At 36.3% G+C, this 70,429-nt stretch overlaps 7 protein-coding genes and 1 non-coding gene across 12 annotated transcripts in view; 3 read left to right on the forward strand and 5 right to left on the reverse strand.

The window, feature by feature from the left end:
• Window positions 1–1,414: 1,414 nt before the first annotated feature.
• On the reverse strand, window positions 1,415–1,486 carry TRNAT-UGU. The gene has a single exon. It is a non-coding gene; the product is annotated as a tRNA-Thr (tRNA).
• A 4,086-nt stretch (window positions 1,487–5,572) lies between these two features.
• On the forward strand, window positions 5,573–12,383 carry LOC116031715 (flap endonuclease 1). Of its 4 annotated transcripts, none has more exons than XM_031273992.1 (18): window positions 5,573–5,796; window positions 5,880–5,996; window positions 6,085–6,143; window positions 6,426–6,485; window positions 6,601–6,654; window positions 6,741–6,789; window positions 6,962–7,009; window positions 7,912–7,977; window positions 8,134–8,184; window positions 8,468–8,587; window positions 8,672–8,756; window positions 9,200–9,281; window positions 10,221–10,335; window positions 10,427–10,483; window positions 10,590–10,636; window positions 10,713–10,767; window positions 11,212–11,392; window positions 11,897–12,155. In XM_031273992.1, exons 1-17 carry the CDS (start codon window positions 5,785–5,787, stop codon window positions 11,386–11,388), a joined length of 1,254 nt encoding a protein of 417 aa, XP_031129852.1. In that variant the 5' UTR covers window positions 5,573–5,784; the 3' UTR covers window positions 11,389–11,392; window positions 11,897–12,155. The 4 variants fall into 4 exon arrangements, with proteins under 4 accessions (XP_031129852.1, XP_031129854.1, XP_031129855.1 ...); XM_031273994.1 differs by lacking the exon at window positions 11,212–11,392 and adding an exon at window positions 12,181–12,383 and having other exon boundaries at window positions 5,577–5,796; window positions 11,897–11,997; XM_031273995.1 differs by lacking the exon at window positions 11,212–11,392 and adding an exon at window positions 12,243–12,383 and having other exon boundaries at window positions 5,577–5,796; window positions 11,897–11,997.
• Window positions 12,384–14,667: 2,284 nt separating this feature from the next.
• On the reverse strand, window positions 14,668–16,410 carry LOC116033280 (protein MOTHER of FT and TFL1). The gene is made up of 4 exons (XM_031276032.1): window positions 16,210–16,410; window positions 15,990–16,051; window positions 15,843–15,886; window positions 14,668–14,897 (listed from the first exon to the last, which is right to left on the reverse strand). The coding sequence occupies exons 1-4, from the start codon at window positions 16,408–16,410 to the stop codon at window positions 14,668–14,670; spliced, it is 537 nt and encodes a 178-aa protein (XP_031131892.1).
• Window positions 16,411–27,822: 11,412 nt separating this feature from the next.
• Window positions 27,823–32,868, forward strand: LOC116031953 (pentatricopeptide repeat-containing protein At4g02750). Its single transcript, XM_031274328.1, has 3 exons — window positions 27,823–29,422; window positions 30,235–31,635; window positions 32,554–32,868. The coding sequence occupies exons 1-2, from the start codon at window positions 27,917–27,919 to the stop codon at window positions 31,039–31,041; spliced, it is 2,313 nt and encodes a 770-aa protein (XP_031130188.1). The 5' UTR covers window positions 27,823–27,916; the 3' UTR covers window positions 31,042–31,635; window positions 32,554–32,868.
• On the reverse strand, window positions 31,865–33,759 carry LOC116031954 (double-stranded RNA-binding protein 4-like). Of its 2 annotated transcripts, none has more exons than XM_031274330.1 (6): window positions 33,690–33,759; window positions 33,230–33,483; window positions 32,901–33,111; window positions 32,714–32,821; window positions 32,527–32,630; window positions 31,865–32,358 (listed from the first exon to the last, which is right to left on the reverse strand). In XM_031274330.1, exons 1-6 carry the CDS (start codon window positions 33,712–33,714, stop codon window positions 32,023–32,025), a joined length of 1,038 nt encoding a protein of 345 aa, XP_031130190.1. In that variant the 5' UTR covers window positions 33,715–33,759; the 3' UTR covers window positions 31,865–32,022. The 2 variants fall into 2 exon arrangements, with proteins under 2 accessions (XP_031130190.1, XP_031130189.1); XM_031274329.1 differs by having other exon boundaries at window positions 32,527–32,636.
• Window positions 33,760–47,902: 14,143 nt separating this feature from the next.
• LOC116032480 (histone H1, orphon-like) lies at window positions 47,903–52,372 on the forward strand. The gene is made up of 4 exons (XM_031275069.1): window positions 47,903–48,159; window positions 48,270–49,220; window positions 51,764–51,847; window positions 51,932–52,372. Exons 1-4 carry the CDS (start codon window positions 48,019–48,021, stop codon window positions 52,058–52,060), a joined length of 1,305 nt encoding a protein of 434 aa, XP_031130929.1. The 5' UTR covers window positions 47,903–48,018; the 3' UTR covers window positions 52,061–52,372.
• A 7,554-nt stretch (window positions 52,373–59,926) lies between these two features.
• LOC116032550 (golgin candidate 2) lies at window positions 59,927–65,231 on the reverse strand. The gene is made up of 10 exons (XM_031275166.1): window positions 64,990–65,231; window positions 63,689–64,816; window positions 62,975–63,085; window positions 62,773–62,832; window positions 62,178–62,235; window positions 61,766–61,809; window positions 61,578–61,670; window positions 61,194–61,319; window positions 60,637–60,684; window positions 59,927–60,552 (listed from the first exon to the last, which is right to left on the reverse strand). Exons 1-10 carry the CDS (start codon window positions 65,041–65,043, stop codon window positions 60,181–60,183), a joined length of 2,094 nt encoding a protein of 697 aa, XP_031131026.1. The 5' UTR covers window positions 65,044–65,231; the 3' UTR covers window positions 59,927–60,180.
• A 2,089-nt stretch (window positions 65,232–67,320) lies between these two features.
• LOC116032639 (phosphomethylethanolamine N-methyltransferase-like) overlaps window positions 67,321–70,429 on the reverse strand; it is a 4,211-nt gene continuing 1,102 nt past the window's right edge. Inside the window, exons 3-12 of the mRNA XM_031275306.1 lie at window positions 70,038–70,175; window positions 69,775–69,912; window positions 69,237–69,380; window positions 69,000–69,110; window positions 68,759–68,900; window positions 68,370–68,650; window positions 68,115–68,276; window positions 67,976–68,029; window positions 67,796–67,870; window positions 67,321–67,695 (exon numbers count right to left, since the gene is read on the reverse strand). Coding sequence (XP_031131166.1) covers window positions 67,600–67,695; window positions 67,796–67,870; window positions 67,976–68,029; window positions 68,115–68,276; window positions 68,370–68,650; window positions 68,759–68,900; window positions 69,000–69,110; window positions 69,237–69,380; window positions 69,775–69,912; window positions 70,038–70,175 — 1,341 coding nt within the window. The 3' untranslated portion in view covers window positions 67,321–67,599. The remainder of the gene's footprint in view (window positions 67,696–67,795; window positions 67,871–67,975; window positions 68,030–68,114; window positions 68,277–68,369; window positions 68,651–68,758; window positions 68,901–68,999; window positions 69,111–69,236; window positions 69,381–69,774; window positions 69,913–70,037; window positions 70,176–70,429) is intronic.

The following is a 70,429-nucleotide window of genomic DNA, read 5'->3' on the forward strand; positions in this document are numbered from 1 at the left end:
ATGAACCAAACATCACAAAACAATATTTTCCTCCACTTTAAAAAAAACAACTTCCATGAAAAAAATTTTCCACCCAACCAAACATACCCTTAATCTTCTTTAACGACAGAAAGAAAGAATATATCAAGAAGGTATCCCATACCAGATGGATAAGTGAAAGATATATAAGTGGTAATACTACAGGTGCCTATAAGCCTATGAATCTGACTTTATCCCTATATTCTTTCATAAAATTAAATAGAATCAACTACCTTTTTATTAACTTCTTTAGAATGAATTAAATGAAATGATCGTTGGAAAAATAGCACTAAAATAACATTTTAAGCGGTCATTTTGTGGTACAATTTAAAGTGGAGTCTACATTCGATTTGGGTCGGGTCAATGTAAATTCGAGTTCTTCGTAGTTAGACGAAGATCGATATATTGTACACTCAAAATAGATAATAGATGAATGAGAAATTGGTTCCCAAAGTAGACCCATTTGCGATGGAATTTGGGTGAGGAAAAAGCTTATGTAGCTTTTCTCCTACATTGGTTGGGAAAGAAGATTTGCCCCACTATTTATACAAGGGTCATTTTATGACCAATTATTAGGGTAAAAATATACAAATCTGGATTTTTTTTGATATATTAGAAGTTGTTGTTTGCATGTCCCTTTAAATGGCTTTTGATTGTGTTATATGGACTGTGATTTTGTGAAATTTCTAGTTTGCATGTCCCTTTAAGCTTAAATGGCTCCTGATTTTCCAGTTTGATATATTAATCATATAAATGAATATATGATGATTTCTTTGTACACTGTGCATTTTATGGATATATGACCCTTAATGAAGGCATGAACCCCTTAATTTTGGGATCTATATACACGATGATGGAGCCCTTAATTTTGGGATCTATATACACAATGATGGATATATGACCCAATCCTTAATTTTGGGATCTATATATACGATGATGGAGCCCTTAATTTTGAGATCTATATACACGATGGTGGATATATGACCCTTAATGAAGGCACGTAGCCCTTAATTTTGGAATCTATATACATGATGATCGCGATTGCGATTTCAACTATAAATGGTTTCTCGAGTGAAGGAACCGAATGTATGATTTCTCGAGTGACTCCGGTAAACCAACGATTTCAACTATATGAAGGAACTGAATGGTATGATTTCTCAAGGGGGACGGTTTGGGGAGTGAACCCGGTACCCGGTAAACCAACCCCAGGGGAGCAAATCGGTTTGGGGAGTGAACCCGGAACCAACCCCAAGAGCAAATCGGTTTCGGTTTGGGGAGTGAACCCGGAACCCGGTAAACCAACCCCAAGAGCAAATCGGTTTGGGGAAAGCCTATGAAAGGTGTGCTTGGGGTGAATCTCGTAACCCAATAAACCAACCAAATTCGACATAAAAATTGCCCCCATGCAGGATCGAACTACAGACCTTCAATTTACAAGACTGACGCTCTACCACTAAGCTATAAGGGCTTTGTTGATTGTTAATTAGTTATTTTCTTCCCCAAATAATAAATTAAAAAAAAACAACAATAAATTACGATAGCTAAGAAAGTGGTTAAAAAGTTCTTTTACATGATTCTTATCAAATGTCTTAATTTTATTAAATATGAAGTTAAAAAAAATAAAGAAAATAAAAATTATAACATGCTACATCAAAGTAATAGTATACTATTGATTTGTATGTGTTTGATTCAGTTACTTTGTCTCATCACCTCTCTGCCTGAGGCTTTGAGCCCCAATGGCCCAATGTGGTAATGTGTTGTTTCTAATTTGAATGATTTTTATTTACTAATACTTTCCTTTATAGATGGAAAGTATTGGTGGGTCTGGAAGTCAACATCCTCTACCAAGAGAAAGATACATCTCAGCAGTCATTGCCTCCATATGTTTCAAACCAAACAACCTTGTATAGATGCTCTTGTGTGTGAGTGTCTATGTTTAAGTGATGTAATGTCCGATGACAAACTTGGGGAAATGGTATAAGTGCCAGTGATTAATTGGACTGTCAACTAATCCTAAATCCCATTATCATGGCAACTTGGCTAGGTGAGACAATTCCACAAACACTTTGTGTGCTCATTTCCTTCAAACCCCCTTTTCTCAAAGGTGAATTAAAAATATGAAAGGTATAGTTATGGTGTAGCCCTATTCTTATAGGTGAAACACCATTTCCAAATACATCTTGCATAATTTGGCCTTAACTATAGAAGAGCCAATTCAAGTTCACTAAACAAATAACTAAGTTCAACATGAAGACATTACAATACTTAATATTGGAAATTCAAATCACATAGGCTCTCATACTAGGAAGTTCATTTCAAATCCTTAAAGAGATTTAACTACTCATAATTGAAATGTAATTCAAAGAAGCAAATGAAATAATGAACATTAAATCCAAAACCACAAGGAAAGTAAAACTCAAAAATTGAAATTGGAGAACTTAACTTGATGATTGAAATTGAAAGAACAAAGTTGGGAATTGATGAATTTCAATTACAAAGGGTAATCTTCCTCTAGATCTTCCAATAGATGATGGATTACAATGTGGAAAAGTTTTAGAAGTGTTTCTGTGGAGAAAATCTAGAGGGAGAACTAAAAAAAAAATAACAAAAAGAAAAGAATATGTCCACAAAATTTGCAGGGATTTCCTTTGGGGCTCAAATGATACAAGGTTTGTGACTTCATAACGGTGGACCGTAGTTGGGATGTGGACGCCTTTAAAGATGTCATCCCGATTGATATCATTAATAAAATTCATGCCATACCCATCCCGGTGGAGGAAGATCAGATACTGTTGACAGGCTTGTCTGGCTGAACTGCACCTCAGGTAAGTTCTCTGTCAACTCAGCCTATAATTTGATTGCAGGTAACTTAGTCAAAGATGAGAGCTGGACGTGGGTTTGGAAACTCAACTGCGTAGAAAAGTTCAAGACCTTCCTTTGGCTCCTCATGAAAGACAAACTCCTAACCAATGTGGAAAGGGAGAAGAGGAATCTAATAGACGACGATTCCTGTACGCGTTGTGGGAACGAGGCAGACTTTTTCGGGAATGTACATTCGCTGTTGATTGTTGGAATATTTCCAAGACTCGTGGTGGTGCAGAGCTGGTGCGATACTCGCCTATGGATTCGTGGGTGAAGGACAACTGTATGAGCAAAAAAACAATGACCGATGGTTCTGCATGGAGCTCCACTTTTGTTTATGTTCTTTGGCTTATCTGGAAAGCTTGTAACGGCTCTATATTCAATGGTAAAAGTGAGACTCCCAATCAAGTGGTGAACCTTGATGGTAGGATGGATGTGGAGGCGATGAACTTTATTACTAGACATGGAGGAGTTGCCACGGATCTCAGAAATGGGTTAGCTGGTCGCCTCCTCAACCGAGATGGGTGAAACTGAATACTGATGGGGCAATGAAAGCTAGTACAGAATTGGCAAGTGCCGGGGGTCTCATTCGTGATGATTGCGACAGATGGCTTAAGGGTTTTGCTGCAAAAATTGTGCTAACTGATAGCTTCTCAACTGAGCTGTGGGGCCTAAGGGAGGGTCTATGACTCTGTCTGAGAGAGGATTTTGATAATGTGTGGGTTGAAATGGACTCGGCGGCAGTAGTGTCCATCTTGAATGGGGGGCTTAGCTGGGAAGAAACGTTTAGATCCCTCATTAAGGATTGCTTGGACCTCGTGAAAAAGTTAATCAGGTTTCGGGCTTCTCGTATTGATAGAGAGGGGAACAAATGCGTAGACTAACTTGCAAATCATGGTTAGATAATAGATTGGGGGACTCTAATTTTGCATAATGCCCATATCGAGTTGAATAGTCTTCTCAATGCCGACGTTCATGGCACGTTGTTTTTAAGAATTAGCTAATGCTCTCCTGTGAGGGCTTCTGATGTACCAAAAACAAAAGATACTCTGTATGATATAATGGTCACTTTGAAGAGAATTGCAATTGATAAGGACTTTTTTCAAGCGTGCACCAAGTATCAAATCACAGTATAGAGTTTAGATATCGTTCCACTGGAGATGATTCTTGTAATGTTAGGAAGTGATGCAATGTGGAGTTAAGCACAAGCTAAAACTATTCTTATAGAAGTTAGGCCTATCGTTAAAGAGTTTGGTTGATATGGTTTAACAAATGACAAATTAGACAAGTAAAACAAAGGACCGATACTTGGTTGATTCAAGCTAAGATGCCAATTATTCTACTAAGGATTAGGGGATTAGAACAAGGCATAGGGTAAGTGAGATGCACAAAAGTGTCCAAATACCACTCTCGTAGCTATTTGGACTTGCAACCTCACCTTGAACTCCACTCTCGTGGCAATACAACCCAAGGTTGCCCAACCAAGAACACAAGGCATAAATTCCCTTAACACCCGAAATACTCGCGTATTGGACATCAAACGTGTGAATGTGTGGCTAGTGTACAAGCTCTACTCTCGTAGCAACAAACACACTCCAAATCATGCATATAATAGGGATCTAACAATTATGCACAAATTCATAACAAATCCAATTCACACAACAACCCTAGAACACCCAAATAATCCCCTTTATGCAATACAACCCATATAGGCATCAATAGCAAGAAATCAAACCAAATCATAATCCCAAATCACCTAGCTACTCATAATATAACAATAGATGAATAGATACACAATATTAAAAGAGAAATTGAAAGCATAAATGAAAATCAAAGGAAAGAGGAGAATAAGAAAACTTCTCTATTTAAGCTTTAGAATCCAAGATTGCAAGGTGTCTTGAGCTTGAAAATGAAATGGAACAACAAATCTACACTAATCTAAGCTATCCTAAACCTAACTAAAAACTGAAGGGGAAATGAAAGATGTGTTTTTGGGTGGAAGAAATCATCTTTTAAAGGGTAAAAACGGGCCTGTAAAATGTTGCAGAGGCTGGCCACGGGTGTGGCCACGCCCGTGGCTAGAAACGGAGGTTTTACTGCCCAGTGGCCACGGTTGTGGCCACCTGCGGGAAGCATTTCTGTGCACATTGTCCGTCTTCTAGGCTAATTTTCACCCCTAAATATTTTGAATTAGCGTTTGTTGTCTTCATCAAAGTTGTAGCCCTTCAGAGTTAGCTTTCCAATGATATAAAAATCACTTGATTTGAACATTACTACGCAGAGATATGGTAAAAAAACCGAGCAGTGAACGAATTGTGCGGGAATTTCAACTTCTTGCTCTTTAGCTCCAATTTTGCCTTTGTTTGTCTAAATGACCATGACCATTGAAAACACCACAATTTGGCTCTCTAAGAGGTGTTGCTCTCATCTACAGCTTTTCATTAGCTCCCATTGACTCTACATGCATCCAAAATACTACAAAAATCATTCAATTCATCTAAATCATCAAGAGTTACACCTAAACACACAAATGAATCAAATGAGGAACATTTTAGGTAAACTATAACAAATGACAAGAAAAATAAATTTAAATGCAAAGTAAAAACATAAACATTTTGACACTTATAAGCAATTTGCAAGAACATAAAGATACGAGAGAGTTGCAAGAATAAAGACAACCCTTAGCTATAAGATATCCTTTTTTGAAAGGAGCCGTAAGATATCCTTAAAACCAAAGACTGCAGGTGAGTTCTCCAGTGGCGCTATAAAAGAGGCGGGAAAGAAAGGGCATATAAACCCTATCAGCAACTGAAGAAAAACGAAATTCTCCGCACTGACTTAACATTTTTACAATCTCTGTTCTCCTGAAATTTCAGCCTTCTCCTTGCAAATTTCTCTCTCACAATGGGAATCAAGGTGCGTGTAATCTGACTTCAATTCAAAATTGATGAAATATAGTAGTAAAAGTAAATACTCGTTTGAAATTGTGAACAATTTAGGGTTTAATGAAGCTGTTGGCGGACAATACTCCGAGAGCCATGAAGGAGCAGAAATTCGAGAGCTATTTTGGCCGCAAAATTGCTATCGACGCCAGCATGAGCATCTATCAGTTTCTTGTATGAATTATCATTCTCGCACAGTACACTATATTGTGTAGATATGCTGGTTTTAACTGTAATGTGTTTTTTGAACTGTATGCTGTAGATTGTAGTGGGACGAAGTGGGACTGAGATGCTCACAAATGAGGCTGGCGAAACTACTAGGTACAGCTTCCCTACAGCTATTTGTTGGATAAATAAATTGACTTTCACATTTTATTTAGTTTTTACAATTCCTAAACAGTAAAATCTTGTAACAGAGAGGTGTATTTGCTGCTATAACCAGCATTGTTGTTAATTTATTCTTGGATAAAGATATAAAACCCTTATGTGCGGCTCTTGATAGTGTATAATAGCCGATACTCACTGATATTCTATGATATGTGTATTTGCCGAATATTCTTAGACTTTAATATTAGAAACCTTTGTTCCTGTAATTGATTTCAGTCACTTGGTTGGGATGTTCTCTCGGACGATTAGGCTTTTGGAAGCCGGAATAAAGCCAGTGTGAGTTGTCACATTCCCTTTGTTGCATGGCGGAATAGATTTTTCTCATTTCCTTAATTATGTGCTATTGCCAAATTCCTGCTTCACTCTAAATTCTCTTGCCTTTGCATGCCAGCTATGTTTTTGATGGGAAACCTCCAGATTTGAAGAAACAGGAGCTTGCAAAGCGGTACTGTTACTTACCCTTTAACAATCGTTATGTTTGGAAAATGGCTCTGGTTATCATCACATTTTGACACCATACTTTCTATGCAGTTATTCAAGAAGGGAAGATGCTACAGCTGGATTAGCTGCGGCTGAAGAGGTTGAATAGTAGTAAACATTATGCTGTGGCAATGAAAATTTTATGCTCATAATTACTTTGTATTCCATTTGTCATGTCCCTTCCAAAACCAAGGGAGCCCTTTGATGGAGGGGGAAGAAATTGGAACCCTTTAGATTTGCATTAACACAGTGCTTTTACTTGCTAATTGCAGAGTGGCAACGCGGAGGATATCGAGAAATTTAGTAAAAGAACTGTTAAGGTTGGTTCATTGTATGTCTGTCAAATTAACACTGGTTATTTTCACATCTTACTTTTTGAACTGGCAGTTTGTATTACAATACTAGTGTATCTTATTCCTCTGTTATCTTTATTGATTCACATACTTGCTCGGTTGGCCTAACTTATGTTCTGTTTAAGCCAAACACTTGAAAGTTTAACAGAAAAGAAAAGAAAAAGGCTTGTTAAGTCTTATATAAGAGGATGAGATGAAAACCCCCCCTTTTCAGGAATCTCCAAAGTTGAGGCTTTTTATTTGTACATATTGTTTTAAGCCTTGTTTTCAAGAAGCTCAAGCTAGGCTAAACAAGCATTTAATGTTTACAAACCTCTTTAACTCTTTTATGGCTAAGTGGTTCCTGAACCTCGTCTTGACTTATGTATTTTGAAATGACTTGTCAAGTTGTAGCAAATAGTATGAGAAGGATGGGGAAGAAATAAATAAACTTCCATTGTTTATGCATGCTGTCTTGAGTCTCGGACATGTTTTTTACTAAGTGAAACTTCATACTCTATTTTCACTTTACATTAGCAACTTTGGATGAAAATCATACAGGACAATGGGACACCCAGGCTGAGAGCTGTGAAGAGGTCCTCTTACTTCAAGGGAGAAGAGAGTGTATTTAGAATCATTTTTAATTGCTGTGTAGACTTTAGAGACCTATGACCTGGCTCTAAGAGAAGTGGGGAATTTGGACTTCCTACTTAAATCAGGAGCTTTTGGTGCATAGTTGTGTAGTTTAGGTGGTAAATAGGACCTTTTTTTAATTTATTTATTTTTTATTTGTAGCTTAAATGTTAAAGAATGCAATAAATTATTGACCAATTACCAAGATATACATAAATTTGTACATACTATTGATACTCTACTCTTGGATTTTGCAGGTCACACAGCAGCACAACAGTGACTGCAAAAAACTTCTTACACTGATGGGAGTGCCTGTTGTTGAGGTGACAACAAAATGACTTTTAGCTGTTTGTCTGTCATTGTTCATGTGTTATTCAAATGACTTTCCTTAACTGAACTGTTCTTTTCTGTGAGTAACTTATATGCTCCAATTACCTCATCTTTTGTTATTAATTATTTTTCTGGTGTTGTTCTCTTAGGCTCCTTCTGAAGCAGAAGCTCAATGTGCTGCACTATGCAAGTCCGATCAGGCATTCATCCTACTTTACATGAGAAATTGCCCTGTTTCATTATTTTTCTAGTCTAGGATAATAAAGTAGACAATATTACTTAAGGAAGTATTCATGGGTTTCACATAGCAAAATTAAGTGTTACTAAGGTTCTTGATCTTCTAGGCAATAAAAAGAACTCAGTAGTTCATTTACTGTTCATATAATGTAATTTAAAAAAAAAAACATTTGAATATTTCATTGGTAGATTACAATCATCCTACTCAATCAGCTAAGGAGAATGAATCGATTCTAATGCATGCAGGTTTATGGTGTGGCCTCAGAAGATATGGATTCCTTAACCTTTGGAGCTCCAAAATTTCTTCGCCATTTAATGGATCCTAGCTCCAAAAAGATCCCTGTAATGGAAATTGAAGTTGGAAAGGTACTAATGACACTTGAAAAAATATACTTGGTGAACTATTATGAATTTCACTTTTATCATTTAATAATGAACTTTTTTTTTCAGGTACTAGAGGACCTGGAACTCACAATGGATCAATTCATTGACCTGTGCATTCTGTGTGGGTGTGATTATTGTGACAGCATTCGAGGTACCTAACCACTTTAGTATAACTATATTCAGAAATCTTAAACATTTTTATGTTTGAAGTTATGGAGATTACCTAGATATGTAGAGCTATGATCAATAATTGTATTCTTAATATTAGGAAATTTCGTGTTACTTATCCATATTGATTGGACTACTCCTTTTTCTTACTCTCTTTTCTGTGCTAATTTCAACAACTGAGTGCTTTATGAAATATTTTCATCTGCAAATAAAGAGGGTGGTTTTGGTTTTAGCTTTCTGCTTTCTAAAGAACCAACATGATCTGTTAGTGTCATAATATCTGTGAAATGCGGAGCTCAACCTGTGCACAGCCTTAAATAAGATACGTTATTGTTGTTGGTTTTGTGTATGTGTCCTTTCTGCTCACTGCATTCAGATGTCATCAAGTTTAATGTTGTACTAATACAAAATATATCCCTATAACAGGTATTGGGCCACAAACTGCTCTGAAGCTTGTTCGCCAACATGGCTCATTAGAAAGCATACTGGAGAATATAAACAAAGAAAGGTGCTTCTCATCTTTTAATTTGGAAATTTTCTACCCAAAAGTAAAATTTGGGATAAACTGGAAAGCTCTTTCAAACTTGCAAGTTATACAAGAGCAAGCAGTATGTTTGTTTCATATTGTTTCTTTATGGTGGGTTCCCCTTGGACTCAGGAACATACGGCAGAGGTTACCAACTATCTTAATGTTAGAAATACAAAATTAATTGTTTCAAAGATGCCTTATATGTAATTTAGGCAATCCATTAGCTTATATAAAACTTAAAACTGCTAGAGAAGTTTCTTTGTTCTCTGCTCCTTGATGTTTTTCCATTTAGGGTGTGTTTGGTAACCCGTAAAATGACTTCCGGAAAATGTTTTCCGAGTTTTCTGTGTTTGGCAACGTCCGGAAAATGTGGTCAACGGAAAATGTTTTCCGTTGACCAAGGAAAATCAGTTCATTTTTCTGGAAAATGACTTAATGGAATTTTTTTCCGTAAGTCATTTTACGGAATCGCCAGAATAGCTTTTTCGCATGTTTTCGACCAAAACCAAGCCATATCACCCATGACCATGGACCAAGGAGGTGGGGAACCCACCGAAAACCTTTGCTACATTTTTTTTTTAATTTTTAATTTTTAATTTTTTTTATAAATTTTATTTTTTATTAAATACCATTATTTTAATAACTATTATAATTTTTTATATTTTAAATAAAACAGTTACAATGTTTAATTATACAACTCTATCCATTTTCCAGAAAATGAACCAAACACACAAAGACAGTTTTCCATAATACATCCAAACACTGGAAATGAAACCGTTTTCTGGAAAATGACTCATTTTCCAGAAAACATTTTCCAGAAGTCATTTTCCTGCTTTCCAAACGGACCCTGTGAAAAGCGTGAATATTACATGCATTTTAACACTAACTTTGATTCAATATTTGGAAATCTTTCTGTAGATATCAGATACCTGATGAGTGGCCATATCAAGAGGCCAGACGTCTCTTTAAGGAACCATTAGTCTTAACTGGTGATGATCAACCTGAAATCAAATGGGGTCCCCCAGATGAAGAGGTAACTTTCTCTCCGTTGGAACTCAAATTATTTTATATTTTTTCTTCTATTAATAATTTTGTATAATTGTTTACACTTTATTTTCTTTTAGGGTTTGATAGAATTCCTGGTGGACCAAAATGGCTTCAACAAGGACAGAGTTACAAAGGTATGAATGATATCTATTGTTCATGCTTTTGTATGTACCTTAAAAAAACAAACTATTCTGGTTGTTTTTGGAAGACCTCAACTCAATCTTGATCTGGTTTATTCAGGCGATAGAAAAGATCAAGGCAGCCAAGAATAAGTCTTCTCAGGGGCGGTATGGTTTGCTTATAAATAGGACCAAGTTCTTAACTTTTGTTTTATCCTTAAAATTTTTTCTTCCTCTTGACCAGGTTAGAATCATTCTTCAAACCAGTTGCTAACACATCAGCACCAGCTAAAAGAAAGGTACCATTTTAGTGTTAAAAAGCTGTCTCTTTATTTACTAATGGAAAATGAATAACTACAATGTTTGAAAAGGAAGTTAGTCAATTATTTTCATCATTGTATTATCTTTTCTCTTCAGTTTGCGACATTTGCATCTTTCTGATTGATGTCTTACAAACTGTTAAGCTTCTCTTTGTTTGTTCCATAGTTACTATAGTGTCTGTAAACATTGAGCTATGTGTTTGGATGGTGGAACTGTCTTAGGGACAAAATCTAGTTTTAGAGGGGTCCTCAAGTCACATGTTTTTGGAGACTCAGAAGAAACTCGAATTTGTAACATATCTAATCCGTGGGGTATCTTTTTCATTCCAAACATGATTGACATAGAGGATCCAGCTTTGGATTGTTCTAGTGTCATAGATTCTATATGTATGTTGCCTTAACTTCTACCATACTGGCTCACAGGGAACCAAATGTGTTCTTGTATCTCCGATTCCAGTAACAAAGTTTAGAATGTTCTCCGTACAAGCTTCCTTTATGCGAACCCAACCAAGGGCCTTTTGCAGCCTAATCCCGCCATCTTTAGATATGAGTTCAAATTACTCCATGCCATTTATCAGAGGTGTCTGCTACAGCATATGAAACTGTAAACCACTGATGAACCCCCATCTTAATTATATCTTTGCCCACTGCTTTTTGGTACATTTTCTTTGGCCACTGTTAATAATGTAGAATCTCTCAAAACTTTGGTGATCCATTAGGTTACACATACTGGTAATTTAGTAATTGCATTTGCAAAAGTTGTTACAGTTTGCTAAATGCAAATATACTGAATTGTTGAAGACTTGTGAACAGTAACTTCTTAAGGTTTGGAGTACTCCAAGTCTCCAACCATATTGGACTCAAGGATTGTACTCATTTAGTCATTTTCATGGAACTACCTTTATGAGACAAATTGCCAAATAGCTAGTAGAGGGATAATAGACTACGCCAAAACCTATCGAGATCTTTTTTTTTTTTTTTTTTGAAGTTCAATCTTCATGATAGTTAATGTTCTTAATAGTTTATTTATCTTGCTTACATATACTGGAAATATGTCCATGGTGGAACATTTGATCTGATTCATATGCTCTGCCCTGTTTAATGGCAGGAAACAACTGGAAATGCTGAAAAAGGAGCGGCAAACAAGAAATCAAAAACTGGGGGTGGGAGAAAGAAGAAGTAAATTAAGTACAGTGTGCTCCTTAGAAGGTAAGATTGTTTTCTTTGCGAAAGCCAACGTCTTGAGTGATAAGAAAAATACTCGAAATGGATTTATGGAGTTTTCTCCTGTTTTCCGTGAATCAAGTTTGTAGTTTGTACAACTAGTAGATTTATAATTTATGTGGTAATTTGGAGTTTCATGTTCTCACTGTTTCTTTTATGATTAACAAGTTTGTTTGTAGGGTTTTCCAATCTCTTCTCCTCAACTAATATAATATTCCGTAATATATGAGGTGGATTCGAACTAGCTGGCCCACTCTTACAAGTGGAGAAAAGGGCGGGAAGGGCTAATAGAAAAGGTTAGGAACCTAATTTTAATCATCAGAAATTAAGGGGTGTTTGGTTGGATGGAAAAAATTTTCCAACAAAAAAGTTTTTCTTAAAGTGGAGGAAAATGTTGTTTTTATTGTTTGGTTCATGAATTTCATTTTTCAATGGAGAATGAATTATTTACATTTGAGGAAAACAAAAGAGGTAGGACACGATATTTTGTTTTCCATTGCAATTGGGAATAAAAATGAGCTGACATGATTATTTTGCCCTTCTGATTTATTTTTTGTTTTTATTATCATTATTATTGTGTAGAGTATATCGGTCTTTATACTCATTGTTCTTTACAGTTTCATATCCAATCAAACAATGTAATTAATATTCCCAATAATTTCTTTTCTACCATAATCAATCTTTTTTTCATGAAATTTCAATTTCATTCTTCAAATATTTTTGGCAAATCAAATGAGCCCTAAATTTCTAAATGTGTAATAAGATTTAGGCCCTGTTTGGTAACATAGTTTATTAGTCAATTTTGACTTATTTGATTACGGTAAGTTATTGTGTGGACCATGGTCCACATAATGCTATGTGGACCATAACAAAAAGTATATTTTTTAATATACTAAATGTGCATTATTTGTGTATTGAATGTATATTATACAATATAATATACATTTAGTACACAAATAATGTACATCCCCTGAATACAATGTACATTATTTTTATATTGAATATACATTATTTGATGGTATGTTCACACAATAATGATTATTTGATCACTATTAATTGTTTGATTAAACATCAATATAAATTAGGGCAATTGAAGTCAACTTAGAGGGGTCCAATTAATTAATTTTTATTTTGAAGTTTTAACAAACAAATAAAAATGATTTTACTTTCATTTATAATTTAAATGAAATACTAAGTTTTATTATTTATTTGTATAATTATTTATTTATTGAATATTATATTAATCAATTTATTTATTAAAAAGAAACTGCATGCTATCATCACAATTGGCAATGGGGTGTGGTCGAGGAATATACTCCATCTCTATGCAACCTCATCCCGTTTCAAACTAGTACTGGTGGGTAAATTATATTGTGAATCACAGTACACCTTGCATAATTGGCCGTTGCAAACATTAATCAAATACAAACTAGATTGAACTATTATATTTTTTATATTTATTTCTTTTGAAAAAATTTATAATTGAAGACTGAAAGTCATTGTATTTAACAATATTTAAACTGCTTTACTGATAAAAGACAAAAAATAATCATGCTACAATAATACTAGGACTAAAAGTGGATGTTCTAATAAAAAATGATTTAGAGTGGATTGTCACTAAGACCAAAAATGGAATTAACTCTTTACAAATAATATAGTACGTATTATATAAAGAAATTAAACCAATTCAAGGACGGGTGAAATTCAATTGTAATCATATTATTACCACTCCATTATTTTACGCTCCTTCAATTCGTCACCTTACTCTCACCATCAAATCCTAGCCTCCCTCCCTCTCATCTCACATACTCTGAATTAAACAAAACTAAGCCTATCCTATGCTAGTACGTAGTAAATTAACCAAAAATATACTAATAAACTTAAGAATGAAGAGATGGAAGGGCACATGCGTAAATGCACGGGGGCGACATCTGATCTGCTGCATTCCAAATTTCCAACACATACAAGCCACCAAAAGCTTAAGATCCATCAGAAATTGGTCCAAAAATCACATGCATTCCCTTCGTCAGGGCGTTTTCCACTCTCCGCCCCCAAAACACCCTCAACCAACACCAAACTCAAATATCATTATAGCAGGCATATATTATATTTAGCAAATTATTCCCGTGATACTTTGTTAAGAGTCCCACATTAAAAAAAAAAAAAGAAAGAAAGAATATATGTGTTTATAAGATTATGAGTTTAGACCAGCTAATTGATTAAATTCAGTTCACTCTAGGTTTACCGAGTGACCTTGGCCCAATTCCATTTTTAGCAACATTATTCCTTTACCATATGAGTTGAAAAAAAGTTACATTATTATTTTCAACACTACTAAAAATGCTTTAAATATTCAAACATTCTTTTAATTTATTTAGTGGACCATTTAATTAAGTAATATGAAAGAGGGATTCTGCTGTAAGGTAAAAACATACCCAGAAAAAACATTCCCCATATTATTCATCCCACTCTTTTATACAACAACGTAACAACAACACAATAATACAGTACAACAGTTTTCCTTAACAACACAAAGTATTACATTCCACCTTATTATACATGCATTACCCTGCCGCACGCGCATCGCACGCATATATAGAGAGAGAAATAGATTCATGCAGTGGTGGATATATATAGGGACCGGGGATGATGATTTCAGTTGCGGCGGCGAGTGGTGGCCGGCTCTTTGTGGGCGTTGAAGTACACGGTGGCCACGGGGCTGTCCAACTCCAGGTGATGCGCAAAGGCGCGAGTACAGAAATTGCTCCGGCTGGTCACCGGCGGCTGCAGCTCCCCCAGCGGCTTCTTCTGCTGGAAGAGCACCAATATGTAACGGTGAATCCCCACCGTTGGCTTTGGCCCCATGTAGGGCACCGCCTCCTTCCCTGCATGTGTCCACCAAAACAACTCTTTCATTTTAATTCACTTAAAGTTTAAGTTAATAAACCAGCTTCGGTGGTCTGAGGGATTGTTCTCTTTATATAGACTGATCCAGTACGAACAAAAATTAATCTGAATATGATACAAAAATACTTCCTACAATTAGAACATGCTTAGGACCACCTCGTGATCTAACCAAAGTTCATAGTTGCAGTAGGCGCTAGCTTAGGTGCTAGTCGGGCGGTAGACTAGCGCCTAGCGCCTAAGCGGTCTAGGCGGCGCCTAGACGATACCTAGGCGGTTCTAGACGGCGACTTATAAAAACAAAAAATTAATTCATGTGTGTAGATGTATGTCATATACTATATTATATATATATTATATTATATATATATCTCTTACTTCTCTTACTTATATAAATAAATAAATTTAAATATATATAAATATAATAATAAAATTAACAAGGCCGACCCGCTCGAGTTAACCCGGCTAACTCTATCGAGTTGGGCGAGTTAACTCGGCCAATTCGGCCCAGTCGGTCACAACTCAGCCTAGTCGACCGAGTTAGGCGCTAGGCGGCCGACCACCTAGACAGACGCCTATGAAGCAATTCGCCTCGGTTTAGGAGCGCCTAGCGCCTAGACGGAGATTTTTGCAACAGTACTAAAATTTACTTTAATCAATTCAACTATTTTTAAAAAAGTTTGACATAAGAATTTAACATGAATATAATTTTATTAAAAAATCTAAGAGTACAGTGTACTCTTTTGCCAATTGTCCGGGTATGCATGGCACTCCATTTTAGGTGATACTTGGCAGATGCTGGGCTAAACCAAGTGTTATCCTATTTGAGTGGGGTGTTGGGTGTGGGGTAGGGGTAGGGGTAGGTATACTCTACATGCACCATATATGGCTGCCCCTGCATGGATGCATGGCTCTAATATATTTACCTCTTGTAATATCATGAGTGTTTCCTGGAATGTCAGTCACAATCCTGATCAATCACAAGATTTAATTTGGATTTAGTTAGATGGAGATCAAATTATTTGCATGCAACGGGCCGGGAATTAATTAAGAAATAATAATAATTCTTAAACCAGTGTATCAGCTCCCTCATGCATGGCTCACTAGGACTCGGGGCATCCGGATCCGTCATCACCTACATAACACATGAATTGCACGCCAGTTTCAAGACTAGTTAATTGAAAATATACAATTAACCAATCAAAATTATTGTCAATATCATATCATGACTGCTAGTTAAACGAAACTATACAATTAATCAATCAGAATTACAGAACTAGAGAATGAACGAACCAAGGTATAGAGTTGGGTGGAATCACCCCCAATATGGACTCTAGGGCGGTCAGCAACCATGGAGGGCTTGACGTCACTGCCATTGGTGATGGCCTTAGGGCCGTAGTAGACCGCCATGTCGACGGTGGGCATAAACATGTCCACCACATCTCCGATCAACCTCCCAACCACCAATGGATCAACACTTCTCCTCACCATCATCTTCGATCTCAACTAGGATATATAGTGTTGTAGTGTATGCTTTGTTAATATATAGAATAACGAGGAACCAAATTAGTAGCTAGCTTTAGCTTATGATGATGTTTGAAGAGTAATATTATAATTGTTGTTCGAGGAAAACGAGGTTTATATAGAGGAAAGGAAAGGGCTCATCAGCTGGAAAATATATAATTAAATTATGAAATGGAGTTCCGTATACAACCTAGTGAACATGCACAGGGCAATGGAAAAAGCAAGATACCACGTGTATACTATCATCACTTATTGCCTAATTATACAACGAACTCCCAACATTAATTTTATTTTTCTTAATAATTAATTAATCATATATATATATATATATATATATATTACACACACAAAAAAAACATAGTATCATGGCTCTAGAAACCTAGTACCATTAGGTTTTAAACTTTCAATTAATTTGTAGTTGAGTTATATATAATTGAATTCTATATATATTCAGAGAAAACTTTAAAGTCAATCAATCAATATACGATCTTTTAACCTTTTAACGTGTAGACTACCTTCCAACCACACAAATAAACAAATTAGTGTTTGACTTTTTTCAAAGTGACTGAGTCTCGATTATACGATAAGTGGGTAGATCTGTCGTAAAGATTTCCAGTCTCATTATGGCAGTAAAGAATAAATATACTGCGGCATATATACACCGCAGGGTGCAGCCACCAGAAATTGAAGTTGTATATATATGTGTGTATGTATATATTTAATATAGTGAAATAAAGAAGAAGAGGTTCTTATGAGTTTCGGACACGCGTAGGAAAGCGTCGCAGGAAAACCTGGCGCCGGTTACAGATGGAGAAGAAGAGCTGTAGATGGGAACAGAATCAGACAACTGGAAAATTCATAAATATATGCAGAATTGCATGCACACCACAGACAAAACTTTTATTGCTTTGATGAAAATAATGATAATGATGCGGTACGAGGCTTTCCCCCCATGTTTTACGTACAAGCAATGCATGCGTTTTTTTTTTTTGGGCGATGATTCCTTAGCTTTTCAATTGTTTTCTGTTGCTTTTTGACTGCTTGTTATCCCCCAAAATTCGCAAACTTTCACTGCATATATGCCTTTATGGGATCAGGTTCCTTGTGGGAAGGCTTCCCCTACTTATCATTAGATACGTATAAATTGCACCATAAAGTGTTCGAAAATGTATCATTAGGCCTGGTGCAGTGTGATAGGTATTTTTAGTGTGTAAGTACATTTTGAAGTGTATTTCCAAACACTGTGGTGCATTTTTGCATATCTAATGGTGAATCGGTGTATATACACACACTCGATCACCACTTTTCCTTTCTCTGTTTTCCTTTGTTTGTTTTCTCTTCAACAAGGAATGTTCAATTCCGAATCATCACGCACCTGTGATGATACAATAATGTAGACTAAGTACTATATGCAATTTACTAAATATGTCTGATTGATGATGAGATGAAAAATATCAAATTTGAACACTTAGGTTAATGTCTGATCTGCTACTATGATTAAATGGGAAAGAATTATAAGTATTAACATACAGATTGTATTTCAAAAATCATACTAATTTGTTGCTGTGACCTGATTTAGCAAATAACAGAGGACAAATTTTACTGTGGACCATGGTCCATATAGTAGCCTAAATCGAGAAATACTAGTTTCATTATAATAACGTATCATTTTTATTATACTTTATGCATTTGCTATTCAGTTTCATTTTATACACACAATATTTTTTTTAGTAACATTATATTAAAATATCATTTTAATTCCAAAACATGTTCATGTAATTGACAAATTACATATTTTTTAATTCTACTATAAGTTTATTTCATAGTATACATATTTGTGGCGTATCACCATATCTACCTGTTTATCATCTTCCTCCCTGTCCTATTGCTATCTTTGTTCATCTTCTTCAAATAATCAAGGTTTATTTAGAAGGAAAACATAATGGCTAGGTCATATGCATTCTCAAATTGCCAAAGAGAGAGTAGCGATTATGGCGAGGTAACTCTAACAAGAGATTGCAGACAAGAGATCACTTCATGGACAAATGAAAACCCTGGGCGAAAATTTTGGTTATGTCCAGACAATGAAGTAAGTTCCTTTACCTAATTTCACTTTGAATTTTATTAAAATTGATTTAAAAAAAAAAAATTGGTATTGCAATTGTAGAGTAGAGGATGTGGGTTCATATAATGGTTCGACTCTCCTTTGTGTAAAAGGTCAAAGAAGATCATTCTATTGCTTAAGAGGTTGAATAAACAAGATGGAGAGTTGAAGTCAATACATATGAGGCTCAGATGGGCTGAGAATGGTGCAAGAACAATGGATAAGTTTTGATTTAAAAATTGGCAATTTAAAGTAGTTTTGGTAATTATAGTTGTTCTTAGTTTTAAGTTATAGAGTAGTGGTATGAATGCATCATGTAATTGTAAACTTTTGAATCAATTGATGAGAGAAAATTGAAGCAACAATCTTTAGCAGTAGATGTGTATTTTAATATATGTACTGGAATACCATTTACATTCAATGAAATGGCTTTCTTTATATTTTGCATTCATATAGTTGGCTTGGTAAAAATAGGTGTAGTGGAAAGAAAGCATATACTTGGAATACCCTTTTGCATTCAATGTAATCGATTGCTTGAAAAAAGAAAACATTGCACATGAAAACCAATATTGACCAAAAGATGTTGATATCACCAATACATAATTACCATAGTTTGACAAAAAAAAAAAAAAAAAAACCTGCCAAATGGAAGTCATAGTTTAACAGAATTACATTTTGGCATAATCATCAACACTAAAATATTTTGGCATAATCATAGTTTGACAAAAACATGTCTAACATAATCACCATCAAAACATGTAAACCTTACTTCACTCAATATTAATTGGATCATTGTTGTTTCCTTGAAACTTATATAGATTTGGAAGTGGTTGAAGATCTTGTTGAATACTTCTTCCTAATTGGAGGTCTTGGAATAACACTTGTTTCAACTTTCAATTTCATTTGTTTTTGTTTTTTCTTGGAAGGAGGTGTTCCATAGCATATTCTCACTCCATTCTTGGTAAGGTGTACTTTATTTCTAGCAAGTGGGGCTTCAAATTGGACTTCAACTTGTGCTGCATGTGTTATTGCTTCTAGTTCTGCACCTTGGACTTCTGGTTCTGCAAGTGAATTGGCTTCAACTTGGGCTTGGGCTTCTGGTTCTGCAAGTGAAATAGCTTCTTAGAGTTACTGTCCAAGGACAACTACTACGCTTGCATTTTGCTACCAATCTCTCTTTGTCATTCTTTACAATTTTTAGATCTTTTCTATTGTTAAATGCATAATTGGTGACTGCTTTCTTAAAGTCTTATTTGCTAGCAAAAGTTAATCCTAGAACAAAAGTGGGCTCTTTCATATTAGTAGATGCCCAAAAAATAGGTCACTTACCCCCTCTAGATCACTATTTGAGTCTTTTAATGATTTATCATCAGATAGATTAGGTTCATCCAAGTTTCTCTCTCAACTTTTCACACCAACTGGTTGATTAGAATTATCTTCAACGCCACCAAACTCAACTGTGGAATCAACATTCTGATCAAAGACACAATCATTGTATTTGATGTGGTACCAACCATTTCATACTCACTGTCACTACACTCCTCTGACTGCTCATCATTTTCCACATCACCATCACTACCTTTATTATATTGTACTCCTTCTACTACGGTACAATCCACCAAAATCTCCACTTCCCTATTTGGATTTAATTCATTTACCCCCAAAGACCAAACTTCATAATCACTTTGCAGTTCTATTAATGTAGATTGTGAGAATGCATACCACTAGCTTCATTATTGTTGTACCCTAACTCTGTCAACTTCTCTCTCAACACTATTAAACCAAATTCATCTTTATCAATTTTGTTGAGAAAAGCAGTTTTCCTAACCTTATTAATTGTCTCACCGTGTAACAATTTAAGAGTAAAACTTGATGTATCACATATTAATAACATTGTTTGACAATTAAGCCTAAATTATAAATACAGGAATCAAATTGCAAGAATAATTAACTGCAATTATACACAGGAAAATCACTTGATAGTTGAAAGTGGTCCCCTTCAACATAGGAGTAACTATCACAGAAAAAACACAAGTCCCATAGGAATAAAGATGAAAGTGCATGCCACATGATAAAGTAAACATTCTATTAGGGAAGTTTTGGTCCTCACATTACAACAACAATACTGCAATACAATACAATTCAATGTAAACACAATACATAATAAAGTAATATATCATTGATAGGAACACTTTTATAAGTACAAACCAAGATTGCATAATACACTTTTATGTAAACATAGTGCATAAACAGAAGCACCAAACACTACTAGCATCACAAAAGTTCCATACGAACACACATATAGACACGAAATTAGTTAAAATTAATAGTTTAGACATCAAAAACTTACTACATTGCAGCATCTTCGAATTACTTCTTAAATTGCGCGAAGTCATTCTTCTACTTCTTGAAGATCAATGCGTTGATTTGTGTGATTTTTATTTTCGATTTAGGTTAGGGTTTGCGAGAGAGGGTGAAACTGAAATGCGTGAGGTAGGAATGTTTGGCTGTGTTTAATTTTTTTTTTTTTAATTTATGTCATTAGTGGGTGAGATGGAAAAGACAATATTACCTATGCTAAAATGGGGAAAACAATTTTTTAGCTAAAATTGAATGGAGAATGCACCGGAATAACCAAATTCGCTAAGAAAGAAATAGTCGTGGACCAATTCTACAAGTTTTAAAAGTTGTAGATCAAAGTTGTTAGTGGCACCATAGTCGTGGGACCAAAAGTACGAAAAATTCTACATAATTATCCATCACAAATATGTTTATATATACATACATATATATGTGTGTGTGTGTGTGTATGTATATGTGTACTTATTTTAATTATGTATTTACCACCCTTGTAGTTATGTATATTAATTAAATGCCTGGCCTGCACGAACAACTCAATCAATTTGTTCTTGAGTAATAGATTGTGGACAATGACACGAGATTGAGCCTTTACAGTCGCAGTGTGAGAGTATCACTCTTGTGGTCAATTATATTAATCAACAAAAATCACATATAGCTTGATCAAAGTTTTATGCAATTAACAATTAAATCACAAAAAACAATGCTTATAGAAATTAAATAGAAAATTATATTATCATGAATTAAAAATAAGATACATAAATAAATATTACTATAAGTTCAAGTTCCTATTAAACTTTAACTACTCGTATATAATTAAAGTATGAAAACTTAATGATTGTAGCCTTGTGCCTTGCTATTTTCTTTTTCCACCCTTGTGTTATAATGAAAACTCAAATTTGAAACTTCTTCTACATGAATATGGTGTCAAAGCTATATATATAGGGTCATTCTTCTATGAGAATCTCTCTCATATGAGAACTATGGACAAATAGAAGAAATAGAAATGAAAAGATCAACAACCTTAGCTTGATTTAACCAAGCCATCCAATTCATTGCCATATAATTAGCAGTTCAATTCAGGAGAAATTCTCAATTAAAAGGCAATTAAGTCTATCCATGTGCGCACAACTTCTGTTTAAAAAGGAAAAAATTGAGTGTGGTAGTGCTATTTTGGTTAAAAAGGAAGTGCTAATTAAAGTGGGGAAATTAATTACCATAATTAAACTTATTCTGGTTCAAATGCATGTAGTATTGTTATTCTATGTTATAATTATGTGAGTAAACAACCACATGGATGGTGCTGATGCATGCTTTCTGAATGTGTGCATCAATGCACAAATGCACAATTTGGTGCTCACTGATGATTGAGACCAACAAGCATTAGTGTAAAGTTTGTAACCAGCTAACTTATCATGATAGTCGTTATTGGTTGGACTCGTAGTTTCTTGTTTTATGTTGTTGGTTGCTTGGCTTTTTGGCGTTGTTTATTTAATCTCTTTGTTTTTGGATAATTTTTTCTTACGACTTGTTGATATATAGATAATGTTTTCTTTTTGTTGTGTTCTTTTTTTAATACTTCTTTGAATAACTTACTTTCCCTGATTTGTGTATGCTGTGGCGTGGATTGTGGCAGGGGGTGCGCACTTGTATTCTCAAACATGTGCACTACTGTTGACAAAATTTGAGAAATGGTTGAATGCCTCTTTCTTTGATGATCTTTCCTTTTAATACCTATTTTATACAAGAAAATATTTACAATAACTACACTAATTATTGCTAATTTACTTTAGGTAAGAATATATACGGCTAATACACAAATTATGATCAATGAGAACTATATGCAACCAAACGATTACGAGAATCCACAGGAAAGAAAAGATCTCGAGTAGAAGTGCCTTGCAAATAGTGAACAATATGATGGACAACAACCAAGTGAAGTTGCCAAGGGGTATGCATAAATTGACTAACATCTACATAAGGAGGGATTGGGGCAAAAGATCACCCTCATCACAATGATATTTAACATTCCCTTCTAGGGAGTAGCAACAGATTGACCATTATGAAGATCAACAATGTACAAATTGACCATTATGAAGATCAACAATGTAATTATCTCCTGAATGTATTTAAATTTAAGAAAAGACAAGCCAGTGTAGAGTGCACTTCATTGCTTAATAGTTTGTGTTAAAGACCTCAGTTCTAGACCTTTTACTCTTTCTGGGATTATTTACATCAAAATTCACCCCATGAGTAAATGTAGAAGAAGATATAGTGACAAATGTAGACAGAGATTTAGGCACATTCACTTTTAAATGAAACATTTGTTCAAAAAATTCAGCATCTCTAGCTTCACATATAGAACGATCATGCAAACACATAAATCTATATGCAACATTATTTTCAGCATATCCAATAAATACTGCATCTATAGTCCTTGAACCAATGTTTACACGTTTGACAGAAGGTATCCCAACTTTGGCAAGACACCCCCACACTTTCAAGTATTTTAAATTTGGGGCATACCTTTTCCAAAGTTCAAAGGGTGTTTTATCATAATTTTTATGAGGTATTTTGTTTAGCACATAATTGGCTACAAGTACAGCTTCCCCCCACAAGCTGCCAAGTAGACCAGAACTGAGAAGCATAGCATTCATCATTTCCTTAACAATTCGGGTTTTCCTTTCAGCTACCCCATTTTGTTGTGGGGTGTGAGGAGCATTTTTTCATGTATAATACTTTCACTTTCACATACACTTTCAAGAAATGTCGTACTATATTCACCACCTCTATCTGACCTTAACCTTTTGATCTTTCGATCTAATTGATTTTATACTTCTGCTTTGTAAATGAGAAACTTGTGCTCAACTTCATCTTTAGTTCTTAAAAGATATATTTTTGTGCATCTTGAAAAATCATCAATGAAGGTTATAAAATATCTTTTTCCTCCTTTACTTTCTGTATTTTTTAAAATCGGCTAGATCTGTGTGAATCAGCTCTAGCAACTCAGTTTGCCTTTGAGTTACCGGGAGAAAAGGTTTTCTTATAAATTTTGCTTCAGCACAAGTTTCACATTTATCAAAACCATCATCAACTAGATTAGGTAGTAAATTCAAATGCTTGAATCGTTTCACTGACTTAGCATTAACATGCCCTAACCTTTTATGCCAGATATTTATGAATTCAACAATATAAGTAGAAGTTTAACTATTATTCATATCAATGGAAGCATAAGTATCCAATACAAAAAAATCCCCCATTCATGTATCTCTTTCTTATGTACTCTCTTTTATGAGATAAAACTAATTTATTAGCCTAAAAAACTAGTTTAATTCCGACTTTATTAAGTAGAGCACCGGAGATCAGATTTCTATGCAGCGAAGGGACAAATAGCACATTATGCAAAGCTAGAGACTTACCGTGGTTAAGCTTAAGAATGATTTTTCCCTTACCGAGCACCTCTGAACTGCTAGAGTTCCCCATGAAGACCTTTTCACCATTTGGTAAGTCTTCAAATTCTTGAAACAGGTTTTTGTCAGCATAAAAGTGGCGAGAAGCCCCCCGTGTCCACAATCCATTGTGTTGTATCTCCCACTAAATTGACTTCAAGGATAACTGTTGCAATGACATCATTATGTTCAGTCAGATGAGCTTGGATAGCCTAATTTGTTTTTGGGCCACCTTGCCTTGTATCCTTACGGTAGTAGCATTGATGGGCTCGGTGACCATGCTTCCCACACACGAAGCATCCTCCCTTTGTTTTCTTCTCGATCTTGTTACCCTTCTTTAAATTATTCGGCTTGTGATTTGTTTGCTTATTCCCTTATTGGAACCAGTAAATTTATTCCTGTCACTTATTGCACTAGTTTCTACAATATTAGCTTTAATAGTAGGAATAGCAAGATATTTCCCTAAAGATGAATTCTTGAATGTGAAGTTGGGCCACAATCCAAGCTATATTTGACGAAGTATTCGAGCAGGTCAGAATTTGCTTCGTGAAGGGGTGGTGAGGAGAGTGGGTGATGGTCGAGACACATTAGTGTGGGGTTGGCCGTGGTTGGCAGACACGGGTGATCCATCATTGCATACTAGTTGTGTTGAGGAACTTAAGGAGGCCAAGGTATGCAATGTCTCATCTGATCATGCAGATACTTGGTGCTGGAAAAATGATATTCATGGGAGATACACGGTTAGGCAAGGATATCATTTGCTAACCCATAATCTCATGCTGCAAGAGCCAAACTTGGAGTTTACAGAATGGAAGAAAATTTGGAGTCTCCCTGTACCACCTAAGGTGAGGAACTTTTTATGGCGTTGCATGAGAAATATTTTGCCAACTCGAGAAATTCTTGAGGCCAAGGGTGTTTGGATTGGTGGTGGGTGTGTTTGGTGTGCCAATGATTTTGAAACCATTACTCGTTTATTCTGTGATTGCCCGATTGCTTGCCAGCTTTGGGGTTCATCTGATATTTTAAATGGACGTACTTTTGTGGAATTTGTAGAGTCTATGTTGCGGGCTCCTGGAACTGATATGGCTGTGCTTTTGGCGGCGCGTTCTGGACTTTATGGCTGGGACGTAATAGTGCAGTGTGGAATGGTGATTATTGGACAATTGAGAGGTTGGCAGCACATGTTCAGAAAATGGTGGTGTCCTGGCAGAATGCACAAACATCTATTATCCCTATGCCAGTTGTCATGGGAATTAGCAGTGATATTTTGTTGGCTCCACCGAATGGTTATATAAAGTGCAATGTTGATGCGGCCATTTTCGATACAGGAACAGGGTATGGGGCAGTTATACAAGATACTGATGGAAGATTCATGGCATGCAAAGGTGGTCATATTCAAAGTGTTATGGATCCCTATATGGCAGAGGCGATAGCAGTAAAGGAGGCCCTCACTTGGCTCAAGGGTCGCAATGCAACTAATATCATTCTCGAAACCGACTGTTTAAAATTTTGCAATACTTTTAATTCGTCTTGTTATGACCTTTCTTATGTTGGTTTAATTATTAAGCAGTGTCAGATGATTGCTAGTGACATTAGCAACGTTATTGTTCGTCATGTCAAGAGGTCAGTGAATTATGTAGCTCATGCGCTAGTTCGGGCGACTGATTCTTCTTCTGTCCTGGTGTGTGGGAGTCTGTTCCTCCACCGTGTCTTTCGGATTTGATTATGATTTAATGATTATATCCTTTTATTGTCAAAAAGAAAGAGAGGAAATAGTTAATAGTCTTATCTTTAAGACGATTGGCTTCTTCTATTTGTAGATGGTTGATCAGCTCCTATAGGGTCATGTCCTTCTTCTTGTGTTTGAGTTTGTTGTGATATTCAGACCATGACTCAGTCATTTTCTTGATTAAAACATTAGTTTGCAACACTTCACACATTGACATACCTTTTGCCAAAATATTGGCACAGAGTGTCTCGTATTCGTGGACTTGCTCCATGATTGACTTTGTATCAACCAAACGACAGTTAAGCCAGTTACCTAGCTATGGCATACTTTTGTTTCCCCGCATAATTAGTCCCATATTTCTTCTCAAGTGCATCCCAAATCGCTTTAGCATACTTGTAAGAAAAAAAAAACAAGTCAAATAATGGATCAGACATGTGGCTTAGAAGGTGCCCTCTCATAGTTTTATTGTCCTTGTCTTACTTCTCGCGAGAGGCAATGTCGCATTTTGCAGCTAGTGTAACTATCTTAGATGTCTTTGGCTCATGTAGAATAAGATCAGAAGTTATTTCGGCAGTGGTGGTGGACTTCTATTTTGGTTTAGTATTTTGCGGTGGAAGGGGATCATTTAATAGAACATAATCAAGTTCAAGTTGAAAGAAAATCAAATTTCTTTGTGACCAGCATCGGAAGTTTGTACTGTCAAGAGGTTCAAGCTTTGAAAGATCAGGGATAAGCTTAGAGGTCGCCATCTGAACTAGAAAAAAAAATTCACTCTTAGATTGTTGAAGCAGTTCAGACGTATACCTGCCAAACCCAGTGAACCCAAACAAAAAAATACACTCAGGAAGAAAGAAAGTTGTGGCATGTTATTAAACACTGCCCTTAGAGTGAAATAACATGCCCTTAGAGTGAAATTCGCTGTCACGGTGCAGTATATCAACAACACGGCGTCACTCCCCTAAAGTTAACACGTACAACTACTCACAGACTCGTGCACCCGAGACCTGCAGGTTGGAGGTTAGAACCTGACTAACTGATCATTGTCGAAAGAAGAACACAGTGGATGAGGATAGGAATTTCTCTCTTGCTCTTTGGACTATGGCAGTGAGATTATTTATACATGCATAGGCATGATGCTTGATTTGTTTTCAACCACACACTTATTAATATGGAGAGAAATAATCTCATCTTGGAAACGCGTGTGAAGACAGAGGAAAAAGAAGAAAAAATTAAACAATGGTCTGAAATATTTGCATTACTAACAAAGCTATCTCCGGAGAAGAAATAAGGATGATAGGGACCAAACCACAACGCATATATATAATATGACCATGTTTCTTGGCTAGCTTATTAAGATCTTGGTGGGGAGTTTTGCCCAGCAAATGAAGATGTCCCAAAATTGGAATACCCTTTGGGTCATGAGGGAGTTTTTTCTTGATGTTAAGCAACTAATGGAGAAGATAAACAATTATGGCTGCTGCTACTATTGTTCATATCCAGGCCATTGCCTTAGTGATATGAAGCTTTTCAATTCACAAAATTTGTGTTCTTATTTCTGAGTAGAACGAAGAGGAACCCAAGCAACGAAAAGACGATTTTACCCCTTAACTTCACCACCTAAGATGATGAAAGGACTAATGGTGAAAAGATTTTGATAGTCAAATGTCACATTTGTTCGAATTAAAAGACGGTGACTAAATGTGGCAAATCACTATACTCAGAAGACCTTTGCTGGAATTAAATCATTGATTAAACGTGAAAATGTTATTAACTCAAAAGAATAAATGTACCTGAAATTATGAGCAACGGTATTAACAGTTAGATAACGGCAAAATCATGCGCTTCAGAAAAGTAAACAGCAGCACCTCCTCGCGCTTCCTGCATATCGATCCCATAAGCGATCTCAAAGCGGCAAAGCCTCTTTCCCTGACCCCCAAAGTATCTGAGGATGCAAAACCACAGCACATGGCAGCTTCTGTTGCTAGTTCAAACATAGTGAAATGGAACATGTCAATCACCAAGCACATGCGGAATGGCGAATGTGAATCTGCATTGCGCTTATTCAAGTCCATGCCTAGGAAAAACTGCGTGTCTTGGAACTCCATGATCTCTGGGTACTTGTCAAATAACAGGTTCGACCTCGCACACCAGCTGTTCAATCAAATGCCTCAAAGGGACTTGGTTTCTTGGAATGTAATGTTAGGTGGGTATGTGAAGAATAAGAATCTTGGGGCAGCTAGGTTGTTGTTTGATCAAATGCCTAAGAGAGACGTTGTGTCATGGAACACTATGCTATCTGGGTATGCCCAAAATGGGCATATTGATGAAGCGAGGAGGATATTTGATATCATGCCTGTGAAGAATGAGATCTCATGGAATGCGCTGCTTGCAACATATGTGCAGAATGGGAGGATTGAAGCTGCTAGGAGATTGTTTGAGTTGAAGGAAAGTTGGGCGGTGGTTTCTTGGAATTGCTTGATGGGTGGGTATTTGAAGAAGAGGATGTTGGCGGAGGCCAGAGCGGTTTTTGATAGAATGCCTACGAGGGACAAGGTTTCATGGAATACTATGATTTCCTGTTATGCTCAGAATGGTGAATTGGAGGAAGCAAGGAGGTTGTTTGATGAGTCTCCTGTTAAAGATGTATTTACTTGGACTTCAATGGTTTCAGGGTATGTGCAAAATGGTAGAGTGGAGGAAGCTAGGGGGATTTTTGATGAGATGCTAGTGAAGAATGAGGTTTCATGGAATGCAATGATTGCTGGTTATGTTCAGTGCAAAAGGATAGACTTGGCGAGGGAATTGTTTGATGCAATGCCCTGTAAAAATATTAGTTCATGGAACACAATGATAACTGGTTATGCTCAAAATAGCGATATTGTTAGTGCAAGGAGTTTGTTTGATTGTATGCCTATGCGCGATTGCATTTCTTGGGCTGCAATTATTGCAGGGTATGCTCAATGTGGTAATAGTGAGGAGGCATTGCACATGTTTGTGGAAATGACAAGAGATGGAGAGAGGCTTAATAGGTCATCATTTACATGTGTCATAAGTACATGCGCTGACATTGCAGTTTTTGAGTTGGGAAAGCAGATACACGGCAGACTTGTAAAGGCAGGATATGAATCAGGTTGTTATGTGGGGAATGCACTCCTAGCAATGTATTGCAAGTGTGGAAGCATTGGAGAGGCACTTGATGTATTCAAGGGAATAGCAGAGAAGGATGTGGTCTCTTGGAACACGATGATTGCTGGTTATGCAAGGCATGGATTTGGCAAAGAAGCTCTTGATTTTTTTAAAATGATGAAGGACTTTGGTATCAAACCTGATGATGTTACCATGGTAAATTTTTATGTTCAGCTTTTTGTAAATTGCATTTCAAAAAAACAACACCACCACCCAGGCATATCTCTAACAAAAGGGCCAAGGCTAATACTCATAGCTAGTTTGTATTTCGGGTTTCTCCCTCAGTTCTTAAAAAAAACTAAACTGTAGATATATTAATACAAAAAAAAAATGTACATAAATAATTACAAGGCTGTCAAAAGCATCACTGACATATAACCAGACAGCCAATTAAAACTTGAAGGGATATCAAATTACAAAAACTGTGCAAATGAACTAAACCCCCAAAGTTGCATTTAATTGATAGTAGTATAGAGTCATGCTAGTCATGGCAAGGGCATATGGCATATGTTAAATGGGCTTTGAGTAAATTGGACCTTGAATTGGTCCCAAGGGTTCATTAGTGCTCCAGGATTTTTCATCTCATGCATCACCTCCAGATCCTATGCTTGAAGTGAGATGGAGCTAACCTTAAATGGCTGTTACTTGGCTACCTTTATTCTATAACTGTCTAGCAGACTTGGTCTTACTAGCCACACACATACACACACTTGTCAATTCTTTTAGTTAAACACTAAAACAGCTACTTACTCAAAGATACGGCTTTATTTTTATTGTGATCCTTAGAACTAACTCAACTAAGTCATTTTATATCAATGTTTATTTTGCAAACCATAATTAGGGGAGACATTTTTCTTTTTCTAGTAATTAGCTACTATTTCTGATGTAAGCTTTTCTTAAGTATGCATGCATTTTTTTTTCTTGATATAATGATGATTAGAATTGACTCATTGGCTTATGTTATTTAGATTGGAGTACTGTCTGCATGCAGTCATACTGGCTTGGTTGACAGGGGAATGGAATATTTTTATTCTATGAAGGTAGACTATGGGATAGTTGCAAATTCAAAGCACTACACTTGCATGATTGATCTCTTGGGTCGAGCTGGACGCCTAGATGATGCTCAAGACTTAATCAAGAGCATGCCCTTTGAACCAGATGCTGCCACTTGGGGTGCTCTCCTTGGGGCAAGCAGGATGCATGGAAATACAGAATTAGGAGAAAAAGCTGCTGAAAATATTTTTGTATTGGAGCCTTGGAATGCAGGGATGTATGTTCTTCTGTCTAACTTGTATGCAGCTTCTGGTAGATGGCGTGATGTTAGTGAGATGAGATTAAAACTGAGAGATACTGGTACAAGGAAAGTTCCTGGGTACAGCTGGGTTGAGGTACAAAACAAGATTCATATATTTTCAGTTGGGGACTCCACACATCCTGACAGTGCTAGAATATATGCTTTCTTGGAAGACTTAGAACTACGAATGAAGCATGAAGGCTATGTGGTTGCTACAAAATTAGTCTTGCATGATGTGGATGAGGAGGAAAAGGCACATATGCTGAAGTATCATAGTGAAAAATTAGCTGTTGCATTTGCAATTCTGAATGTACCCACTGGGAGACCAATTCGTGTGATAAAGAATTTAAGGGTTTGTGGAGACTGTCACACTGCAATCAAACTCATATCAAAGATTGTTGGGAGATCAATAATTCTACGGGATAATAACCGTTTTCACCATTTCACTGATGGTATATGCACCTGTGGGGATTATTGGTAAGAGCAAAGTGTTGCTGGTTTAACATATATGGGTAAAGCCATGAAGATACCATTGCTTTCAAATTTAGTCCTCATGATTTTCTGAATATATTGTGCTACCAGTCACAATAGTTTGCTCAGTGGTCATTCTCAATGCCTCTTGAAAGGATAGGAAGGGAAAGCTCCACTCTAATCCTTTCCTAATCCAGAAAATAGAGGACATCTTTCATAGGAAAACATACAAACTTCTTTTGAAGTTTGAGCGCTTAGGTGAGTATTACAAGTTGGTCAATGAGAGTTGCTGTCAAGGATGTAAATGATCTGTTGCCAGTGCAAAGGAAAAAGGATTGGCAGTTATGTATTGCAGTTCAAACTGCTAGGCTTAATGACTTAAGTGCCCTCTAAAGATCTGACAGCAGCCTTTGTGAATACATGGAACCTATGATGCAGTGAAGCAGCAGAGGTCAAATTGATATCAAATGGTACATTTTAAGGGAAAAGCTTGAAGTGATGATTCATCGGGAGTGTCATTCAAGTTTTGCATCTTATTAGGAACCCGCATCAGATGACTTTGGGGGATGAAGAGGAAGTCTTGAAGTTAGGCTTAGAAAACAAGGTACTTTTGCAATGGACAATAATTCCTTTCATGTCATTATATACAAGATCTCAGTTACATTTTGTAATTTGAAGTCAAAGTTCTTATATTATAAAATTGTTAAGTCTTGCCAAAATAAAATTCCAAAATGAGAACAAGCAAAACAGAAGAAAATGTAGAATGGTAAAACACTAACTACTCTCTCTCTATATATATATACTATATAGAGTACTAAAATTGTTTGTGGATATATAGGAAATCATGTGCAGGAAATGAGAGAGTCATTACAGACAGCGCAATTTAAAGCCAGTTAATACAGTTAGCAACAGTGTACTACAATCTTAACCAAGTTTTATAGTGCAGCAAACATTAACTTCTAAAATGTTAAATTAACCACTGTTTAAAAGTTTAGGATCCTAGATTTTTCTTTTTTATCAGATTCCAATTGTTGCTTTCTAGTTTGCGCTTTGGGCCATTCCTCATATCAACAACTGTCTTGTTTTGCTCCCAATTACTGGGTCGAGTGGTTCCTGGTCCAGGTTTGTGCACCTGACCATTCCTGCGATCAGCAGTTTTCATTGCATTCTGCACCCAATTGTTTATTTGAGGTTTGTGGTCTGGAACGTTTCTATAATCAGTTTCACCCATCTTGTTTTGCTCCCAGGTGCTGATTTCAGGTTTGCAAGTTAGTTCCTTTCTAGGTCCACCAACTGTCCCATAAGAATTGAAGCTAACTGTTGCAGTCTGCAAATAAAGAAGAATATGCCAAGGCTTAAGCCGATGCAAAAATAGTGCATTACCAGAAACTTTATAATAATTTCAATTAACAACATAAAGAGAAAATGAACTCATGCCTCTACAAGCATTTCAATCTTGACTAATTTACATAACACAAAAGTTCTTGTGGCTTACCTGACTGCTTGTTTGGCCTTGAAGCAGATTCTTGGAGACCTGAATGCTAGCTTGATATAGAGGTGAGTTTTCTGGTGCCTTCTCTAGTTGTTTTGATAAACTGTCTGCTCCTACAATCATGACTTTAAGGTGAGTATCCAGAAGCTTTAGCTAAATATTAATTGGGAATTCAAAAAGCATGATTTACCCTTAGACTTATCTGAAAAAGCATGATCTTTTTCCTTTCTGGTTAGTGAATAAAGATCATGCTTATTATTGGACTTGATAATGTTTGACATACGTTCTGCATCCGTCTCTTCAAGTATTTTCTCAGGTTAGATTAAATAGTACACAAATTAGGAACAGAAATTGTAATTTGAAGTCTGAAAATATACCAAGAAGTGATCTAATAGCAACACGGGCCGCTAGTTGTTCTGCCATTTTCTTGCTTCCTGCGACCTCGCCAGTGTAAGTTTTGCCCCCAAATACCATGTAAGAGAGGTACACCAGGCATGGCCCTGCTGGATTGATGGTCTTAAATGATGGCATCCCTAGGTTGTTCTTGAGAGCATACTGATACAACAAAGACTTGCAAAACCTAGGCTCCTGAGTTTAATGTGAAAAAGAACAAATAAAAACATAGGGTCTTGGTTTCAGGAAAAAGAGAACAGAAGAAATTTTTGTATCAGCTTGTATGCAGTTTATAACCAAATGCTGTGCATACCGTGTAAATGGTTGGAGAGCCTGTATCATTGATCTGTTTGCTTAAGCTTTCTAGTGCAAGTCTTGCAGCTTCTTGTTCAGCTTGTTTTCTGGTGGGGAAGGTACACTTGGCTTCATATGTTCTTCCATCAACCAAAACTGTTGATCGAAAACTCGGGGAATGTGGCAAGCCTTCATTAACATTTTTATAGCTTGGCAGTGGAAGGCCCAGCTTTTGAGTATACTCTTGTAATCGATTCTTATACATCAGAATGTCTTGAAAAAAGAAAAAAAAAAAAAAGAATTTGTTTAATTTTGAGAAAAAAGATCAACACTAGTTCATAAATTCTTGGAGCTTGTGAGTATACTCTTGTGAATGCATGCCCCACTTTAGCAAAATTACTTGTTTTGAATTTCATGAAAATGAAAACTGCATTCATGACAGGGCAATCAAGAAGATGATAGTGATTGAATATGCATACCTTCATTTGATGTGGAAATTGCCATTCTTGAGCTTACCTTCCTCAATCCTCACAGTGAAGCCACAAAAGAGATTATGATTAAGAGATAAGTACTTCTGTTTCTGGGTTATAAATGGGTTCTTGTACTATGGATAATGTGAAATGCATGATGTACTTTTTGCAGGGAAAAACTAATTCTGAATAATTCCCCCTTTATTAGTATTTTTCTTTCTTACTTTTAAATGTTTTTTTTCATCCTAAGTTATTTTAGTGGTTTGCTTTTTTCTATGTATTCTTGTTGTGCAATTCTACAGAGAGGATACATTTCTTGAAAGTGTACAGAGTTTGGAGGACATAAATACTTCATGAGAAAAAAATGTTGAGTCATTTAAATATGATGTATGAATAATTAATAAGAGCAAATATCATTTTTAGTCCCTCAATTATAATATATGTATCAATTTTGGTCTTTGACTATTAAAAATTTCAAATTAGGTGCATGACTATTCAATTTGTATCACATTTGGTCCTTGACTATTAACATTTTCAAATTAGGTGCATGACTATTCATTTTGTATCACATTTGGTCCTGTCGTTAAATTTTCCGGCCAAATTTCCGGCAAAGTCACCGATGACCGACTAATTTATTTAATTTTTATTTTAAAAATTATTTTAATACTTCGTAACTTTTAAATAAAAAAAAACTTAAAAATAAAAAATAACAATAAAAAAAACTAGAAAACGCCGGTCACCCCCGATGACTTCGCCAGAAAATTTAACGGCAGGGCCAAATGTGATACAAAATGAATAGTCATGCACCTAATTTGAAAATGTTAATAGTCAAGGACCAAAAGTTATACAAATTGAATAGTCATGGACCTAATTTGAAATTTTTAATAGTCAAGGAAAAAAATTGATAAATTTATTATAGTTGAGGGACTAAAAATGATATTTTCTCTAATTAATAATTAGAGATGATGGTGTTAACTTTGTTAATTTTAAAGTTATTATTTATTGAAAAGATTAAGTTTCCAATTTTATTGAATTTTTAACTTAATTAATTTTTTATAAAGAGAATATGACTTTTGAGTCATATTGACTCTGTTACAATGTAGTATATGTTCATAGCTACTTTCTCAACCTACTGAAAGTAGGTCAACAACACCGGGTGCCACTAGACCACAAGGTCTTTGGTTTATAAGGGGAATATGACTATTTATTTATTATGAGAGGAAATGGATAAGAATCTTTTACGATTTTAGAACTCTTTTTATTTTTTATTTCGTTTTTTTTTTTTTTTTTTTTTTTTTTTTTCCTAAAAGGAAAGTTGCAGAAGAGAATGATCAACAAAAGTTGGTAGGAATTATCTAAACATGTGACTTAAAAATAATGAATATGACAAATAAAACCTAATGGATCTTAGTAATTTAGTTCGTTCGTGGGTGTTTTTAATTAATGAGAGATCTTGAGTCAAAATTTATTATGAATTTATATATATTTTTTTGCTCCCAAACAATTTATATTTTAATTTTCTCAAACGTTGTTGCTTTAAATTACTTATCTAAAGTAATCTTCTAACACTTGTATCTTGAATTTATAAAACATAAGTCTTACTATTATGATGCACTTACAATGTAAGAATTATGCAAAAGGATGTAAATGCCATCTTGCATTGTTCAACTTCAATTATCATTTTTTTTCCGATCAATTAGGAAGGAGACCCCGAAAGATATTAGTTCTAAAATCTAAATGCTTTCCCTCACTCTATGAACACTATGAACACTAGTGTTTCACATCCTGAGATCTTCCATTCCCTATCCACCCATCTAGCGGCATCCTCAATATAAGCACGGATGGGTCCTCTCGAATTAGTTGTCTCACATATCCACTTGATCACGTTCCTAGCATTGGATTAGAACTCAATATCTAGGATGCCTTTCTTCCAAGCCCACTCTGTGCCCTTAACAATAGCTACAGCTTCAATTAGGGAAGCATCACTAACCAATTTTTGAGATTAGCTTGGTTCCACCCCTGGCACTCTTGCAGTTCGCACAGCTTCCCTCCATGGAAACCCTGCATATTTTGTTCATGGTTTTTTAACAAATTATAAGCAGTTTTGACAGAAGAGAACAAACCTGTTGTAGTAGGCACCCATGTGGTCTCGTCGCACTCATCCCCATCTATCTTTGGAAAAATGACAGAAATGTAAGTGCATGGCATTCTATTGACAAAAATGTGAACGAATATAATAATTGATAAAAATGTGAAAAACTCAGTTCTAAAATGTGTTCCTTGTCAGAACTGGTCAAACACAAAACGCAAGTGAGACTTGTGTTTTTCGAAAAACGCAAGTCTCACTTACGTTAAATTTTTTTATTTTTTTTTTTGGTCTCCGGCAACGTCGGAGAAGCCAGCGATGTCGCTGGCTTCTCCAGCGAAAGAGAAGCAGCGAGTCGATGGCTCCTCCCCATTGCGTTAATTTTATTTTTTTTTGGTCCCTAGTTTCTCCGATGAAGGAGAAGCCAACCATGGTTGCTGGCTTCTCCTTCGCTAGAGAAGCTAGCAACCATCGCTGGCTTCTCCTTTGTCGGAGAAGCCGGCGACCAAATATGGTCGTCGGGGACCAAAAAAAATAAAAATTGAAAAAACTTAATGCCAGTGGGACTTGCGTTTTTCGAAAAATGCAAGTCCCACTTGCATCACTTGCATTTTGTGTTTCACCAGTTCTGACAAGGAATGCATTTGGGAACTGAGTTTTTCATATTTTTGTCAATTATTAGATTCGTTCACATTTTTGTCAATAGAATGTCATGCACTTACATCTTCAATACTAATCAACGCAAATCTGTTGTTGATTGCTTCCTTTCGGCTTAGTTACCGTATCCCAGCATATAAGGTGACATTTTTTTTGTTTAATTTCTTGCGTGCTCCCCCAAAGGAAAACCCTAATCTTTTTGTTGATAGCTTCCCAAACACCCGCTGGCATTAGCATGGTTTGCATGTTGTAGTACTGAATGGTGTATAAAATCGACTGAGCCAAAACTTGGCGGCCCGCAAGCAAGAGGAACTTTGTCTTTCACCCATGAAGTTTTGCATTCATTTTTTCTAGAATTGGTGTAAAGAGATTGTTCGTGACTCTTCAATGTATCGACGGGACGCCGAGGTACTTGCCCAAGTCACTTGAGGAAGGGATGCCTACGATATATGTAATTAGACGGGCTTCCTCACTGTGCACATTTTTGGAGACCAATCATCATTGCTCTATTTTTATCATACTTTAAATAAGGTAACTTATAAGTTAGGTGGTAGTAGTTATGGATAAAATAAGAAAGTTTAGCTAGGATGTGATAATTTAGACCATATTGCGCATACATAACTTCTCTATCAAATTCAAACATAACAAACCATCAACTACTTTATCTTAGAGTTTATTACCGAAATGATCCATCGACTATTGTGAAATTACCAATTTAGTTCTCGACAATTTTTCGTATCCAATTAAGTCTTCGACTTTGAAAATTTTTCCATGGTCCTCCGTTTATTTAGGCGTTAGAAGTCCGTTTATTTGGAGGGCATTGATGGAATTTCACTTGAGAAGACCCATTTCGCCAGAATTTGATCAATTACAAGGACAAGTTTTGTGAGTGATGTATGCAGAAATGAACATCCACAAACGAAAATTGATTAAACTGCTCACCATTCTCAAAAAAAAATAATAATAAAATAAGCTGCTCACCAGTATCGCACTCAGTTCCAATGGTGAGCACCGTAGCAAGATATTTCGTATCTGAACCTCTCTTTTTCATCTTAACCTGTGTGTAATGTTCCACCGAGTGAGCATGGTCAAAACTCAAAACCTTCCTCCCTTTAATCACAAACCCACTACTACTCGAACTAAATTGCCGTTTTTGCTGCCATGGCAACGAGAATTTGGGTTTGGTATGGGTACAAAACACCTTGACCACGGCGTCCATTGCCGGTACAATCCGAGCGATCGCGGAATTCGAAATCGCAACCTCACTTGCAACCAGAGAAGCCGATCCATTAGGCTTGTCAGCCACCCGATTGGGCGGGGATGAGACTTTTAGGGTTTCGGATTTTTCAAGCTTGGATTGTTTTTCGGCATATTTGGAGACTTTATGGGTCTTCTAAAGTGAAATTCCACAGTTGCCTCTCCATTGACGTTTATTTGGAGACTTTCCGGTGATGGAGAAGCGATTCTTCTGTGGAACAAATATGGTTCCCGATGTTTATAGGAGGGGCGGAGGCGGTGGCAGGCGCAAGGACGCAGCGGGGGAGAAGGAAGACGACGACAGTATTGGCTTTATCAAAGCTAAAATCGCTTCTCATCCTTCTTATCCCAAGCTCTTAGAAGCTTATATTGATTGCTAGAAAGTTAGACCACTAATCTATATGAACAGATGAAGCAATTCCCTAAGCTACCACAACTGCCTCTCTATCGCCGTAAATGGGTATTATGAAGTGACATTCCATCAATGCCTCCAAATAAACGGACTTCTAGCGCCTAAATGAACGGAGGACCAAAATGGTTAAAATTTTCAAAGTCGAAGACTTAATTGGGCACGAAAAAATTGTTGAAGACCAAATTGGGTTCGATTTTTTGGTCAGAAAAAATTGTTGAAGACCAACAACAATATTTGAGAATATGCATTCTTCATCCCAATCTAGCTGTCAATCCAGGAACTCAAGCACCACTCATACAACATTGACAAATAACACACAAAGAACAATCAGAAACAAGGAAAAGAAATCGACAATTAGAACCAAGATCAAAAGGCAACAAGACAGGTAGAAGGGAATAGAAGGGCAGCCCAGGACGAAGTACTAAAGTCAAGTTGGGAATGACAGTGAGTGTCACTCAAGCTCGGAGAGATAGCCGAACCCCTCGGGCATAGGTCAGGTCATGACCTCCTAACCGCTGCCTAAGTGAGTGGACAACTCCCTCATCATGAGTTCGACCCCCACCTTCAACCAACTCAAAGTCATTTCCTTAAGCTATGCCATCCTCCCAACTACCCCATGTAATCAATTAATAGGCAAATAAAACACAAAATATGATGCAAGACAAGTAGACAACGCAATAGCACATTGAACAAAACAAGCTTAAGACATAGGGGTAACAATTAGAGTTAAAGTGCAATAAATAAAAGGTACAAATAAAAGAATTGAAACATATACATAATACCCCTAATTCCCCCAAATTCTAGGGTCCATGGTCAAAGTTAGGAATTTCACAATTCAAAGTTTAATGCTAAGTAATTGCCCAAATTCAACAAGATAAATTCAATACCACAACACCAAACAAGCATCATTAGATCATGGCATCCTCATCATTCCATCATCAACAACAGCACCCATAGCATCATGATCCTTCCATTAGTTCATAATCACCATTAACACTAATTAAATTTCATCAACTAATCAACATCAATCATAAATCCATACTTAATTCCTAACCTTCAATTAACAATCCATAATCCACAATCATCAATAATCAATAATACTCATAATAATTCATAATCCGTAATTATTAACTCTTAATTAACACTAATTACCAATTAGACCATAATCAAAGTCATACTTCATAATTAAAGCAATTGCCCAAATTGACACTAATTACCACTGTTTTTGGCCAATATTCTTTGAGTCGTCACCACTCGCTACTGGACTACTGTTTCTCCGGAGAACTGGAAGTCTCGGCTGCTGCTGCCTCGCTACCGGACTGGGGGTCGCTAGAAATGGAGGGGGAGGAAGTCCAGTCGAGCCGCTACCACCGTCGATGCCAACGGCACTGCCATCGCCGCTGCTACTCCGGTCTATTATTTCGCCGGAGGACTGGAAATCCCGCCAGCTGCTGCTGCCTCGCTACCGGACTGGAGGTCGCCGGATATCGGAATAGCGCTACATGCATACTACGAGAGAGAGAGAGAGGGAAAACAGAGAGCTATCATTGATGGTAGTGTTTGTTACATTCTGCATGACGGGAGCATTTGTTTATATACTGGGAATGAAGGTAAAGGTGGCAGTTACAACAACTTCAAGAAGCATGAATTGGCGTTAATGCCCTTCTTCTAAACTGCCTTTCATACCCTCTAATACCCCCCCGTAAACTGGCGCATGCAAATTTTGGATGCCCAGTTTAGATACAAACCATTGAAACATAGAGGTAGGCAGAGCTTTGGTGAACCCATCTGCAGTTTGGGATGTCGAGGTGACAAATAGAAGCTTGATGAGGCCTTGACTGACTTTCTCTCGCACAACATGACAGTCTATGTCTATATGCTTGGTCCTCTCGTGAAACACGTGGTTTTCAGCAATTGCGATGGCAGATTTACTATCGCAAAACACCACTGCAGGTTTGATAGGCTTAGCTTGCAGGTCGTGAAGAAGCAGGTTGAGCCATTGTAATTCACAGACTGTGGCGGCCAGGGCATGATACTCAGCTTCGGATGATGAACGAGAAACCGTAGCCTGCTTCTTTGAGCGCCATGAGATAAGGGAGGATCCAAGGAAAACACAGAAGCCAGTGACAGACTTTCGTGTCTCCGAACAAGATGCCCAGTCTGAATCAGAAAATGCGTTGAGTTGTAGAGCACCATTCTTGGGATAGAACAAGCCCTGACCAGGGGCTTTCTTTATGTACCGGAGGACCCTGTGTGCAGCAGTTAAATGTTCATCAGTTGGAGTGTCAACGAACTGACTGAGTTGTTGTACCGCATATGCAATATCGGGCCTTGTAGCGGTGAGATATAGCAATCTTCCAATCAGCCGTCTATAGCTACTGATATCAGCCAGAGCAGTGCCTCCTTCTTTGCTTAGTTGATGACTTGGAACCATCGGAGTATTCACCGGCTTGCAATTTATGAAACCAGACTCATTCAGAATATCTAAGGCATACTTTCGTTGGCAGAGGTTCAGTCCTGAGTCCCCAACATGTGCCTCAATTCCCAGAAAGAAACCCAAGCTGCCCAGATCTTTGATTTTGAAAGTATCATCAAGAAATGCCTTGAGTATTTGTATTTGATGTAGATTGGGACTTCCAACTAGGATGTCATCAACATATATGAGAATTGCAATGAAATCCTTACCACTTCCTTTGGTGAGTAATGAAGGGTCTGATTTCGATTGTTCGAATCCTCTACTGGCCAACGCACTGTTTAACTTCGCGTTCCACTGTCGGCTAGCTTGTTTCAGCCCATATAAGGATCGGAGAAGTTTGCAAGCTTGCCCTGGTTTCTGACCTTGAAAACCCGGTGGTAAAACCATGTAGACTTCTTCGTCCAAATCCCCATGTAGGAACGCATTATTGATGTCAAGTTGGTGAATGAACCAAGCTTTAGAAGAGGCCACAGCTAGGAATGTTCTTATGGTTGTGATTCGTGCAACTGGTGAGAAAGTTTCAATGTAGTCAATTCCAAGTTGTTGTGTGTAGCCTTTGGCTACCAATCTAGCTTTATGTCTCTCCACTGATCCGTCAGCCTTGAGCTTAACCTTGTACACCCATTTGCAACCTATGGGTGTTTTGCTGGGAGGTAGATCAACCAGTGTCCATGTGTTGTTATCTTGCAAGGCCTTGATCTCGGCTGCCATGGCATTCCTCCAACATTCATATTTGATTGCTTGGTTATATGATTTTGGCTCATCAGCATTAGTCACAGCCATAGAGAATGTCCTGTGATTTGGAGGCAAAGTGTCATATGAAACAACTTTAGACAAGGTGTGAGGAGACGAACCTGCTGTTGTAACAGATTCACAATAATAGTCCTGCAATCGGCTGGGAACTCGGCAGTTTCTCTTGGGCCTAGTAACAGGAATTGCAGGAGGCTCACTTGACTGATCAGTGGGTATTTGTGGCATGAGACTGCCCTCTTGAGGGTGATCATTCATGCTGCCTGACTCACATACTGGTTGTTCATCATTATGCTGTGGAGTGATGTCCAAGGAGTCTGGTGGCTCAATGTTTATAGAAATAGGGATGTTGGGAAGAGACGGCTCACACACTGATTGATCATGTTGCAGATTATCCTTGTCTTTCATGGGAAATTGGTTCTCATAGAACTTGACATCTCTTGATATGAATATAGAGCCATCATCCATATCATATAATAAATGCCCTTTAATACCAGCTGGAACTCCAATAAACATACACTTCCTTCCTCTGGGAGCCATTTTATTCCTTGCATGAGGCAGTGTAGCAGCAAAACACAAGCATCCAAAGACTTTAAGTCCACTGATGTCCGGAGTGTTAACATACAACTTTTGATAAGGGCTCGACCATTCAATCACAGGAGAGGGTAACCTGTTAATCAAGAATACTGCATGCATTACGCAATGACCCCAAAACTCTAAGGGGAGGTGGGCTTGGAATCGAAGAGATCGAGCAACGTTCAGAATATGCTGGTGTTTCCTTTCGACTATGGCATTCTGTTGTGGTGTGTTAACGCAAGATCTTTGATGGATTATGCCTTTTTCTGCAAAGAACTCGTCCATTTTGAATTCTGGACCATTGTCACTTCGGATGGTTTTGATCAATACTCCAAATTGTGTAAATACAAAGGCATGAAAATTTCTTACAAATCTCCTTGTTTCAGATTTATCCTTCATTAAGTGTATCCATGTGTATCTGGAGTGATCATCCACTATGGTAAGAAAGTAGTATTCACCCTTTAAAGAGGAAACAGGGAATGGTCCCCAGATATCAATGTGCAACAAATCGAAACAAGCATTAGAGTGTGAAACACTTAAAGGAAACGGTAATCGTTTATGTTTGGCCATATGGCATACATCACAGGCTATATCTGTGTTATTGGAAGCATCAATATTACTAAAAAGGTGGAGCTTATTAGTTGGGAAGTGCCCCAACCTTTGGTGCCAAACATCAACACTGGTGCACAGCATGTTAAGGGGTCTGTCTTGTGTTCTCTGAGAATCCAGTAAGTACAGTCCTCTATCCTCTCTAGCTGTACCAACTATCGCTCCACTACTCTCCTGAATTAAACACTGTCTGGGAATGAAAATCAGTTTATAAGAAGAATCTTGAATTAGTTTGCTCACGGAGATAATATTGAATTGGAAATCTGGAATGTGCATAGCATTTCTCAGCCACAAGTTATTGCTGAGTTTGACATCCCCTACATTCTGGACAGAAATGCGTTGTCCAGTGGGTAAATTCACTTCAACCTCATTAACATTGTGATGATTGATGAGGAAGTCCATGGAACACACTATGTGGTTCGTAGCACCTGAATCAAGAATCCACGTAGAAGAGCATAAGGCAATAGAATTAATATTAAGTAGAGAGTACTTGCCTTCCTCATTTGTCTGCTGTTCATCAAACTTTGGTGATAGGGAAACTGCAGCAGTAGTGCTTGAGGCATATGAACCAGATGCCTTCCCATTTTGTAGAATTGAAATAATTTTGCTCAATTGTTCAGAGGTGACTCCCAAATCCCCTGCATTATCCGTCATTGATGTATTTGCCTGCTGTTTGCCTTTGTTTTTATATCCTTGCACCCAACCAGGAGGATATCCGTGTTTCTTATAACACTTCTCCACGATGTGTCCATTCATGCCACAATATGAACATTTCGGTCTCACACTCAAATTATTCCGTCTGTTATTGAAAGCATTTACTGTCGCAGCAGCAATCTCATTGTTATCAAGGCTTTGAACAGCATTGGTGTGATTAATAGAATTAGACTGAATGATATCCAGGTTTCCTAGATTTAGATTGGTAAGGCTGATCTGTCTTTCCATTTTCTCAGCCATTACAAAAACTTTATAAACCTCAGGAAGGGGATCCATTACAAGAACATTCTGTTTCAAGGTAGTGTAGTCATCATTAAGACCTTGTAGGAAACGTATTACCTGATCAATTTCTTTTTCTTCTCTGATCGCGTCAACTAGATCACAAGAGCATCGTGGATTACATTTGCATAGGGGAAGAGGCCTCAAGGTGTTCATTTCTTCCCACAGTGTTCGGCTCTTGGTGTAGTAATCATTGACAGACATCGATCCTTGCTTCAAGCCATAGATGTCGGTCTGTAGGATCGAAATGCGTTGAGTATCACGTTGAGCGAACCTCCTCCTCAGGTCCTCCCATATGTCTTTAGCGTGCTCAAAATGCATCACGCTTTGCGCAATTGAGGGATGCAGTGACTTGAAGATCCAGGAGCATATGATCAAGTTGCATCGTCTCCATGCGTTATACTGATTTGGACCTATGTTCGGCGGTGTGATTGTTCCATTCACCAAGCTCCACTTGTTCTTCACTTCAAGTGCGATCCGCATGGATACGGACCACGTATTGTAGTTTGAGCTCCCGTTGAGCGGCGGACTCACTAGAATGGTGCAAGGATTGTCATTCGCGCCCAAGATAAGAGGATTCTCCTCTTCTTCTTCATCACAGACTCTCTGTGACTGAGAATTCTGATTCCGCTGCGGAATTGTTTCTGGAACTGCACGGATCGGCGATCGTGTGGTTGGTGTGGCGTTGCCGACTCTAGAGACGGCGGCTGCATAAGTGGTGCGGGCTTTGATACCATATCGGAATAGCGCTACATGCATACTACGAGAGAGAGAGAGGGAAAACAGAGAGCTATCATTGATGGTAGTGTTTGTTACATTCTGCATGACGGGAGCATTTGTTTATATACTGGGAATGAAGGTAAAGGTGGCGGTTACAACAACTTCAAGAAGCGTGAATTGGCGTTAATGCCCTTCTTCTAAACTGCCTTTCATACCCTCTAATACCGGAAATGGAGGGGGAGGAAGTCCAACCGCCACTGTTGGGCCCTGCCTCTCGAGCCGCTGCCACCGCCACTGCCTCTGATCTGCTGCGCTCGCTGGTCTGCAGCTTCACGAGAGCTTCGCCGCTGCCGCCACCGCCTCATGGACTGCCGTCGCCGTCTGGACTGGATCGTTGCTACTACTGCTCCGTATCGCCGACGATGAGGGGGAGAGGAAACGAGAGACAGAGGCGGGGGTCATGGTAGCTACAACAGATCTCAGCTCATCACTATTCCTAGGGTTTAATTTGGAGCAAAATGCTAATCTTATAAATTTAAGCTAAAATGGGGTTGAAGTTTTGGGATAATTATTGGGCTAGATTAAATTGAAAGGTTTGATTTGGTTAGTATATATTGATGGGTTAGGTTTAGTTTAGGCTCAAATTTAGATTCAAAATCATATTTTAATGATCACATATTCGTCTAAGATAGATTTTAGATACTCCGTAATAAATTATTGACCATAAAACGAATTTTAAATTAAAATTTGTATCAAATTAATTGTTTTGAAAGTCTTTGGCCTAAAATATTAAAGATTGAAAATATCTTTTTTAAATATTTTTTTAAAATATGTATTGTTTAAAATATCGGGGTGTCACACCATAAGAGCTTTTCTTTCCCTTCCATAGAATCTTCAAACACGGCACGGCAAAATTTGTCAGCATGGCTATTGGTTGATAATCCCACAAAGAAAAAAAAATGATGGCAAACGTTCGTAGCGAAGATCTATCAAACGACAAAGGTTAGATAACACGATCATTGCATATGATTGCATCAACGAATCGGACAGTATCACGTCAATCAACTTAATCAGGAGCAATGAGGAATTCTAATGTCCTAGTGGGAATTTAATTGATATGTGGCATAGACTCAATAAACAAGCAATGGGAGATTCAGTTTGTTCACGTTCCGAGTGAACAAAATAAGGTGGTCGATGTGTTGGTTAAACAAACACTTCAACAAGATGAGACCTGTCGATATTTTGAAGTGGCACTTGAGGAGCATTGAGAGACACCTGCGCAAAGATGATCTTGGAGCTCTTGAGGCTCTTAACATTGTGAGGATCAGCTAATGATCCTGGATATCATCCTCTCTTCTGTAAAAAAAAAAAAAAAAAAAAAAAAAAAAAAAAAGCTTAAAGCACTCAAAATAAGTTCACAACTCCACTTCAATATCAATTACAAGTCAATAACAAGCTTAAAGCACTCAAAATAAGTTCATAGCTCCACTTCAGAAAAAGAAGCATAACCTTTGTTCATTTGTTAGCACCCGTCATTATCTCGGCTTCAAATCTATTAATGTTATATTATATTATATTATATTATATTATATTATATATATATATATATATATATATATATATATATATATATATATATATATATATATATATAATATGAGGTTTATTCTTTTATAAAATGTTGTTATTTTATAATTATGTTGATTTGCTATAATAAAATTATGACCATAAAGATATTTTTATTATACATCCAGATATTTTTCAAGATGTTGGAGTTAATTTTTACATTTGGAGACCCAGCTTTTAAATATTATGTGCAGCCTATTAATAAAAAAAGTAATGAAGTGGCTTGATGGTCTAGTTCACGTGTGTTATGTGTGACGTTGTGGGTTTAATTCTCCTTGGTAGTGTCCTCTTTTATATTTTACACCAATATTTCTAACAGCTTACCCACAAATATATGAATAAAAGAATTAAGAGGCTGATGACAGAAGGACAAGATACAGGACCCGAGCCGGAACACTCTTGGTGTAACATAAAGGAGTCAAACCAACTAACGCAGTTAGATAGTAATGGTCAAGAGTCAAGCAAAGAGTAGGTGGAACAGCGCACTGCCGCACTTAACGCAGAAAAAGAGCAGGAGTTATTGTGGGTCAACTATAGAGGAGAGCGTCGCATTTATGGAGGAGAGCGTCACATTTATTAAGAGGTCGTTACGTTGCTATTATTATTATTATTATTATTATTATTGTAACCGTCATGTTTTGTAGCTATCCACCAGTATGACAGTAAGAAAGCTAGGCTCTGTGGTAGGCCAGGGACACACTCTAAATCTTGTACTTAGAACCATAACAACACAACTCTACTTGTTTCTATCTACTTGCTTCCTTAAACATATTTCGGTATTATTAATATTACTGTCACTTATCATTGCCCCTATTCGACGAGAAGTATCAAGGTGGAATTCCGTTCTTACCACGAGCATTGAAGGTTTGAGTTTAGGGATGACAATTTCGATCCGTCCCGCGGATATCAGCTCGAACCCACCTTGCATGGGTCAAATTTTTTTGGGTGATAGTGGATGGTGGGTCAAGGGTGGTCTTAAAAAAGTAAACCTGCAATGGGTCGGGTTGGATTTGAGTTCTATGACAAAACCCACCTAAAACTCCATCGACCCACCATGTGTGCGCGTGCATATATATATATATATATATATATATATATATATATATATATATATATATATATATATAAAATAGTGAAATATGTACTAGTATATAGTTTTTTATAAAAGTTTCTATAACTTTGTGTAACATTTTATTATTTTTATTAAATTTATTTTAAAAAACTAACAATTAGTTATTATATTTAAATATATAAATATTTTATATTTTAGTATAACTAGTGAATTATATTATTTTATTATGTGTAAGTAATCTAAATATTATTTTTGAAAAAAAATAATAAGATGATGATAAATGGTTGGTACCTGTAGTAGGCATCCGCAATCGGTGGGGTATGGTGGATGGAGAAAATATAAAATGGATTGCGTGATGGATGTAACTTTCCCGACCCATTCCCAGCCAATTGTCATCCCTATTTGAGTTTGCTTAAAATTCCTTGTGCACCGAAGTGTATTTAGACGAATTAAGGGTGATATAAAATGCCAAAAACCTTGTGGTCTAGTGGCAACCGATGTTCCGGTTTACACTCCTAGGTTGAGAAAGTAATTGTGAACAAAGGGTGATATAAAATAAATAAATAAGAGCAAGACCATCAGTGGTTCATAGTGGGTTATTGTCAGAAATGAGGGTGAGGTGGATTTCTGCAGGAGAGGGGATAATGGCAGAAAATGGGCCCCACTAACATTAACATTCAGACTCATCACGCGTGCGTGATGGGCAATTAGTGCGCCCAGCGGGCGCGTGCACTGCACGCCTCAGGCGCCTGACTTTCCTTTTTTTTTTTTTATTCTTTTTTTTTTAAATCATATTTATTATTATTTTTTTCCCTCATTCTTTATTTTCTCTTTCCTAATCACACTTACAAAAACTCCTCAATGACAGCGAAATATCCCACCGATAAGGATGCTCTAAGTATGAATTAATGATGGAGAGAGGAAATATTGACGTCATATTGTGGATGTCCAAATAATATAATTGAGCCTGCATTTTGAACTGTCCAGATCTCACTTTCTCTTTTCCTTCTTACCATTTCAAATCCCTAGATACCCAAAATCCAAAATTTATCCACCCTATATATACACACACATATCCACAGGTGTCAGTCACAGCACTCGTCAATGGACCCACTACTATCTTTAACGGATCCACTACTCGCAGGCGCCGCCGATGCACCACCGCTTGCTGCTGCTGCTCCGGTGGTACCTGAAATGCCTAACCTCGCCGCTGCTCCTGTGGACAGCCAGCCACCTTTTGCCGAGGTACCATGTTTTTTTCACAGCTCAATTTGCTTTTATTTCTTGTAAAGTTTTGATTTTTTTGTTTACCCAGAGTGGTTTGATTGATTGTTGTTGTTGGGTGTGTGAAACAGATGATAATGGCGGCGATAACGGCGTTAAACGAGCCGGGCGGGTCGAGTAGCAGAGCTATAGCGAAGTACATAGAGCGAGTGTACTCGAATCTTCCACCGGGTCACCCGTCCTTGTTGACTCAGCACCTCAAGCGCATGAAGAGCGGCGGTGAGCTTGTGATGGTTAAGCACTCTTACATGCTCCCTGGATCTGCTCCCCCACCGGATTTTACTCCCGCCCCCGGCCCGAAGAGAAAGCCCGGTCGCCCTCCCAAAGGGAAATCCGAGGCCCAGCCCGAGACATGGGCTCCGGATGGGGCGGCGGAATCCGTGTTTGTTTCGGTTGGATTAGATGGTGGGCCCGATGTTCCTGTTCCTGTTCCTCCGCCCGCTGCGGCGGCTAACGTTGTTGTTCCGGCTAGGAGGGGCCGTGGTCGTCCAAAGAAGCTGAATTCTGACGGAAAAACCACCGGAATTCTTCCAAAACCGCAAAATTTGAACCAGAATGGAGGAAGGAGGCCGGGGCGTCCTCCAAAGACCGGATTTGTGCCGGCGTTAGGTGTTTCCGGTAGGCCCAGAGGTCGACCTAAGAGAATCGCTCCTTCTACCGGAGTGGGGAAATTGAGAGGCCGAGGCCGACCCAAGGCGATTGCCGCCGGCATAGCTAAGAAGCTCGGGAGGCCGCGTGGCCGGCCGGCAAAAAATACTCTGCTTTTGGGCGGCCCTACTGTTGGAGCTATCAATGTTCCCATTATTGATGGTGAGGCCAGGAATGGCATTGACAACAATGTTGGTGCTACAAATGGAGTATTGCTTCCTCCAAAACGACGTGGGCGTGGTCGTCCTCCTAAGCTGCCAACACGCACTGCTGTTGGCCCTGCAATGCGAAGGGGACAAATTCCCAGGTCTGCTGTTAATGGGATCAGGAAGCCCAGAAAGCTCAGTGGAAAGCCACTTGGTCGCCCAAGAAAGGTAAAATTAATTTCCTACACCATTCTTTACATTTTCTGCTAGACCTCATGTGAATGTGAAAGTTATGGCCTTGATTGATAGGATGCTAGTTTTCAGACTGTGTTTGGTATAGCTTATTGTAGAGCTTATAACTCATTTTAAGCTACAAATAAGGCTATAAGTTTTGAATGGTAAAACATTAGAAGCTTAAATAAATAATAAGCTTATTTTGAAGTTAGCTTTTTTTTCCCCCTTTTTTTAAACCACACATTTGTTTCATATAAGGAATATGAGTGGAGCAGATTGGGTCGTGCCCGGTACAAGGTAGATGCCCTATAAATACATTGGTTATATCTCTAACTGTGGTATCACCTTCACAAATCACAATGAATAAAAGAATAGTTTCACTGTGTGGAACCACGTAAATTATGCATTCTTTACTTTCTGCCAGTATTATTATTTCTTGTTCTTGTTAATCTCAACACAATCTACTCTTCATTAATCAAAAACCCTAATATCTATGTATATGTGTTATAATAGAGCATTATTTATGTATATGTGATGATGATATGCTTAGTGAGATTTCTGATTATAAATCTTAAATAACATTATAATAGAGCATTATTTATGTATATGTGATGATGACATGCTAAGTAAGATTTCTGATTATAAATCTTAAATAACATTATAATAGAGCATTATTTATGTATATGTGATGATGACATGCTAAGTAAGATTTCTGATTATAAATCTTAAATAACATTATAATAGAGCATTATTTATGTATATGTGATGATGATAACATTATAATAGAGCATTATTTATGTATATGTGATGATGATATGATAAGTGAGATTTCTGCCTGGATGTTCTCATCTCTCAACTTTTTAGTATTAGTGTTATTGCCCATTTCCATAGTATTAAATTTACAATATGCAGAGAGTGTGGTCATCTAATGCTTCAAAATAATATCAAACATAAGATGAATTCTATATCCTCTCTTTTTGGTGCCAAAAGGGTGAATTATATATCTATATCCAAGATTCTGAGTCCATGAAAATCTATGTAAGACATTATTTTCCTAACACAATAAAAAGGACTTTATGTGCACTTAGTAGCTTTTATAAGAGAATATTTCTTTATCCAGTGCAGTTTCTAATTCAAAAAGGGTTTTTTAAGTTTGTGGATAAGCTTGCTAAACTTACTGTTGTTCCTGGTTATCGCCAATTTTAATAATGATCTATAAACCTAATTTAATTTGATCGGAAAAGAGGGAGAAGCTTTAACCACACTATTATTGTATGTGATGACCTGAATGCTGAGTATCTCTAGTTTAGCTCAACCTTTATTTTAATTTTTATCTTTTTTCAGATTTTTATTGGATGAGTTTTTATTTTTTAACCCATGCTTGTGCAAAGTGTAAGCTTTTATATCAATTTTATTCAGGTAGTTTTGACTTTTATAGAATAAAAGCTCTTTTCTTTTTAAATAAAAGATTAATAATCCATGTTTACTTGTTATTAGGCCTTTCAGCTGATAAAACTTTATAAGCGCAAGAGCTCTCTGATTTGAAAAGCTTTTTATTGTTGTGTTCTCTGATTTGAAATGGTGTAAATTTACTTATAGCATTAAGCAAAGCTGCAAAGTTTAGATTAATGGTTGTGATATCCTTTTCCCTCTCATAAAAGTGATCGTTACTGCATGTTACATCTGGTGTTGCAAGATTGTAATCTCTTATTATCAATGCAACTATTATTATAGTTAATAGGGGAATTGAAATGGTATTTTTAGTCTCTAAGTTATACCTGTAGTGTAGAATCAGTCCCTAAGTTATTAGAGGTATAAAATTAGTCCATCCAATTTAGCCCTAGTGGCTTTTTAGTCCCATCTGACAGAAATTGTTAACTTTTTTTTTTTTTTAAAAAAAGTGTGAGCCCTAATTTGGTAGTCTTTTTGGTTATTTGCATAGGCTTGTTCCTCCTACAAAATGCTTTGGTCGACCCACTTCATTCTCAAGTGTGAGAATCAGTCCAAGATTGAACTGGTTCTTGCACTTTTTTAGGTGGGAATGAAGTGGGTCAACCAAAACATTTTGTAGGAGGAAGAAGGCGCTACGCAAATAACCAAAAAGATCTTGCCAGATTACGGTTCACACCTTTTTCGGTTAATCAGTTAACAATTTCTGTTAGACAAGACTAAAAACGTCACTTGGGCAAAAACTAAAAGGACTAATTTTACACCTCTAATAATTTAGGGACTGACCCTATGCCATAGGTATACAATCATTATTCCATGGACCATGAATAAAAAGTACATTTTTAATATACTAAAGGTATATTATTTGTGTACTGGAAGTACATTATTTGAGTATTGAAGGTACATTATTTTGTATGCTATCAAATAATGTACATTCAGTACACAAATAATGTACCTTTTATTCATGGTCCACGAAAGAATTTGCCCATGGGTATAACTTAGGGATTGAAAATGCCATTTTCCCGACTCCCTATTGGGTTGCAAACTACTACTTATTCAATAACTGCCTCTATGTTTGCCTGTGACAGAATGCAGCACTGATAGCCGCTAAGGCTCTCGATTCTCAGCAGTTGGCAGCTTTCCAGGACCTCAAGATCAAATTCGAAAACCTGGTTAGTCAAAAGCCTAGAATTGCTTTAATCTTGTACCCGCTTCTGCCCCTAGTATTCATCTATGAATTTTGATGCATTTGACAGAAAACAAAAGTGCGGGAGACTGCCAGCATTATAAAACCGTGCTTAAACAGTGAAGCAATGCCAGTCACCGCAATAGCGGCCTTGCAGGAGCTCGAAGCTTTGGCAGCAGGCGATGCAAATCCCGTGTAAGAAGAAATGGTTGGCTTAGGCTGTGTAGTCTTAACATTGTTTAAATTTACATGTTGTCTGTGCAGAGATAAAGCCCTCCAAATAATGGTAATCTGTAGTGTCTTTAGTGAAACATAATTTGGTAATTTTTGATGTGTAGGTTTGAAGTTTACTTTGTGTGTGTTGACATGTATTATCATTCCAGACTTTATCTCTTGTGAATTGTGTCATTTTGTTCAAGGCTTAAAGCCAACCATTTTGGGTGCATTGGTTTAAGCCCAGTAACAAATGCTATGTAGTTAAAAATTAATTACAGTACTGTTTATTACAATATGCATATGGTTATGAACATTCCAGTAGAACTATGATAAACATATTCTGCAACACATATCAGACGAGAGACTGAGGTAATGTAGGTCACAAAGTGTTCATACAAACCACATAGGTTATAGTAATTCCCTCTGGTAATTTGTGTTGCAATGAGAATAAAGTGTATTAGTTATCTATGTATTTTTGAGTCAGATTATGACCCTAGTCTTTCTATAATTATTCTGGTATATATTCTCCTATGCATGTACTCTTGTAATTAAGTTCATTCAATAAAATTTATACAATTCTCATCGGGTATCAGTTAGTTAGGGTTTTTATTCTCATTTAGTATATACTATTAACCATGGTTGCAGTAGGCGCTACTCGGGCGGTAGACTAGCGCCTAAGCGGTCTAGGCGGTGACCTATAAAAACAAAAAAATAATGCATGTGTGTGAGTGTATGTCACACACACACACACACACACACACACATATATGTATATATATATATATATGTTCAAATGTGGATGTGCCTTCCCGTGCAGTCGGTGCGGTTCGCACCACTCAAAGTTAGAAAATGTACCACAATGAAAATACACAAAAACATAAAAAACATACCACACACCCAAAATAATGCATCATAACCCCTGCCTCTAATGGTGCATTTGCTAACATTGTGTGGTGTATATTTGCATACCTAGTAGTGTATTTTTTTGGTGATGCATACCTAATGATGCATATTTGTGTGGTGCATTTTCTAACATTGAGTGGTGTATATTTGTATACATAGTGGTGCATATATATATATATATATATATATATATATCTTACTTCTCTTATTTATATAAATAAAGAAATTTAAATATATATAAATATAATAAAAAAATTAACAAGGTTGACTCGCTTGAGTTAACTCGACTAATTCTGCCGAGTTGAGCGAGTTAACTCGGCCAAGTTAGGCAACCACCAATTCGGCCCAATTGGCTAAGTTAGGCGTTAGGCGACCGCTTAGGCGGTTGGCCACCTAGGCGGACGCTTAGGGAGTAATTAGCCTCAGTCTATGGGAGACTAGTGCCTAGGCTGCAACAATGCTATTAACTTAGGGGCTTAGGGCCAATCTAATCAATAAAATGTTGAGATGTGTAAGAGCAACTCTTGTGGGTGGTTTTTTGGGTTTAAAAAAGAAAAATAGGTGAATGGGAGAGAGTGTGAGGTGGAGAGAAGAGAAAGGAAGAGAGGAGGAATTGAATTTGTAGGATGGAGAGTTTTTTGTGAGACCCATAAAAAGTGAAAAAAAAATTTAAAAAAAAAAATGAAAAATGAAAAATGAAACGCGCACCGCTAGGCACGTTAATATGAATTACTCTGTATTTATTTGTTTATTACTTTTTGCCAGTTGAATGTTTAAAAAGTCTTAAAGATAAAAATTCCAAAATCAAAGTCATTTTGGGGCATTGAGCTCAAAGTGAAAATTAAAACCAAATTTTGCATATAGTTTTAACCAATTTAGTTTTTGTTATTTCCAGTCAATTATTTTCATTGCATTTCCGGTCAATTAATGAAGAACAATCCATATGATAAAATGATCATATTATTATATTATCTCACATAACCTTTATAAAATATGAATATTGTGATATCATAGCATTTCTATTGGTAGTTTTTGGTTGATTTTTTTTTTTTTTTCTTGTGTGGCTAAGAGGGAGGGAGACAAGGAGGGGAGAAAGGGTATCTCCAACTTGGGAAGAAAAGGGAGAGAAAGAGGAGATAGAGGGTTGGAGGGGAGGGGAGTAACAATCTTTGAAATGATTGTTCTTTTTCGAGAAAAGAGCGGAGGGACGCATGGTGCGTGCAAGCACACACTGTGTTGTATTGTCCCCCACCATCACGTCGTTAAATAATTTTTTTTTTTTAAATTGTTTCAATCCTTTGACCGTTGAGGAATGATTGCTCTTTTTCGAGAAAAGAGCGGAGGGACGCATGGTGTGTGCAAGCACACACTGTGTTGTATTGTCCCCCACCATCACGTCGTTAAATAATTTTTTTTTTTAAAAAAAAATTGTTTCAATCCTCAATGGTCAAATTGACCGTTGAGGAATGATTGTTCTTTTTCGAGAAAAGAGTGAAGGGACGCATGGTGCGTGCAAGCACAAGAACACACTGTATCTGTATTGTCCCCCACCATCACGTCATTAAATAATTTTTTTTAAAAAAAATTGTTTCAATCCTCAAAGGTCAAATTGACCGTTGAGGAAGCAATTTCTTTTTTCCTTTTAATTTCTGTCTCTATATATACCTAGACTCTCAAATTTTCTCTATACTTCTATTTCCTATCAAAATTTATCCACTTAATTTGCAATTCATCTCAATATGTCTTCAAATGATCATAGGGATAAAAAAAAATTCTAAATGTCCAAAATAATCTCAATCAATATTATCAATATCTGCATCCAATTTATCAATACACATATCCTCCCCCACCACCTAATCATGATTATCTACCCCCACCTCATTATCGATCCATATCATTATCCCAATTTCTATTTCCTCTCAATTATAACCGGATTCCTAGTAATGAACCAAGAAGTAGTAGTACAGATACGCCATCTCCTATTAAAATGTATCAATTTCCCTCATTCTCTACGTACACAAACTAGTTTACATAATTTGACATTTGATAGTCCGCAACATTCGACTACCAAAGTAAAGATTAATCATCTCAAGGTGTACATGTTTGGTCCTCTCAAGATGACATCGTTTTAATCAAATTTGTGGAGTACAATTATCAAAAATTTTGAAAAACGGCACTAATCAATTAGGAAATACTTATTAGCAACCTATTGCAAAATACTACAATGACCATCACCCTGAAGGAATAGTATATCGAGAATGAACGGGTAAAAGCACATTTGAATCTCATAAGAAAGAAGGTTTCCAGTTGCAATTCAATCTTCAAAAGAAAAAATAAACAACAACAACTACTACTACTACTACAACAAAGAGGTCAGCCAAGCGGAACAAATGACAAGGACGTGCAATAAGCGTTCACGTAGAATATAAAAGCAATTATAAAGTGTTGCACTTTCCTTATGAACATGTGTGTCACTTGTTTAAAAATTGTCAATCTTTGGATATGATATGTCTTCTAGTATGCACACAACTAAAAAAAAATTAAGACTTCGTCATCTGGAAAATGCATGTCTACCACGATTGAAGTGTCTGAGGACAAGATTGTTGATTTTGAGGACTTGAAGTCCGCACATGTGCTACTAGGCAAAATGTTGAAGGCTGCTAAGAGAGGGAAAAAAAAAAAAAAAGCAAAGTAGGAGCGAACATGTTAGGGGAACAAATTGAAGAATACGTTGTGGTGAAGGAAAGATACGCTAAGCCCTGGGAGTTGCAGCGGTTGTATAAAGATATTTCACACATAATAGAAGAACAACTAATAAATCACAAAAAGATTTGCAACTATATCATGAAGAAGATACTTTCATAGTTGGCTATCTTAGCTCAGTGGTAGAACCTGTGGCTTTTAACCACGTGGTCATGAGTTTGATCCCCATAAATGGCGTTGACGTGAAGAAGATATTTTATATACTTTTCATATTTGAATTTAATGTGATTTTGTTTGTTTCAATTAAATAATTGAAATTTTATTTTTAATTTGAAAATTATGTTATGTTATTTATTTAAATTTATTTTGATTTAAAATCAAATTTTAAAATTATAATTATAAATTTGAAATAAAAATTATAATAAAATAATAGATGATGTGGGGGATTGCCGCTCACAAAATGGAGATAAAATGGAAGAAATGATAGAGATGTCCTTAGCTTGTGCCGAGGGAAGTGAAATCATGGTAAGAAATGTGAGATTTTCGAATATAGAATTCAGGAAGTGTTTGGTTCAATGGATGTTTTAAAATAATGTAACATTTTCAGAAATCTCATATATAAAACTATAAAAGCAATTACAAAGAGAATGTGATTCTCATTGACATTATGAAAAATGAACTAAAAGTAAATGTCACATTCCCTACAATAATTTTACCCAATTGTTATACCATGGAATGGTGATGTTACATGCTCTCAATACATCCTTATTTTTTATCTTAATTTTTTTAACTTAAATTTATTTTTCTCTTTTTATTTTTGTACAAATAAAATTAATATATAAAAATTATATCATTAAAAATCTCTAGTTGAGATCTTTAAATGAAACCCATATTGATATATTCATATATTTAAAAAGAGTTAATTTCGTTTTTTGTCCTAAATATAGGTGACAATTCACTTTTAGTCCTCCTTTTTCAGGACGTCCCCATTTGGTCTAGTATTATTGTAACATGATCATTTTTTGTCCTCCATCAACAAAATCGTTGAAATATCATTAAATGCAAGGACATTTTGATCTTTTTTATACAAAGTGGGTTGACTAACTATATTTTATTTTTAATATTTTGAAAAAAATTCAAAATGAAAGACCTAAATGCCCTTGTATTTTACGAAATTTAAGTGGTTTTGTTGATAGAGAACAAAAATGGTCATGCCACAATAATACTATGACCAAATGTGGATGTTACAAAAAAATGGATTAAAAGTGGATTACCACCTATAAATCTAGAACTAAAAATGAAATTAACTCTAGAAGGCTCCTCCTTCTCTCTAAACTCTTTGCTTCTTCTTCTCTTTGGTTCGGCAGCCGCCGCCTCCGCATCCTTAGCGGAGGCGGCGTCTTCTCCTCTTCACGATTGTCGTCTTCTTTTGCTCTTTTCTCTCTGCCTCTCCTCTCCATTCTCGCATCCCACATCGTCGTCCACCACACCTACGATCTCGCACTGTCTCCTCTCCATCACCATTGAATAAGGAAAAGAAGGTTTTGGGTTTTGCAAAAGGTGAAGTAGGGAGTGGTTTTTCTTGATTCAAAGGAGTGTTGTTTTTTTATTAGTAAGTTTTGTTGCTATTATACCTTTCGTTTATTTATCGAATTTGTTGCTTCTCGCATCTTTAGCAAGTTTATTCCCTCTCGCTTCTTTTGTGAGTTTATTCCCTCTCGTTTTTTTTTGGCGAGTTCTTGTTATAAGCGTAGAACGATAATTGGTCATGGCGTATGTGAACCACAAAAGAATGAAGATTGATACTCGGGTGGTGTCAACGACTTTTGAACTAGAGTATGCCTTCGTTATGTTTGACCAAATTACTATTGACAGTAAAGAAGCTTGGAGTGCTCCTGTCGACTTCAGCTTCAAATTTGTGAAACAGTCTGCGATTCAAGTTTTCGATAACATTGTTAGGAAATTTGTTTCTATGTCTGACTGTAAGGAATGTTTGTCCATTCCATTAATCTTTCTTGTAAACGTTTCCGCTTATGATTCAATGAATTAGTCTCGAGAGATTATTATCAAAAAAAATGAAATTAACTCTATTTAAAAAATTTTAAATAAACCTATAGTTAGATAAAGTCATTACTTTAGTGTAATGTTTATATACATAAAGTTATGTTTTTATGAACATATATAAATAACATTATGACCCACTACAAAATGAATGAAAATAGATAGATGTACTTGCAATTTAGTTTTTATGTACATTAAGATTTAAGTTTATGATCATATAGAACAAATATTATAAACATAGTACATGATGAATATTCTTAATTAGGGGTGTGTGTGGAAACCAGGAAAATGATCATATAGAACAAATATTATAAACATAGTACATGATGAATGTTCTTAATTAGGGGTGTGTGTGGAAATTAGGAAAATGACATCTGTAAAATATTTTTCTGAAAAATGAGTCATTTTTCAAAAAATAGTACTCCGTATCATTTTCAGTGTTTTGTTGCATTTTGAAAAACTGTCTTTATGAGCATGTTTCGTTAGATCCGCCATTTTTTGGTGGATTTGACCATAATCAACGTATTGGCTCCAAACCGCTGAAACCCCAAACGTTGCAATTGCAGTGTTTGGGATTTGGCATTTTGGGGAAAGGTAGCCTTTCCCCAAAACGCCCCTCTAATAAAAAAAAAATTATTTTTTCTAAATTCTGGAAGCCCTTGAGAAGCCTTGAGGCTTCCCTTCAATACCCATCCGATGTCCCACATCGGATGGGTATTGAAAACAAAAGCAAGGGGCATTGAGGCCCTTTTATAGAAGAGCCTCAATGCCCCTCTTTTGTAATGTGCCGATGTGGGATATAATTAAAGGGGAGCCCAGCTCCCCTTCGTCTCTTTTTTTTTTTTAATTTAATTATTATTATTATTATTGTTATTATATTTCTATTTTATTATTATTATTGTATTTTTATATTTATTATTATATTATTTCTATTTTTTTAGTTTTTTATTGAAATGTCCTTATAGGTCATTTTACATGTTAACCGCTAATCTAAACAGCTAATTTTACTAAACATCTTTTTACAAATCGCTAACATAATTCGCTGGTCAAACCCGCTAATACAATCCGCTATCACAATCCGCTACCGCTAAATGCTAACCGCTGATAACCAAACAAGCCCTATGTGTTTGGTTCATTTTCTAGAAAATGAGTAAAGTTGTATAATTAAACATTTTAATTATTTTATTTAGAATTTAAAAATATTTATAATTATATTAAAATAATATTATTTATTAAAAAAAAAACAACCATTGGTTTTCCAACGGAAACAAGTAAATTACGGAAACCAAGACTTTTGTTGTGGCGGCGAAAAATGACTTCTGTCAAATTGTGGCAGAAGTCATTTTCTGCCAAAACACCCATATTTTTCTGATCAACAGAAATTAATTTCCGTTGACTGAATTTTTCGGACTTATACAAACATCGAAAACTAGAAAAAAGATTTTTAGAAATTATTTTTCGTGTTCCAAACACGGTCTAATTATAATGCACATGTAATGTAATTTTATGCACATTAAATTTTATTTTTATAAACATATAGAAGGAATATTATAAATATACTACAAAGAAAAATAAACCAAGTGTTTTACAATATAATTTGCCAATCTTACCTTCCCTTCAATTGGAGCAAGGAAATGTGATACTTTGTACTACCTCCATCCCGTTTTGATTGTCTGTTTCGTTTAACGAGACTTGACTGAAGTTATTTTTAATCTAATTTTTCATAATATTAAGTTTAGAATTAATATATAAAATTTATATATTTAAAAACTACATTAAAAGTACTATTAAACACAAAATTAAATTTAAAAATAATAAAAAATTACTAAGAAAATAAGCAATAAAGAAAAAATTGATTTGACCAATGAATAGTAGGAAAGGTAAAATGGGATAGAGGGAGTATTACATTATTCACATTACTAAGTTATTATATAAGATAACTTAAACCAAATACTTTAATTCATTTTTGGTAACATTCATGGCCCACATACATTCTTAAATTATGTGAGATTTCTAAGGCAAGAGTGTTACATTACATAAAAACATACTTTAAACCAAACACCCCTTTGTGAATTATTCTACTAAAGACCTATGGAACTCTTGCAAATTTTTAAACAAATCCTCTTCAAAATAAATAAATAAAAAGCATAACTAAATTAAAAATATTTTGTACTACAGGAAGTGATGAAGATTTTTTCGTTTCTGATTTTTGATTTTTTTTGTTTTTATTTTTATCATTTTGCATATTGCACTAGTATTTGCATGAAACTAATCTAGTTGAGCCTTGGCCAAACTCTAGACCTCATGCTTATGATACCAGCATTTATATAATTTTCTATGTAACTGTGTATAATACTTTGCCAATAACGGATAACCAAACACCTATTACATCAAAATGAGGTGAAATTGACATAAATCCACCCACCCACAAACAAATTATATCCTTGCAGTGTTATTGATATTCTCCAAGGAAACTGCAGCACCAGTGGCCACTTCAGACACTGAAGAATTAGACCTTAAAATGTATATGACCCAGAGGTGAAGACAGGCGAGGTAAACAAGCGACCATATCCTGGCCTGCGAGTTTCGTCTCAGGAAAACAGCGCCTGCAGAAAAGATGGAGTCTAGTTGCCAAACCAATGACCAGAAATGTTGCTGACCTGAATGCATTCTTTCCTCGAATGAAGACTTCAGTTTTGAATTTCGAAGGCTCCAATCGCCCGACTCCAAATCACTAGTTGATGAGGTACTAGGAATGTCGGCTAAATCCAGCATTGACTTGTTTTCGTCCAGTGTCCTTGAAACAGCCTAGATAGATGAAACCATGACCAAAGTTTAGTTTTAAACTCATGGGAGATGAAAAATGTACTTCAAGAATGATTGATGACTTGCCTCAATTTTAAACAATAGTGTGGCCTTCTGAGAGGAGAGTGACTCAACCTGAAAGAATGAGAGAGATGTTCAATTTATTTGTCAGTTTGGCATTTCACTCATCCAACAAAAACGAATGTAACTTCAAACTCATAGTAAACAAGCAGGTGTATACCAAAGAAAGGGGAAATGTTCATTTTATTTGAACATAAACCCTTGATTACTACTCCACAGTCCACACTATGTAATTCACATGTAAGAAATAATTATCAATCATTATCCTTGAAAAGCATTACAAAATCATTATCAACAGATCCAAGTTGAGGAAATTTCATCTGAGCAAAGATCCACCAAGAAAGGATTACAGTTACTTGATGCACATGCACTTTCTGAATTTGAAACAATAATGGCTATTAAGATCTTTGTAAATGCTCTGACAAATACACTTGAGGAACCACTTTCCATCCACCAACTTAAAGACTAAATATAATGCATTCTTCTGATTGAACTCTGCCATTTCAAAACAATTTCACAGCAACCTAGGGTTTCAGTTACAGATGGATGTTTGGAATTCAAACCTGGGCCTGTTTCTGAATCAAATGGTCAGTCAATTGACCAAGCCTACGCTTTAGCTCAACTTCCACTTCAGTAGGACTCTCCAGTTCTCTCTTAGTTGTATCAATGCTTGTTTCCAGTGTCTTTGCCTATGTTGAATCAAGTATAAAAGGTGATAAATCAGTTTCAGTAACATACACAAATCAAAGCTGATTAAAATTACTAATATAATCATTGTCACAAGGTTATACTAAATCACATAATAACATAAAGTGAGGTTTTATAACATAAAGTGACTTGGTACCAGTTCTAACGGATTTGGCAAAAAAGTTCTCTATCAGGAGGTTGTTTATCTCAAGATACAGTTCATTTTATAAGGTCATACTTTTCATGAAAAGTCAGTGCACCTTTTCTTGCAATATGCCCACTTTATCTGTTAAGAAAGAGTATTCCGCCTCAAGTATCTCCCGTTCAAATTCAACTCCTTTTGATGCAACCAACTACAAGTGGTTTCCATAAACAAAAAGCGCAGTAAGTTGACATTACAAAACAAATCGTACTCCATTTACTACTTGAAAGCACAGAAATTACTTACTTTATCTCCACTTTCTTTAGTTTGAGAAATCTTCCTTCTTAGTTCTACAACAGGAAAACAAATCTTTAATTGGTAATAGATTGAATTCATTTCTTAAAGATTCTAAATTCCTATTTGAATCCTAATGAAACTGAACTGACTTTTAGCATGAAATAATTAGTTTCTTGTTAACCGTGAGCAGATAACAACAAAGCAAACACATTCAGAACCACTTGAGCCCAAAATAATACGGAGTATTAATGCAAACCATTTATAGACCTTATTTCACCTTGCACAATAGCCCAAGATTGAAAGTCCAAGTAATTCCACATATTTTAATATATGAATAATACCAAAATGCATAATGTATGTTTAAAGCTTTAACAAGCATTTTTTGTTATGTAAAAATCAAACAGAACCTTAAAGGTTATACCTTCTTGAGCTGCTTCTTTCAGCTCAATTTGTTGACGAAGTTCAGTAACATGATTAACCTAAGTGCCAAAGAAAAAAAAAATCATACGTGAGACAATCAACAAGTAAAATCTGTATACTTAAATAAACTGAAAAAGAAATTACTATGGAATGATCCAAGTAGAAAAAAAAGGAACAAAGTTAAACACAACATATGCATCAAATGAGCATATACATTGAACAAAACATGATGCTTTAGTCACCCTTCCTCGGAATAATAGATAGCATGTGATTATGTGAACATCACCATTTAATTTTCATCACCCTCACCCCCACCTCCACCCCCCAACCAAAAAAGAAAACTCAAATCCTCACTAATTCACCACACAAGGGAGATTAATATAAAGAAAACAGCATGCCATGTGTCTTAAGGTAAGTGTAATCAATAAAAGATACTACACCCCAGAAGAAAGAAGAAAAATGAGGGGCCAATTACATCAGGGTGCTAAGTAGTTAAACAAAGATATACTCCAGATTATTCAAATAGACAAATAGTCAACAATAAATGGTATTTTGAAACACCACATATAGTCGGAGTCAGATTTTTCATATTGTACCTCTACTTCAAGATTCCATTGTGCAGTAGCAAGAGACTTTGCAAGCTCAGCATTAGCCGTCTGCAAAGTGTCACATGTGAATTAGATCCCAGCCTTCCAAATTTAAATTAATTTAACATTTGAATTAGAAAATCCACGTCTAGAAACCAAGAAAAGAAGAGTAAATAGAGGCAAAACAGCATAAGAAATTATCTGGAATTACCTCAAGTTTTGCTAGTCGTGCCAGGGTTTCCATTCTAGTGCTATTGTGTTTTTGCTTCTCTAACTCAACAGCTTCCATTGTTTCCATCATTTTTGTCTGTAATTCAGAAGCCTAGAAAAGAACAACTAGTTATTACAGAGAAATAAATTGATAGAATAACTAGACATTGTCAAGGATATTGAGCAATAAACAGAAATTAAGTTCTCAAAGAAAGTGGTTGTTATGAAAACTTGAAAAGAATAAAATTTAGGTTAGTGAAGAGAATGATCAGTATGAAATAGGTTACCTTGCAAATGATCAATCAGTTTTCCTCAAATATAACTCTTTCCCAATGTTGAAAGTTCCAATATGTTTCCCATTGTACAATAGCAAAGCAAATTGTTTAAAGAATACTTAAAGCAATTGATATGGGTGGCAATCTTTTTGTAAGGTTAACTGATGCTGACTAAGTAATATGACCTTCTTAGTTACAAAGGAACACTAATATTACAAAAATAAAGACATACGAAAAAGTAATAGTCTACATGTCAAGGCTCCATAGATAAGCTTAAGAAACCGAGCTTCACTGGGGAAAAGTTTTCTAGTTGAGGAAATTATATAACAAGTTCATTCAACCTTCTTCCAAAATATTACATAAACTGATAAACCTCAACTCAGTGACTTACAATTAGAAGCTGGAAAGAAATTATTGAGTCAGCTAGACCCTATGCTTACCTCTTGTGCTTGTTGCTTGGCCCGCACTTCAAGTATTTTTTCTAAACTCTGCTTCTCCCCTTCCAATTTAGCTACCATATCCTCACGCTCTCTTATTGCTTCAATTGCTTTTGCAGCCGCTTTTTCTGCCAGAATCTGTTGCCTTCTTTTTCTCCTTTCTTCTCTTTCACGTTCACTTCCAGAGCCTGATGAAGATGTTGAATCTGTCTCAGAGTCTGATTCTCTATCACTAGGTGAAGAAGAGCGTATCTTCAGAGAACTTTGAGAACCCACTGTAGGACCATTTTTAAACCTCTGATTATCGTTTGTCTGCATCTTTAGATCCAACTGCCCATTAATAGTGGCAGACTCCATCCCAATTGGGGCGCCCTTCTCCCATCCAACATCTCCATCCTTTATAACATCCACATGCTGATCCATTGCTATACTCTTTTCATCATTGTTCCCATGCAAAAGGTCCGAAGCCTCATCCCTTCCATCAGAATGATCTCTTTCTGAACTGTCTCCATCACTTTTTAATTCGGCACTTGAGCTTCCTGCCGACACATTTACCCCATCAGTCAATCTCCCATCCCGCGCACTATCATTCCCCTTATTCCCTAATTGACCATCTGGCTCCCTCGAACTCTTTGGAACATTATTATGAGACTTCTGGCTCTTTTTCCCATCTAATGGCAGCAAACTGGAACCAGAACCCAAGCTCCCTTGAATCCTACTGTCCTTCTTCAAACCCCGAACCCCTCCCGCTCTATTGCTAATGCGAGCACTCCGAGCAGTGCCCAGTGTGGGGCTTTTATTCGGAACACTCAGTAATTCCGTCCAATCAGCATCCGTAAGGGTACTAGTATTAGTACCCGGCGGCTTAGGGCTCAAACTTGCTGGTGTAACAACCTCCTTCTCCTTTTTATAACTGGAAACGCCGTAATTCTTACTATTCTCACTGCTAACCGCATTCAAATTCCGATCATCCCGTAATTTTCCAGTAAAATCCTTGTTTTCGGGTGTTTTCTTTTTTAGCTGGTCCTTCAATGGCTTACTCTCACTGGGTGTAGCCGAGATTTCAAGATCTAACCCATCAGATCGGGCCTTTTCGCCCTTCTTAAGTGATTCAGCTGCTTGCTGATCAATCTAAGCCGTCCAGAAACAAATCAAGAACAATAAACAGACTTAAATTCCTACTGACTGAGCAACAGTAAGAGCGAGCGTAAAACGAATCTAATTCTTAAAACGGATTCGTTGTGAAAGAGAAAAAGAAAGAAATTTGTTTGCAGTAAATATACATGAATGCGGATAGAAGGTACCTGCTGGAGGATATTCTCGGCGGCTTTGAGCTTGGAGGAGATCCAGTGAGCCATGAGGAGTCGGATTGTTTGCGATTATTGTTTTATTCAAGAATCAAGATCAGTGGAACGGTAATTGGTCACGCTTGCTCGGCACATTTTACCCAAATGCTGGGAACGTTAATGAAGAGAAGACGAGACGGAGACGAAGACGATGCAGAATAGACAATAGAAGGCTAAATTTACAATTTGAGGTCGTTTGGTGACGGTTGTTTGGGATTGAAACTGTTGGCCTCAAATACTTATATTCATTGTTGTTTTTTTTTTATTTATATTTTGCTTGCAAGAGTCTTTTTTAAAAAAAAAAAAAAATCAAATAAGCCAAATATAATTTAACTGGTCTAATATCCGGTTGATACATGAATATGAAAAATATTAGATGTAATTCCAAGAAGTATAACTCATGTCATATGTACATATTTTATAGTATAACTCATCCTATATGTATATATTTTATATTTTATTGGATAAAGAAATTTAAATGAATACAAAAAAAAAAAAAAAAGTCAATCATTGTATGACACATCATTAGGGATAGGGATAGTAACGGGTACTCTCCGTCTCCGTCTCATCTCCGTTTCCAGCGGAAATTTGAAAATAATCCTCATTACCCGTTTCCGTTCAACTCCTAGTCAAAGTCTTAATTTCTAAAATTAAAATAACCAAGTGTGTGTGTGTGTGTGTGTGTGTATATGGGTTCTTGTGCGGTTGGCCTTCTCCTGTGCGTGGTTTTCCTTTTTAAGGTGCGTAGTTTTCTTTCCTAATGTGCATGGTTTGTGTGCTTAAAGTGCGTCATCGTTGAAACTTAAGGTGCATCAACCTAAAGCTTTAGGTGTATGATTTTCCTTCTTAAAGTGCGTGATTTGTATACTTAAGGTGAGTCATTTTAAAATTTTAGGTGCATGATTTGTGCTCTTAAAGTGCGTAGTTTGTGTACTGAATGTGCACCATTTAAAAATTTAACCTTTAGGTGTGTGTTTTTAACTTAAGGGATCCCTGGTCTTTCCTCCCAAACCTCACCCCTGTGACCAGTTGAATTGTCTATACGGGCAATATTTGTTCTATATTTTCTCTATATGTTACAGCCCAAAAGTCAATACCCACCGCAAGGTGATTTGCTCTCCAAAAATATTTCATTTTCTTCTTTTCTTGATAATACTGTAATATTTTTATAGCTTATTTTATTTTGTTGAAAACTTGAGTGTTTTGAAAGTTGAAACATTTATATTGTCATGTTTGAATAATACAACCTATGTGAACAAAAGATGCAAAATTTAAGAAATTGTGAGTGTCATATGAGACTGACTCACAAATTATTATTCATGAGATTGTATGGAAATTTAATACTTATGTTTAAAATGTAATATTAATCATTAATAAATTGTTGTTACTTATAAGGAAAAGTGTAATATTCTTAAAGAAAAATATAATATTTTTAAATCAAAATGTAATATTTAGGAGTTGAACAATTACTTATAAGAAAAAGTGTAATACTAATCATAGATAAATTGATTGTTTGTTTTTGTTTTTTTTTTAAGGTAAATTGATTTGTTACTTAAGTTAGAAACTGTAATAATACAATTACTTATGAAAAATGTATTATTAAGGGATTAAGAGTTACTTATGCGAAAAATTGCAATACTTTTGACAGAATGTATAATAGTTATGAAAAACACGACCCGTCTCATGAATGAGGATTTGTGATTGTCTTGACGGGGGAATATCTAATTACCTGTATGATTATACTTGTGCTCAATATTAGCACGGGAAACCGAGATGATCACTTCCCGAACACGACTAACCGCCTTGAATATGAAACCAAACCTAATTATAATGGTAAACAAATGGTATCATTTTGAAAAATTATTATCTATTTTGAAATCTTTCCTTACAATTTCTGTCCAAAACAAATTCTTTTTTGGCAGAAAGTTTGAAATTCTAATGTGGCAGAAAGTCTGAAATTCTTCTTTTTAAATCATGAAACTTAATCTCTATGGGAGAGAAAATAATATTTTTCGGTGGGAAACTCGCAGTCATTACTTTGGTGTGCACCGATTAAACTAGTATAGGTTGCACATAATTGACCGATTCAATCCAAGAAGGTTAGGTCGCTTCCATTGGAAGTTAGACTTAATTGAGTCTAAATTTTACATATTCAAAAGATTACCATTAATGTAATTACTGCATAGTCTTTTGAGTCTAAATTTTACATATTCAACTGCATTATTCACTTTTTATGCAACACTCTTTCCTCATTATAATAATTCAAATTCAAATTAAAGATACACAAAATGATGCAACACTCTTTCCTCATTATAATAATTCAAATTCAAATTAAAGATACACAAAATGGCAACTCTATTCAAAGAAATGGTCCTTAAAACAAACTGAATTCCAGTCTTCAACATCACACATTATTATTATGGGAAGATACCAACTTATACAACATATGGTGCCATTATTACATAGCAAAACATTCACCCAAATTATTGAAAACGGCACTAGGTTTCATCAATAATACTAATTGCCCATATGTTGTTGTTGTCACAATGTTCATTGAAGAACAAGACATCACTTCTTGGCAATGAACAAGCCCCATCTCTGCTCCCCGGATGAAGATCTCGCCAGCTTCGCCCTCCAGCCTTCAACGATTTCATTGTAGTCCTCCTGCACATTCATTCGTCGTAAGAACAATAAGGTAAGATTAATTCCATCCAATGTAAAGAAAATACACCTATGGTATATAATAGCAGATGAGAGAGCGTACTTCTGAGAAGTCTTTGATAAATTCTTCTCTTTCCTTCTCCACGCCTTCCAACTCCTTCTGAAGCACGCTCATGAACTGTAAACAAACGTATTGCAAAAACAGCTTATAGCTTTGATCACATAGCTGGATAAAAATCGTTCTGTCATATCTTACAGATGTAACAATTAACATAACAAACACCTGATGAGATCGATCCTCAGCAATGACATCACTGAACCCAGCATCCTTGATCATCTGTTTTGCATGGTTTTAATGTAATGTTAAAACAGAATAAATGGATATTAATGCCCACCTCCCAACCCCAGAAGACTATGAATACCTGGCCATATGCTTCTACATTGTGTAAATCATATCCTCTGTGTTTAATATACTCTGCAAATTCTTCTGAGGGAGTTCCAGCTCTTTTGCAGTAATCAGTAATGAGGAGTTTACCCCCTGGCTTCAGCCACCTGTAGAAAGACTTGAAAAGTGCAGGTTTGTCCTGAAAAATAAAAGAGAGAATTTTTTATATCAATAAAGGAGTTTAAATGAAATACTGCAAGATTAAAGGTATCCATGGAACAAGAATCAATACATGAATGTGAAGAAAGGTGTCACGGCTGTAAATCACATCCAATGAGCCATCAGGGTATGATATCCTGGTGCAATCAGCAACCTCAAACTCAACAGTGCATTTGAGCCCAATAGCGCGTTCAATAGCAAATGAGATCATGTTGATAGAGAGGTCAATGCCAACAACATGAACCTCATAGTTCTCAGCCATGTAGAAATCACCACCTCCAATACCACAGCCAACATCTAGGACTTTTTGCCCCGGCTGGAGATCCAATTTGGCAACAAATTCTTTAGTTGTCTCTGTTCAAGAACAGCAGCAAAATCAGAGAAGCAAACAACATGTGCATGCATGGAGTTGGATTCTATATAATTCTTATATGCACAAGATGTGTGATTCACAATCCATACCAAGCCCTCCTGTGCTCACATAGCCTTGTCCAAAGACTCGCTCATATCGTAAAATGCCACTGCAATTATATTGGACAGTGTCCAAGAACTTCTGGAATCCCTTGTCATCTTCTGAATTAACTTTCTGCCATGTCCAGCAAATCTGCAAGGTCAAAGCACCACAGAATGAATTTATTGCTGATCTTATTGAATAAATAATGAAAAGCAATGACAGATGGCATATGCAGCAGTAAAACTTCACCTGATTTTGATTCTTCTTGTTTCGTACATAAGCTCCAATGCACTTACAACCAATAAGAGAGAGTTCAAAGGACTTTCCTTTCGCAGCATTTACATGGCATTCTTTGAAAACCTGTACTTTGCATAGATCAGTCAGGGAAAAACATCCACAGAAACTCAAGGGGTTTTTGAAAGGACAAACATCTATTACGGTTGAGTTGAAAAGTAACAACAATGATCAATGTCATAAAGTGTGCACCTTAGTATAATATCTAGGTTCTCGATAGTGGGTTGGATTGTTCTTTCTCTTGTGGTCTCCAGATTGATGGAAGCATGATTCTCTGAAATATATGTGCCCTCCAACTTTCAACCATCTGACCATTCTCTCTACTAGATTCACAACCTACAAGCAAGAAGATAGATGAACATATTTCACCTAAAAATCAATGGGAAGTGACAATTCAAGAATCAAGACTGACAAGTTTGAGGAAAGTGGAGGAAGGTGACCCCCCACTAGAACCTTCATTTGCCAAATTTGCAAACCAAGTGATAAACATGTAACTATGATGTCTGTTCTATCAATAGTATGCACAACTACATATCTATCTGAACATCCCTCCTTTAAGTGTCCTCTATAGAGACACTTATCCATTTCATATTACAATAGCTCTTTTTCCTCTTTTTTTTTAGAGATGGTACATTTGCTTTGCTTGAGTAACTCATCAATTTTCATATAGCAGGCAAAGCTATAGAAACTTCAAAGTAGAAGATTTATTAAGAAGACTTAAAAAGCTCACCTCAGTGTCAGAAAGATACATCAGTAACCAATTTGAAAATATCAAGTCGAGTGACTCATCAGAGAAGTTCAAATCTGGGGAGGTCACATCAGCACACATGAACTTGACATTTTTATGGTGCCCATTGATGGCTTCATTCTGGAAGTACAAAAATTCAAAAGTAATTATTATTTTCTTAAACCAACAGCTCTAGCAAAACAACGCAAAAATATAAAGAGAGACTATGTGCACAGAAAGAAAGGTATTCTGGAAGTGTCATAAACCTTCTTGATTGCACTTTCAATGAAGTCCAATGCTATGAGTTGCCCCGCTTTCTTGGCTAATTCACCAGTGAAACGGCCAATACCAGCACCTAGCTCCAGCACTGATTTCCCTTCGTATGGGGGAAGCAGACCAAGCACCTGGACATGAAACCATAGTGAGGCTTAACTCATTTGACTCACAGGGAAAAAAAAAAGTAGTTTTGGATAATGTAAACTCCTATCCAAGCAGAAAAGCTGAAACCTATTAACATTAACAGGGACAAGAAAAGGCAACAAAAGTCCACAAAGAACTGATTATTATATGTGTGTACACACTACATACTACATATAATATGTTAGTAGGTAGGTTTGTCATTTGAACTTACACCCAAAAAACTATTCATAAAAGCTAA

This window comes from Ipomoea triloba, chromosome 10 (genome assembly GCF_003576645.1).
Source record: "Ipomoea triloba cultivar NCNSP0323 chromosome 10, ASM357664v1".
In the NCBI taxonomy this organism is placed as follows: Eukaryota; Viridiplantae; Streptophyta; class Magnoliopsida; order Solanales; family Convolvulaceae; genus Ipomoea; species Ipomoea triloba.

Bases quoted from the DNA above. Each gene is read 5' to 3' on its own strand.
- LOC116031953 (XM_031274328.1), top strand. From the start codon at position 27,917: ATGCGCTTCAGAAAAGTAAACAGCAGCACCTCCTCGCGCTTCCTGCAT. The intron at 29,423-30,234 runs GTAAATTTTTAT...TATGTTATTTAG, and splicing joins AACCTGATGATGTTACCATG to ATTGGAGTACTGTCTGCATG.
- LOC116031954 (XM_031274329.1), bottom strand. From the start codon at position 33,714: ATGGCAATTTCCACATCAAATGAAG. The intron at 33,484-33,689 runs GTATGCATATTC...TCTTTTTTCAAG, and splicing joins AATTTCCACATCAAATGAAG to ACATTCTGATGTATAAGAAT. The intron at 32,637-32,713 runs GTAAATCATGCT...TCATGATTGTAG, and splicing joins TTTTTCAGATAAGTCTAAGG to GAGCAGACAGTTTATCAAAA.
- LOC116033280 (XM_031276032.1), bottom strand. From the start codon at position 16,410: ATGATGGTGAGGAGAAGTGTTGATCCATTGGTGGTTGGGAGGTTGATC. The intron at 16,052-16,209 runs GTTCGTTCATTC...TGTGTTATGTAG, and splicing joins CCACCCAACTCTATACCTTG to GTGATGACGGATCCGGATGC. The intron at 15,887-15,989 runs GTTTAAGAATTA...GTGATTGATCAG, and splicing joins ATGAGGGAGCTGATACACTG to GATTGTGACTGACATTCCAG.
- LOC116032550 (XM_031275166.1), bottom strand. From the start codon at position 65,043: ATGGCTCACTGGATCTCCTCCAAGCTCAAAGCCGCCGAGAATATCCTC. The intron at 62,833-62,974 runs GTAATTCCAGAT...GACACTTTGCAG, and splicing joins CACGACTAGCAAAACTTGAG to ACGGCTAATGCTGAGCTTGC. The intron at 61,320-61,577 runs GTGCACTGACTT...GATTCAACATAG, and splicing joins TGGGCATATTGCAAGAAAAG to GCAAAGACACTGGAAACAAG.
- LOC116032480 (XM_031275069.1), top strand. From the start codon at position 48,019: ATGGACCCACTACTATCTTTAACGGATCCACTACTCGCAGGCGCCGCC. The intron at 48,160-48,269 runs GTACCATGTTTT...TGTGTGAAACAG, and splicing joins GCCAGCCACCTTTTGCCGAG to ATGATAATGGCGGCGATAAC. The intron at 49,221-51,763 runs GTAAAATTAATT...TGCCTGTGACAG, and splicing joins CACTTGGTCGCCCAAGAAAG to AATGCAGCACTGATAGCCGC.
- LOC116031715 (XM_031273992.1), top strand. The intron at 7,978-8,133 runs GTGACAACAAAA...TTGTTCTCTTAG, and splicing joins TGGGAGTGCCTGTTGTTGAG to GCTCCTTCTGAAGCAGAAGC. The intron at 8,757-9,199 runs GTACCTAACCAC...TCCCTATAACAG, and splicing joins TTATTGTGACAGCATTCGAG to GTATTGGGCCACAAACTGCT.